At 38.5% G+C, this 72,089-nt stretch overlaps 2 protein-coding genes across 2 annotated transcripts; one reads left to right on the top strand and one right to left on the bottom strand.

Moving 5' to 3' along the window:
* The first annotated feature begins 36,005 nt into the window (after window positions 1-36,005).
* On the top strand, window positions 36,006-39,328 carry LOC133779542 (uncharacterized). The gene is made up of 4 exons (XM_062219494.1): window positions 36,006-36,469; window positions 36,516-37,500; window positions 37,962-38,634; window positions 38,793-39,328. Exons 1-4 carry the CDS (start codon window positions 36,006-36,008, stop codon window positions 39,326-39,328), a joined length of 2,658 nt encoding a protein of 885 aa, XP_062075478.1.
* Window positions 39,329-48,281: 8,953 nt separating this feature from the next.
* On the bottom strand, window positions 48,282-49,623 carry LOC133779540 (protein FAR1-RELATED SEQUENCE 5-like). The gene is made up of 3 exons (XM_062219493.1): window positions 49,457-49,623; window positions 48,975-49,373; window positions 48,282-48,891 (listed from the first exon to the last, which is right to left on the bottom strand). Exons 1-3 carry the CDS (start codon window positions 49,621-49,623, stop codon window positions 48,282-48,284), a joined length of 1,176 nt encoding a protein of 391 aa, XP_062075477.1.
* Between the last annotated feature and the right edge of the window lie 22,466 nt (window positions 49,624-72,089).

The following is a 72,089-nucleotide window of genomic DNA, read 5'->3' as shown; positions in this document are numbered from 1 at the left end:
TTCAGTGAACATCCTGTATAAGTCAACACTGGAACACATGAAATTGTCTGTAAAAGACTTGGAGCCCTGCAATCAAACGATATACGGCTTCTCTGGAGAAGGACTCGCCCCAACCGGAATGATCAAACTCCCAGTAACGACAGGTACAACGCCTGCAACAAGGACATTACTCGCCACTTTTGTAGTGGTCGATTGTCCTTCGGCGTACAACGCCGTTATTGGAAGGCCCATACTGGTTGATCTACGGGCCGTCATCTCTATGTGGCACCTAGCCATGAAGTTCCCAACAGACGCGGGGGTAGGACGCGTTTTAGGAAACCAAAGAGAAGCCAGGGAGTGCTACAACGCCTCGATCACAAAGGCGAAAAGTGGAACGTCGAGGAGCACTGCCCCAGATAGATTGCAGATGGCAGTTAATACGCAAGCCCAATCAGGTGATGAAGTCACCAAATAGGGTGTTACCCAAAGTGAGGATGGAGATTTGGATCCTCGCTTTGGGGATTTTGAAGAAAATGTTGGACCCGTCGAGGACCTGAAGGAGGTCCAACTCGACAGAAAAGACCCAACCAGAGTCATAAAGGTTGGGAAAAACTTAGAGCCTACCACGAAGCACGCACTAGTGGAATTCTTACGAGAGAACCAGGAAGTTTTCGCCTGGTCGCATAAAGACATGGTTGGGATAGATCCTGCAGTAATCAGCCATGTCCTGAATATAGACAAGACCTTTCCACCCGTGCAACAAAAAAGAAGGCTGCTCGATAAAGACAGATCACGAGCCTTAAAAGAAGAAGTGGAAAGGCTAAAGGAGAATGGATTCATAAGGGTGGCTTTTTATCCGTCGTGGGTCTCCAATCCAGTACTGGTCCCCAAGCCTAACGGCAAGTGGCGGACCTGTGTGGATTTTACAGACCTCAATAAAGCCTGCCCAAAGGACTGCTTCCCACTCCCAAGGATCGACCAGCTGGTCGATGCTACTGCAGGGCATGAGATCCTCTCATTCATGGATGCATATTCAGGCTATAACCAGATTAGCATGCATCCCCCGGATGAGGATCACACCAGCTTTCGGACCGACACGGGCTTGTATTGCTACAGAGTAATGCCCTTCGGACTGAAGAACGCAGGTGCGACTTACCAACGGCTAGTCAACCACATGTTCAAAGAGAAAATTGGTGCAAACATGGAGGTATATGTGGATGACATGCTGGTAAAGTCTAAGACATCAGAAGGGCATGTGAGGGATTTACAAGAGTGCTTTAATGTGTTAAACAAGTACCAAATGAAATTAAATCCCCTCAAGTGTTCCTTTGGAGTCGGATCAGGGAAGTTTTTGGGGTTTATCGTAAATTCAAGAGGAATTGAAGCCAACCCCAACAAGATAAAGGCCCTGATCGACATGAAGTCGCCAGAAAGGATCAAAGATGTACAAAGTTTAACCGGGAGAATCGCAGCCCTAAGTAGATTCATTTCAAAATCAACAGACAAGTGCGTCCCATTCTTCAATCTACTTAGGGGGAATAAAAAGTTCGAGTGGACAGAACACTGCGAGCAAGCATTCCAGGCGCTGAAAGCTCATATGGCACAGCCCCCCATCTTATCAAAGCCGATCGAAGGAGAAACTTTGTTTATTTATCTGGCGATTACTGAAGTTGCTGCCAGCGCAGTGCTAGTGCGAGAGGAAGAAGGTGTACAAAAAGCAGTCTACTATGTCAACAAGAGACTGATCGGGGCAGAATTGAGATATCCGCCAATCGAGAGGTTAGCATATTGCTTAATTCTTGCCTCTAGAAAGCTGCGCCCCTACTTCCAAGCTCATCCTATCACGGTTCTAACTGATCAGCCCCTTCGGCAAGTCCTCCAAAAACCCGAGGCGGCTGGGCGATTGTTAAAATGGGCAGTCGAGTTAGGGCAGTTCGACATAACCTATTCACCACGAGCAGCAGTAAAAGGACAAGTCTTAGCCGATCTTATTGCAGAGTTCACCGAACTCCCAGATAGCGAGCAGTGCGAACAGCCTGAAGCGCCCGAGCCTCAAGAAAAAACTCCTTCGTGGAAGCTATTCACGGATGGTTCATCCAAAAAATCCCACGCTGGAGCGGGAGTGATATTGATAATGCTGGAAGGGCATCGATTTCACTGCGCCATCAGGTTCGACTTCACTGCATCAAACAATGAAGCAGAATACGAAGCACTCCTCGCTGGATTGAGAATGGCAAAGGATATGAGCATAAAGACGCTTGATATCTACAGTGATTCACAGCTGGTGGTGAATCAGGTCCTTGGAGAATATCAAGCGCGAGGTTTGAAAATGGTAGCCTACTTAAATAAAACAAAGGACCTGCTAGCCCAGTTCATGAAGTACGCCCTCCAGCAGATCCTGCGAGATCAGAATTCAAACGCGGATGCCTTAGCCAAACTCGCGAGCGCAAAGGACGCTGACACTTTGAACATTGTGCCAGTTGAAAGACTGAGTAAGCCGAGCATACAAGCAACTGAGTCCAGTATGGAGATTCGAATGGAGGATACATGGATGGCGCCTTACTTGGAGTATCTGACAAGTGGTACGCTCCCAACAGATAGGAACAAAGCCAGAACCCTGCAAAGATGAGCTGCTAGGTACATACTGGTCGATGGTGTTATGTACCGAAGAGGATTCTCAATGCCACTACTCAGGTGCATTACGCCAGAAAAGGCTAAGGAACTCATGAAGGAGGTGCATGAAGGCTTCTGCGGGGATCACGCTGGGGGGCAGAGTTTGGCAAAAAAGATTCTAAGGCAAGGATACTTCTGGCCAACGATGAACGAGGATTCGATGGAGTATGTACGAAGATGTGATAAATGTAAAGGTTTTCCAAGATTCCACGAGCAGCTCCAAACGAACTGAAGCAGATGCAGAGCCCGTGGCCTTTTGCAGTATGGGGGATAGATTTGATTGGATCCCTGCCTACAGGGAAAGGCGAAGTAAAGTACACAGTTGTGGCAGTTGATTACTTCACCAAATGGGCCGAAGCTGAACCACTCGCAACCATCACGACCAAGAAAGTTCTTGACTTCGTCATCAAGAACATTGTATGCAGATATGGTTTGCCCAGAAAGATAGTTTCAGACAACGGGACCCAATTTGACAACGACTTATTCACCGATTTCTGCGAGAGGCATGGAGTTATTAAAAGCTTTTCTTCAGTTGCACACCCCCAAGCAAACGGGCAGGTCGAAGCCGTAAACAAAACTCTTAAAGACACCCTGAAGAAAAGACTTGAAGAAGCTAAAGGGGCGTGGCCAGAGCAGCTGCCTGAAGTCCTATGGTCGTATAGAACGTCCCACCGAACAGCGACAGGATATACTCCATTTTCATTAGCCTACGGATATGAAGCCATGTTGCCTGTCGAATTAGATCCCCCCTCACATCGGCGTTTGACTTACAACCAAGATCAGAACAGCCAGCTAATGATGGAGTCCCTAGACTCAATCGATGAGATACGAGAGAAATCTCAACTCCGAGTTGCTGCATACCAGCAAAAAGTCACCCGGTACTTTAGCTCCAAAGTTAAAGAAAGAAAATTCAACGTCGGAGATTTGGTGCTACGACAAGTTTTCTTAAATACCCGCGACCCTACTACTGGGGTGCTCGGACCTAATTGGGAGGGACCTTACCAGATTGAAGAAGTCCTTCATCCAGGCACATACAAACTTGCACGCTTAAACGGAGATCTCGTTCCACGTTACTGGAATGGAGAACACCTGCGCAAGTATTATCAATGAACAGTCCTTTTTAAAGAATTGGCTTGTGTTAAATTTTTTAATTTTTACAAGTTTTGCAAAGAGGGTTAGTCACGCTGTATGGCTAACTGCTCGTATATGTAAGGTTCTATTATAGAATCACTCGTAATGACATGTTTAGTCCATTTTTAATACGAGATTATAAGGGACTGTGCGCAGCCAGTCATTCTTGCCAACCATTGTGAATTTACATTTACAAGTATTTGTTCATTACGTGTGTTGTTTTGCTGTATTACAAGTATCATTTTTCGCATGAACAGGAATGTTCGAACAGGCCATGGTCAGGGCAAGTGACCAAGGACCTAAAGCTCCTCGATCACTTGGGGGGCATATAAGGCACATCGATAGCAAAGCATACTCGCAAGGTATGTAAACACATGAACAAAATGAGTGAAAGTATGCTACAATACTTAGAATATTTTTCAAAATTTATGTTTTGTTAAGTCATGCCAAAGTACTATGCTAAGTTCGGTCATACGGACAAATGTTATAATAAATAAAGATATTATAGCATCAAGATTTAAGCTTTTACACCGCAAGCATCGCTGCTTGGATGTAACTGTTCGAATAAAAGAAAAAAAAGGATTTCCTGCCCGTGCAGCAAAGTTTAAAAAGAAATTATTGTCTTTACATCACGACCCGTGGGTCGTATAACCAAAAAGAAAGAAAAAATAAATGAGAAGGTTCAAGAGGCATTTGGGGCCGGAGGGTCCTGGGCAGCATCCTGGTTGGTCGCGTCCTCGACAACTTCTTCCTCTTCCACACCAACGATGCTTGGAGAGGCAGGGATCCTCAATCTTGCCTCCTCCTCGGCTAGTTGGGTAGTGCAGCGAGCCAACTCAGCAGCCCTGACTTCCTCCGAAAGATAGCTAAAGTCGGCACCCTGATTATGTTTCCAGAAGTTGTAGAAACATTGGAGCGTCGTCCTCTTGTACTTTTCAAGATTTTTGGAGTTGTCAAGCTCCAGTTGCTTCACCTTACCTTCAAGAGTGACAATAGCCTCATCCTTGGACTTGAGTGTCTCTCCCAGATGCTTGATCTCGCGAAGATGGGTTTGGTTGGAGTCTCGATACTGCTGCCTCAAATTTACTGCGGCATCTTTTGCAGCTTCAGCCTCTGACAATTTGGTCACCGCAGCATCCCTTTCTCGAGCCATTGCCTCCAACTCCTTGGCGTGCCTAGCCTCTGCAGCCGAAAGCTCCTCAGCCGCCTTCACTTGATGCCTCTCAGTGGCCTTTGCCTTGGCCTGCTCGATGGAAGCCTGGATATGGTTACGAGCAGTGATAGCAGATAGCAAGGCCTGTAGACAAAGGAAAGAGTTAGAGCCTGCTACGAAGAATAAAAGACTAAGGCTTAAAAACGTGAAGAAGTACTCACACTGGAGATTTCATTTAGGGCCCTGTTCAGAACCTGGTCGGCCCCCATGTTTTCAGCCTCGACCATTGCATCTCTGACACGGTCACCTTTGCCAATGCGGTCAAGGCGATCCCTGGCTAATCGAAGGGTACGGCTCATGAGTTTGGCCCCGAGAGCTTCTTCACGGGTAATTTCCTCTCTAGTGGGCGTAGCCGGAGGATTTGGTGGGGCAGGAGGAGTCTGCTTCTCAGTAGGAGCTGGTAGATGAGTTTGCCCCGTTGGCCCAGGAGTTTGCCCAGTTGGCGCGTCCTGGGGAAGGTCTTCTATTAGACCCTTCTTGGCTGGAGGGCCTCGGCTGGATTCGCCAGTTCTCCTCTTGGATCTCCGCTGGAGTTGGGGAACCTCCTCTTCCTCCTCGACCTGGTACATGTCAAAGATATTGGGAGTGGCCATATCTGCATGCAAGTAAACATAGAAAACTGATAAGAATGAGAGGCAGATGGAAATACATTATATGCAACAGAAGAAAGGCAACAAAGTGAATACCCGAGCTACAACTACTGGTCGCTACACTATTGACTCTATTAGTCATATACTCATTATCTGGCATGAAGAAGTCTGGCCCTAATTTTGGAGTATACGTAAAATTGCCTTCCCTGTCGAACAAATGACAGGGAATTGGCAAACCATTTAAAAGTAAAATTGTGTTACCATTATCATCAGAGGACTCTCCCAAGTCCACAGCTGGCTCTTTGGCCTTTTGTTTCCCCTTGCCTTGGGGAGCAGAAGGCCATTCTGCGGAAGGATTGCCCGTGGGCTCCCTAATAGTAATCCCCGTTGGCCTCCTCCTCCGAGGAGACACGGGAGGTTGCTGCTCGGGAACCCCCTCGGCAGTGGCTTCGTCCACCACGGACCCTCTAGTTTCATGGCGAGGAGCCAGGAGGCCAGACCGCCTCAAGTTTTCTTCAGTCACCAGGATCTTGACACTTTTTGCTGCGTCGGACATCCTGGCTAGAGTATTAGACCTCAACACCATGGCTGGTGTTGGGGTCGGACGTAACCAAGGGCCTGAAAAGCAGATTACAGCTTGAGAAAAACGAAAGGAGACACCTTGAGTAAAAGTATCGACCAATCAGAAACGGTGCTTACCTCCTCGTGCGAAGGCCAGGTTGTTGCTGGATATGTCCGGGGTAAGGAAGTACTCCTTATTATACTGCCCCACGTTCGAGATATGCGTAGTGTCACTCAGGAATGTTCGATTGGTTTCCTGGTGACAAAAGTGGAAGAAACCCGTTCCATGTTGTTGCGGGTTAGACTTGAGGTCAAAGAGATAGTTGACCTCGTGGGGTGAAGGTTCTGGCCATTTCTTAAGTTTATACAGGATATAGAGTGCGGCCAGCATTCTATATCCGTTTGGAGTTATTTGGAAGGGGGCGACACCGAAATAATTGGCCACCCCCACAAAAAAGGGATGAAGAGGGAGATAAGCTCCCGCCTCAATATGATACCGAGACCAGGCGCTGTTGACACCTCCGGGGAGGTTAGCCCTCTGGTCTGCGGCAGGTTGTATAATGGAAACCCCTGTGAGGGGGAATCTTCTGAAGCAGTTAGCAATCATTCGAAGAGTTACTGAACTGGCTGGGGAAGTATACCACTCGACATCAGGCAAGTTCTGATGGCGAGGGTTGGCCCTAATTTGGATATTAGGGTCAGGAACAAGATTTTCTCGACCGCTGGTCGAGGGAGCCCTTGCCTGCGAATCAGGACGGGTAGGAGAATTTGGGTTGTTTTCAGACTCGGATCTTTTCTTGCCTGAAGATTTGGAACGGGCCATTGAAGGAGAAGGATGGGGTCTGGAAGAAGATCGCGAAAAAGGGATCTCGTGGACACGGTCAGCTGGGTGATCTTCTCCCTCGAGCAGTTGGGCAAGAAGGTCATCGTCAATGGGCCTTTCACCTCCCCACAAATCTGGCATTAAAGTCTGCATACAGAAGAATGGGGAGATGAGGATAGAAAACTTTTAAAAGCTTTTTAGAATAACGCTGGTCGAGTATAAAAATTAATTTTTTATACAACAGCATTCTAACGAAAGGCTAAATTTTTCTACACGAACAGTTTGAAAAACGGATCAAAGGGTGAAAGTAAAAAGTTTTTCTGAAAAAGCTTTTTCAACTCCCCTTAGGGTGGGAAAAATTTATTTTTCAAATAGCCTAAAGATCGAATTTTTACTTCGATTTTACGTCTTAAAAAGCATGATCCCGGATTTTAAACTAACTCGTAACCTTATTTCGCCTACAAAATATTCTGTCTACAAGCGTCTCAAACCAGAAGCAGATAAACTCAAACAGTGCACAGTCAGAAGCATGCATCACAAAAAATTAGAAGCGTGGGAACTCGAAAACTTACCAAGAAAAGTGATCGTGGAGATGGAAGAAAGATCTTCGGAGATCAAGAAGCTCTCGGACGGGGTCCTGAAAGTGCAGGCGGAACGGTCTTCAGGAACGTTAAGGGCTCTGGATTTTAGGTTTTCTTGTGGAAACGATGGCGTGCGTAAAAAGAAAATAAAGGCTTCGAAGCTCTTATATAAGTTTGTTTCTGATAGTAAAAAGTATAATCATTAGTTTTCCTTTTTCAAAGTATGGGGAAGCGGGATGGCCGTCGAAATCTTTTCTGGGGAACCGAAAGGACGTGATTGGACAGAGGTAGGCTGCTTTTTTCAAGAACACACGAAGGGTTCTGACACGTCAGGTGGGGTTACTGAAGAGTCATTCGTCCAAAAGTTTATTTACTGCTCGTGATAAATAAACTTGGGGGGCAAATGTTATCCATAAAATTAGCATGGGTGACCTGGAAAGTGATCCCTGGACACGTGGCTGACACCTGGAAACGTTCTGCTAGGGTATCGCCCAAAGGACACATTAGAAGCAGTGTAAGCCTGCCTTACCCGCAACCAGCCTGGTCGATAGTTCCGTGTACAAGGCGACATTTATGGGAAGATCTTTATGAATCCCGAATTTATCTCACACAATCTCCTGAGTATCCGATTATTCAGGAAAGAATATCTGTGACAATCTTTTGTAATCCCCCTTGAGCCTATAAATAGCAAGAGATAGCTCAAGGGAGAGGACTTTTTGGCTTTTGATACGTGAGAGATTACAGTGATTATCCTAGGAATACTGTATTGTTCTTGAGAAAGTGGTGAAACTCATTGAACCCTAGTTCTTTGATCACTCTTCTGATTTTTATATCAATATCATTCTAAGTGGACGTAGGTCATTACCAGATCCTGGGGCCGAACCACTATAAAATACCGTGTCTTATTTACTTTTGTCATTACGTTCTTTTCATCTCTTTCATTCATATCAAGCATATTTTGACTCTGTGTCAGTTGGCCAAATCTTGGTTCAACAAACCTTTTTACCTGTTTTGTCTATGATCAGCTTGGCAGTGGTGCCCATAGGTGTGTGTGCATGTTTTCCATTTTCTAAACCAAACTTTTTGAGCATGTTTTTGGCATATTTTGATTGAGACAAGAAAATGCCATTGTCGAGGTGCTTAATTTGCAAAACAAGAAAGTAACTTAGTTCACCAACCATGTTCATTTCAAATTCCTTAGTCATTAGTTGAACAAAGGAGTGAGTGTGTACATCACAACTGGATCCAAATACTATGTCATCTACATAGATTTGGGGATAAAAAATACCAGGATTTAGAGGCTTAATAAACAAAGTTTGATCAACATTACCTCTAGTATACCCATTTTCAAGGAAGTAGGTGGTGAGACGATCATATCATGCCCGAGGAGCTTGCTTAAGCCCACACAATGCCTTGTTTAGTTTGTAGACATGGTCTCCATGATGAGGGTCCTCAAATCCAGGAGGTTGCGATACATAAGCCTCTTCCACAAGGATGCTATTCAGGAAAGCACTGTTGACATCCACTTGGTATAACTTGAACTTCAAGTAACATGCCACAACCAACATAAGCCTTATAGATTCCAATCTAGCCACCAGAGAAAACGTTTCCTCAAAGTCCACTCCCTCAATTTGAGTATACTCCTGAGCAACTAATCTGGCCTTGTTGCGCACCACATTTCCCACTTCATCAGTCTTATTTCTAAATATCCACTTAGTATCAATGATGTTGGCACCCAAAGGACGAGGAACAAGAGTCCATGCTTCATTTCTCTCAAATTGTTGAAGCTCATCTTGCATGGCAGATATCCAGTGCTCATCTTTAAGGGCGTCCTTGACTAATTTAGGCTCCACTGAAGAAAGATAACAAGCATTAGCAATTTCATTGGCTAGTTTCTTCCGAGTCACCATCACCTCATTTGAATTACCAACAATGGAGGATAGAGGATGAAATTTGGGTATCCATGTGGGTGGACCCTTTTTCTGATGAATTCCTAAGTCAAAGGAGACAACATTTTTCGGAATGGAAGATACATCGGAAGCCTCAGAGGTTTCAGTGGTAGCATCAATTTCCTCAATTTTAGATCCACTTGGTTCATCTGCAGTTTGTGATGCAACAGACAGAATGGATGTGTCGACAAGAGTGTTGATTTATTCTTCTTTTGGGTAACTAGCAAAGTCTACTAAGTCATTAAACACAACGTTGATGGATTCCATAATGACCTGGGTTCTCATGTTGTATATTCTGTAGGCACGACTATTGGTATAGTATCCCAAGAACACTCCTTCATCACTCTTGGCGTCAAACTTACCAAGTTTTTCTCTATCATTAAGAATGTAGCACTTACAACCATACACATGAAGATAAGCCAAATTTTGCGTTATGCCTTTCCACAGCTCATAAGAGGTTTGTTTAGTGCCAGGACGAAGATGCACCCTAATTCTAATGTGTAACGACCCAGATTTTTAAGACTCGATAATGCAGAAATATAAATGTTTTCATTTAACCAAAAGTCTAAAAAACCCGTATAAAAAAAACTTTTTAAAAGTTGTATGGCCATACTTAACATTTAATACAAACATATTTTATAAAGAGTAGAGTGAGCCTAGTTTATGAAAATAATATAAGATTTCCAAAAATAAAACAGCTTCCTAAAAGGTCGGTCTACATGTACATTCGCAAGGTAGACTCCGGCGCTCACTGCTCTGGCTTGCCCTTGTTCTTACCTACAACAGGAAACAACTAGGTAAGCAAAAATGCTTAGTAAGTTCAACTTTAAAACAAAAGCATGCAGAGAATTAGGGTTCCAGATCCATCCAGACCCTACACAATCAATTTCAAGAACGCAAAAGCGTCCTGGCAAACTTATGGTCATGCCTGATAACCAATGACAAATTATTTCATATAAACAGATAAATTCCTTCACTCAGAAAATCCCAGAACAAACATATATATTATATCATAACTATTTCTTATCAACAAATAAATCCTTGCACTCAGAAAATCCCAGAGCAAGCAGATATAATATATCACAATATAATTCGAGACCAACGCTCGACAACTTCCAACAATTTGGGCATAACACGCCCTCCAGCATAAATGCTAATCTGTAAGGGAGAACCGAGTCTCAACACTAAGATCTAAGCCAATAGATATCCCCATCAAGGGTAACTATCACGTTACCTAGGGCATCACTACTTATCCAAGAGTAAATTCCTCACAAGGGTAACCATCAAGTTACCTAGGGAATCACTACTTATCCAAGAGTGTAATCGAAGTTACACGGTTTTACAGAGTCTTCTATGTTAATCAGTGGTGCTAGTGAGCAGTTGCCCCTAGGGTGTTCAGCCTCTCTCAAACTTGGCAACCCCTAGTATCTCTAGGCACTCTCATTGAATGGCCAATATTCACGGCTACTATCCAGGAATAACTTATCAGAGCACTTGCTTGGGTTCTAATCGTTCACTGATTAAGTAAGCATGAGGACCCCTAGGTCCCATTCATTTTGGTGCCCCTAGATTTAAACCAGCAATCCTCACCTCTTGGCCACTCGTCGCAGTAATGAACCAAACATAATAATATCAAGAAGTGTGATAGGGATCAGCCGTCTAGAATATGACAGATATCTACTAGTCATATTTTCTGAATCAGCACCAACTAGACTAACGTCTCTAAGAAAACTTTCTACGACAGTGTATAAATGTGCATGTGTCTCTATACTAACATACAATACAATAGTCGTTTCATGTTGCAGCCACACAATAGAAGTTGACTTACTTGGAGTCCTTTGCCCTCAGCAAGATTTCACCCTCCAATGTATAATCCAGTTATGCTTAGCCAATACTATAATTATCCATACAATATACTCGAATTAATTATGGCACTTCATAATTCATTATTATTATTTTGGGCAGTTTGGTCATTTTCAAAATCATTATTAAGGATTAAGGATCCTTATTTGGTTTTAAACCCATTAAGGAAATTCATACAAAAATATTTGAGACTAAACCATAAGTCTTGAGGAGACCTATCCTCTGGTCTCGATACCTAGGCTCGGGTATCACAATAGTATTTTCCCAAAATCCGCTAAAAATCTTATTCTTTAAAAGTATCTCCATTAACCCGTACTTTCAACAAGTCAATTAAATATATAGAAGATTTTAGCCGGTATTATATCCAAAAAATACTAATTAAATTCCTTAATTATTTTTCAAGAAATAAACTCTTAATTTTCCTTTTATTTTTCTTAAGGTTTTAATCTCTAAAAACAGTTTTAAGAAAATAGCATAATTTTATCTTAATTAGGAAAACCTTTAAAAATTTCTCATCTTGACTAGTTAATTTTTTCGAAGTCAATTAATCAAGTTTACTCACTAGAAAAATAATTCACTAAATTATTTTCTCAAAATATAGGGTTTTAAACCCTCTTTTAATTTATTAACGTATTAATAAATTAATTCTTTTATTTTTAGAAAGAATAAAAATTCTTTAATAAAAAAAGAATAAAAATTCTTTAATAAAAATAATTCTCACTAAACTCAAAGTGGTATTTTAGGTCAAAATATTTTTTCAAGCTTACGAAGTTTTTATCTTGCAATAAGAAAAATTTTACTTTTTACCTTAAGTTCCAAAATCGCACTTTTACACTAAGTGTAAAAACCCTATTTTTCACATTTTTAACTACATACTTTGTTAGGTCATAACTTGAAATTTACTTACCCAATTGTTACCAAAATTTTCCAATTCTATTTTTGGTATGCCATTTAGGTCTTTGAAAAATATTAGGTCAAAATGAGCATTTTTGATTGGTGAAATTATTTTCCAACAATGAGGTAAAAATGACTTTATTTTCAGGTCCTTAATTTTTTCCAAACTTTGGAACTTAATAACTTTCAAACCGTTCAGTATTTTGGTACCAAATTTTACAGTAGAATACTATGTTATGCCAAGAATATGTCCCCCAAATTTTAGAAAAAAACTGGGTTTATTTTCCCTATGGCTGTCCAAACTTGGTCCCGAAATTAAGAATACGAAAAAACAATTTTTTACCTAAACTTTGAAATAGCATAGCTCACTCATTTTTAAACATTTTTGAGTGTTTCAAAAGCTCAATTTTATGTACTCAATCTAAAAAAATATTACAGTACAATCAAAGTTTACAAAATAAATATACAGTGGATGCTTGAACCCTTGGAAGTCACAGCTCAAAACTTGTATTTTGTTTTAGGGTTCTCACCAAAACCCTTAGGGATTTTGGTTCCTATTTTAAAAAATCAACACACAAGCATCATAAAAATTATAGAGCAACTACCATAGACTTATTACATCACCAATAAGAAACTTTAAGCATTAAATATACAAAATAATGCTTAAAATAAAAACCATACAATAACAACCATAAAAAGTAAACTTTTTACCTCTTGTTGTTCTTGCTCTAGGTTTTGATGTTCCTACTAGCTTTGAGTCATTCAAAACTCTTTTAATACCTTAACCAACTCCCCCCAACAACATAGAAAATTAGCTATTGAAAAATCTATGGTTAAAACTTTACAAAAGTCTAGTTTTTTTTAAACTTTACCTTAGGGAAAAGCTTCCTACCCTTCTTAGTGTTCTTAAGGTTGAAAATGGAGAGAAAACTTGAGAGAATTTTCAAAAAAGAAAAGAAAAGATGAGAGTGATTGAGAGAGAGAGGGGGTCGGTTTGGGGGGTTAGAAGGGTATATACAACTCTAAAAATATCCTATAAACACTTGAGTGTTTTACTACCCACTTGCCCATTTACCCTAATACTTAAATAAATGGGATTAAACTTAATTAAAATTTTGTCAACCCAATTAATTCCTTCACATGGCCGGCCACCACTTATTTTATATATGTGATCATATTATTTTTTTTATATATATAAAGGTTAATAAATATTTCCTTAGAAGAAAAATCCAATTTGACTTCCTATAACCTTTTTCACTCTTATTAAGTTTTAAAAATAAAACTTAACACACAATAATTAAATTAAATGTATCTCACATTTAATTTAATTAATCACACAATAAATTTTAACCTAAGGTCCATTCATGGAATAAAATTTCCCAATTCAGTAAAATTAAGCATTTAACACCAAAATGCCTTAAAATTTCCATTTTCTCTTAGGTTATTGTTTTTGACCAAAATTTAATTTTTATGAATGTATTTTATGCCCAAAATATATTTGCCATAGTTTTTCATTTCATTTTCCGAGATTTTTACCCGATTAGGGTTTTTGTGTCGGTCTAAGACCGAAAGTCTTATCTTGAATTTTAAACACAAAATTCATAATTTGGCTAGTAATAACTCATGGAAATAAATTCCAAACAAATATAATATTATTTAAAATAATATTCTTAACTCGGGGAAAAAATCCCGACCCGAGTCGTTTCAAGGTACCCGAAACGCAGGATGTTACATAATGTAGCAAGTTGGATTCACCGCTTCAGCCCAAAGTCTCTTTGCATTCAACATAACATGAGCCATCTCTTGAAGAGTTCTATTTTTCCTTTCCACAACCCCATTTTGCTAAGGAGTTTTAGGCATTGAGAACTCATGAGTTGTCCCTTCTTGATTGCAAAAATCAGCGAAGATGTTGTTCTCAAATTCCTTGCCATGGTCACTTCGAAGACGAATCACTTTCTTGACCTTTTCACCCTTTTCAGCTTGCAAAGAAAGACACAACCCCTTGAAATTCGCAAAAGAGTCAGATTTTTCTCTAAGAAATCTAACCCAAGAGGAACGAGAATAATCATCCACGCAGACCATGACATATCTTTTTCACTAAGAATTTCTATTTGCATGGGACCCATCAAATCAACATGAAACAGTTCCAAAACATAAGAAGTGACTAGAAACTTCAAAGGAGGGTGGCTACTTTTGTCTTGTTTACCTAGTTGACAAGGACCACATACATTTTCTTTCAAAGGAGATATGTTTGGAACACCTCTAACCACTTGCAATTTCACAAGTTTACTGAGATCTCTATAGTTCAGATGGACTAACTTGTAGTGCCACAGTTCAATATCATTCGTCTTTGCAACATTGCACATTAAAATAGTGCTCAAGAGATAACAATTGTCACTAGATCTCATCCCTGTTAAGACATGGGTTCCAGATGTTGAAACAACGGTACATTCAGTCTTGGAGAAAAGAATTGTGCACCCTTCATCACAGATTTAACTAACACTTATCAAGTTACCCTTCAGCCCTTCAACATGGAGAACATTTTCCAAAGGAGGTAGACCTTGCAAACACAACTTTCCTCTTCCCATGATCCTTCCTCTGCTCTCGTCACCAAAAGTGACATTTCCTTCAACATGAGACAAAAATTAGTGAGAAGAAAATTGTTTCCAGTCATGTGGCGAGAACATCCACTATCAAAGTACTATTGATAACTGTTACAAGCCAGTAGAGAGGTATGAACCACTAGAGCCTTGATTTGAGCATTCTTTGACCTCCATAGTTTTCTTCCTACAAGAGAGACTTGAGACTTATCTTTGGAGGTTTTTATGAGTAGAGACAAGTATAAATTCAACTTGTAACATCTTGGACGAATATGACCCTTTTTCCACAGAAATGGCAGATGGGAATAAATTTTCTTGTGGCAGGAGGTTTCGTAGGAGCAGAAAGATGAGAAGGGAGAATAGGAGGCACTTCTTGAGATGAAATTGGAAGGTCTTTCTTTTTGATAACCAAAGGTTGATTGAAACCGACCCCATATTTTTCTCTAGCAAACTAACCAATTCCCATCACGTTGTCAAATAAATCCTGACCAGCAGTGTATGTCTCAATGGTTTTATTGGCATAATCCAGCTTCACTTGAATTTCTTCTAGAGAAACCCTCTTCTCTTCAATGTACAAAGTGAGCAATTCAACTTTTCCTAACAAGTTTTCCTTTCTTCTTCGAGTTCTCCCACTTTAACCTCCATAATTTTAGCCTTCTTTATCACACTACCCACTGATTATACAATTGTTCATAGGTAGTTTTTTGGTCCAAGTCATCCTCATCACTACACACTCCATCTGAGTCAGTGTCTGAACATGGTGTTTTTGATGTCTTAACAGTAAAAGCAACGTAGTTTTCTTCCAAATCCGAACTATCCTCTTCTGCAGCTTTTTGATCCTCTTCGCTGTCACTCTAGGTTGTTGCTAGAGCTCTCCCCTTTTTCTTCAAGGTGTTTGCACACTCCGCCTGTATATGCCCCAAGCCTTCACATTGATGACATTGAATGGCCTTTGGATTTCTCTTTTCACCAATATTAGTTGATTTTCGTGGAAAATTGGGTGGTTTTCTTGAGTTTTCTCCCCTGAAATCATTGTTGCCTTTTCTAATATTGTTTCTCAGAAACTTAGCATAATTTTTAGTGAGCAATGCAACTTTTTCCTCATCTAAATTCTCAAGAGTCTCTCCACAAAAATATTTTTGGCAACTTTGTGCGATAAGGCAACTCCACTAGAAACTTTCTTCTCATTCTTTTCTTTGGACCATTTTTTCATAGTGAGTTCATAGTGTTGCAATGAATCAATAAGCTCATCCAAATCAAGGGTATCAACATCATGGCATTCCTCAATGGAGGTAACTTTCGACTTGAACTTCCTGGGGAGAGCTTCGAGCACCTTCCTCACAAGCTTGGAATTCGAATAAGTTTCACCTAGTGCAAAAGATTCAATAGTAATGTCACATAATCTAACATGAAATTCAGTAATAGATTCATCATCTCTCATAGTTAAATTTATAAACTCAGTAGTAAGAGATCTCAATCTAAAATTTTTGACATTTTTTGTTCCTTCATTTTTTCGTTTGTAACTTATCCCAAGCATCCTTGGCTATTTCATAATTTTCCATAGACTTCATTTGACTCACATAAACTGCATTAAAGATAAGATGAACTCCTTTACAATTCCAATTATCCTTTTCAATCTCAGTCGTAGTCCAATTCGACACGGGCTTTTGTTTAGTGTCCTCACCATCCATAATGGTAGGAGGATTCCCGCCGTCAACCAAGGTACTCCAAACACGCTCATCCATAGCTTTGAGAAAAGCTCTCATTCAAGCTTTCCAACAAGTATAGTTGGTTCAATAAATACAAACACAGTAGCAAAAAAAATCCATCAATACAAACACAGTAGCAAAAACAACAAGAAAATGCAAATACAACAAACACACGCAGCCCTTAAGGAACCAACAACCACGTTAACTAGAGTAGAAGCAAATAAACTAACAAAAGACAATCAAGGATCAATAACAAGCTCTGGTACCAAATGAAAGTTAGTTAACTACTCCTACTCATTTATCAATTTAATTAATCAAACAAAAATAAGATTTGGTTCAAGTTTAAGTGTAAGAAAAATAAAGATTGACACAATAATTTTTACATGGTTCAGCCATGATTTCTCACAACTTACTCCATGGGACCTAGTCCAAAGGTGAAGCGAATCCACTAAATATTCAAAGTTATTACAAGCACACACATCAGTAAAACAAATTAAAACTCCCTTCTAATTTGCTTTACAAACAAGCAATCGACTTCCTATTTGTGAAAATCTTCAAGCAACCAGCCTCCCACTGGTTTTGTACGTTGCTGGACTCCTCCAGCTGCTAAACTCCCTCCAGCTACTACTCAAGCTCCCCTTGAGAGTTAGCTTGAACTCCCTTCAAGCTTTGCACCAGAAATTGCAAGAAGAATGGTGAAGAATCACCAAAATGCATGGGTAATGAACAATGAAGCACTAAATGCTTCATACCTTTTACAGAGAATGTTTCTTGGAGAAGACACTTTTTAGTTGCTCAAAAAGGTAAGGGAAACACAGACAGAACGAATATATATGTTAGGGCTCAAAATAGAAAAGCCAGCTAAGTAAGTCATGTACTGAAATAGAAATCACGTGCTACTAGGCTTTCAGTGTTATAACATGATAATTTTTTTTAAACATGAAAAAAATGCATGACAAAAATAACACTTACAGATCGCTTCATGGAAAACCCATTTAGGAATCTCATTGTTCATGTTACAATTTTTTTCCTCTATTTCTTTTCATTGATATTCTATTTTTAGGCGCTTCAGCTCAGCTTTTTTTTTTTTTTGGTTGAGTTTTTTTAAATAAGACCAAGAGGTCTTGATGGTTTTTACGAGATTTCAAGCTTTGGTTTGCTATTGATTTTTTTAAAGTTGGGTTGATTTGATTTGATTAATATAATAATATGAATTTCCCTCTCCTTGGTTAAAGTTGTTTCTTTCAATCATTTGCAAGGAGTGCTTGTAATGCCCCGAATTCTCCGATGTTGTTTAATGGCGGGATTAGTAGGTCGGGAGGTCCATACTTGCTTAATTATGCAATTAAATGATAATATGCATGTTTATGTGAATTATATTATAATATGATGTTATATGCATGCATGTGGGTCCACATTTGAATATTAGGGTGTTTTGACGATTTGGCCTGTTAAGGGTATAATTGCATATTTGGGTGCATATTGTGAATTGCGAATGAGATCCCATTATTATGGAGATATATTGGAGATATTCGGCATGAGACGGTCCTATATAGTGGATTAGCGGTTTTGTCATAACGGGGTCAAATATTGGGTAATAGGAATGTTATTTGATGATAAATTGGGAGTATTTGAGATCAGGATGGAATTATGGAAGTTTTGACTATAATGTCCCTGGGAGTGTTTTTGGGACCCCGAGCACTAGGTTTTATTTGGGGTTACTTAAGCTTGAAGTAGCTTGTCAGATAGAACGTACATTAGAAAACCTCTCGTTCTTCCCCATCAGCTCATTTTCACCATTCGAAGTGTTTTCGAAGATATCTCGAGTTCTAGGAGTCAGAATCAAGTGAGGATCGAGGCACATCGATCCCAGGAAAGATTAGAAGCTTCTTGACCGAAGGATTTGACGAGAAACAACCTAATCGAAGGTAATCTAAGTTTAAAGTTTTGAGTTTTTAGAGTTTCTAAGCTTTGAATTGGGCTTTGTGAATTGTTGACTTTTTGGTTTGATTGAACCTTGGGTTTTGATGGTTTTGGACAATTGGGAAGCTTGGGAACTTTGATTTGATGATTTGTTAATGTTTAGGCATGATTTTGGAGGCTTTGGGAGGTTGGAGACCGAGTTGGGCATGTTCTGGGTTGGGCGCCGCGACCCTAGGTTGAAGAAGCAGGTGGCTGAGTTTGCTCTTGCTGGGCGCCGCGACCCTTGATGTAGGGTGCCGCGGCCCTTGTTTCTGTGGTGGCTGGGGGCCGCGGCCCAAGGTGCCAGGGCCGCGCGACTCTTGAGCAGGGTTGAGCCCGTTTGTGTGTTTTGACCCCGGGAACATGGTTTTAGGCCTCGGGATCATTCCTACTACTTGAATTAGTTTGGATTGATGTCCCGGAGGCTAGATATTGGTTTGGAAACCTATGTTGATCATTTTTATTGATGGTATCCTATATTTGGTTATGACTAGGTGACCACTAAAGGACTAAAGGTTGATCGTTCTCAAGGGTCGTTCTTTCAATCATTCTAGCTCGAATCTGAGGTAAGAAAACTGCACCCTGTGTATATATGACATGCATGATTGTTATTGAGGCATGTTGGTTGATAAATGTGGACATAGATTGCATATTAAATGCTAGTGAATATTGTTTACTTATTTATGGTACTGACTAGTCAGGGATACTGACCTAAGAGTCAGAAATGGCATAAGCGTCCTGAATGCAGGGTCGAATGAAGATTAGAGCTAATTGATATCAGTGTTGAATGACCCTAAGGCATTAATGCTGGACCGACCCTAAGGTCGATGAAACTTATAAGCGCTTGGCTAGTCTAAGACTAGTTACTGAGAGCCAGGGCCAAAGGCCTAGGTGATTGCTTGCCACATGGCTAGGGAACGATGTTCCATAGTTATGACTCTAGAGTCATGAGGAAGGTTATGTTGGTGACTAATCACCATACACCTATCCTGTTTAAGCTAGTGAAATGCTCACTTATCTGTTAAGCCCTGGCGACCTTATCGTCACATGGCTAAAGGGAACTGTCCCCATCTTAGTGACTTTTGCGACTGTCACCTATATGTTTTGGACTGAAAGTCCTGAATGATTATTATGATCATTGTTGATATTATATCATGCTATATTGTGTTTTCTTGCTGGGCCTTGGCTCATGGGTGCTATGTGGTGCAGGTAAAGGGAAAGAAAAGCTCACCGAGCCTTGAGTGGAGAGCTTAGGTGGTGATGTGTACATATGCGGCCGCTTGACCACCACGGCCAAGGAGTTCTCAGAGGAACTAGGGGGTTTACCCTATTTTTGCCGCTTAGGTCGGCGGGGTTGTAAATTTGAAACAATAGTGACCTGTTTGTATTATAAACAACTTGTAAATGTTTTGATTAGCTCATGAGCAGTTTATATACTTAATAAAATATATCCTTTCCTTTTTATTGGTTTTCCACCTTAGCCTGTTAATAACACTTAGAGCACGTTTTTAACCTAAGGACTCGGGTAGCGGGTCAAATTTCTGGTTCACCGTAACTGTTATGGGGTAACCAGGGCATTACAGTGCTAGTCTATAATTTACGTTTGTTTCATAATAATTCATTGAGTGGTGGACTAATTTGTTAATATTTACATTCAGCAATGCCTTGGATAAGAAGTCTCGATAATTTATAAAAGAAAAAAAACTCGCTGTCCATTCCAATCGAGGCAAATGTGCTTAGAGATGGTAAATGGAGTGTGCAAGGAAGCTGTAATTTTAGTTCCAAGAGACATCATTAGCATAAAATATTCCCCACCATTCATAAGGGTGATTCGTTAAAGATGGACTAATCTACTCTCATTGGAAAATCATTTCCGACCAAGAGTCTTGGAGATGGTGATCCTTTAAAGATGGACTAATCTACTCTCATTGGAGAATCATTTCTGACCAAGATTCTTGGAGATGAAGTTTTATCGGGTTTAAATTGCAAACAAGGTTTATTTGAAGTAGTTGTGATTGGAGCTGGTGTCTATTAATGCGTGACTTGCATTTCTTGATTTTCAGTTAAAACTGTTATCTTGGGTTGCAGACCAAGTGGTTGTTTTTATTTTGTTAAGTCAAGTTAAATCAAGTTAGTTAGTTAGGTTATCTATAGGTATTTATTTGTGAGCCTTATATCTATAAAAGGCATAGATTAGATCAGTGAAGTGAGTCGAGAGATTTTAGTGTGCTAAAGTTCTATTTTTATTACTCTGTTCTCGTGGAGAAAGAAAACTAGAATGACAATGATCTTTGGGGTTTGGCCTGGTGAATGGCTTGTAAGATCTGTAGCTGGTGAATGATAGTGTTGTAAATCTCTCTTCTTTTCCTTAGTGGATTCGATTAGGGGAGACAAGTTCCCTGCCTTGGATGTAGGAGTTCCTCATTGGAATCTCTGAACTAAGTATATTGGTGTAGTTTGTTTCTGTTTACTTTCTTTCTGTCATTATATTTCTTGTTCCTTTGCTATGTGTGTATTGTGTTCATTATAGAATTCAAGCAAAGATCTCACAAGTGGCATCAGAGCCAGGATCTGTGGCTGCTTTGATATCAAGATCTCAATCAAGAAATCATAAAGATCAAGAACTCAACAATGGGGTCACGCATAGAGATAGATAAGTTTGATGGAAAAGGGGATTTCAACATGCGGAGAAAAAAAATGAGGGTTGTGCTGGTTCATCAAAAGTGTGCACAAGCTCTTTTGGGAGAGAAGTCCCTGCCCAACACACTCACGGCTGCCCAAAAGACTGAGGTAATGGAATATGCCTTTAGTTTATTAATTCTGAACCTTGCTAATAATGTCTTAAGACAAATTGATGATGAAGATACAGCTGCAAAAATCTGGTTAAAACTTGAATCTTTGTATATGACTAAGTCACTTTCAAATAAAATTTATCTTAAGGAACAATTGTTTGGTTTTAAGATGGATTCATCTAATTCCTTAGAAGATAATTTGGATAAATTTAAGAAGATAACAATGAGTCTTGTTAATATTGAAGAAAAAATATCAAAAGAAAATCAAGCTGTTATTATTTTAAATTCTTTGCTTGGAAATTTTCAAGATCTAAAGATTGCCATTAAGTATGGTAGAGATACTTTGTCTTTGGATGATGTTTTAGGTGCACTTATATCAAAAGATTTGGAGCTAAAGTTCGAAAAGAATGGTACTATAGAAGGCTTAAATGCAAGGGGCAGATCACTCAAGAGGAATACTTCTAGAGGAAAAAGCCATTCAAGATCTCAATCTAGGAATGGTGGACAAAAAAAGTGGATATGTGTGTAGAAAGGAGGGACACATAAAGAAGTTCTGTACAGAAAGGAAGAATTCAAATGACAATGGTACAAGTAGATCGAATGGAAACAAGGCTAACAACTCTAAATCTGATGAAGGTTATGACAATGCAAATTTGTCTGAAGGATATGATAGTGCAGAAGTTTTATCGATCTCTTCAAAAAAAATACAAAATGAATGGGTCATGGACCCTGGTTGCATGTTCCATAGGACATATAGAAGACTGCTACTCTTCAATTTCCAACCTGTGAGTGGTGGAAATGTAATCACGGGGAATGACAACTCGTGTGAAGTCACTGGAATTGGAAGTGTTCGACTGAAACTTTGGGATGGTTCTTAAAGAATATGAAAAGAAGTTAGGCTGGTTCCAAAACTGAGAAGAAATTTAATCTCTCTAGGAATGTTAGAAAAATCTGGTTGTACATACAAAGGAGAAAATGGGTTACTCAAGGTCATGAAGGGTGTTATGGTGGTTCTAAAGGGATGCTATCAACAAGGGCTATATATATTACAAGGTGAAGTTGTAAATGGTGAAGTTGCAGTTGTAAATTCAGCACCAACTCAAACCTGCTCGTGGCACAAGAGGGTCGGACACATAAGCTTAAAGGGCTTACATGAACTAAGCAAACAAGGGATCTTCGATTCAAAACAAATTGGTTCAATGGATTTTTGTGAAACTTTTCCTCTGGGGAAGTCTCACAAACTGAGTTTTGCAGGATCTGTACACCCTACAAAAGAAGTCTTAGAGTATGTACACTCAGACATGTGGGGATCACCTCAGGTACCAAATTCCTTATCTGGTTCTCATTATTTTCTTTCCATAATAGATGATTTTTCTAGGAGAGTTTGGGTTTATTTCTTAAAACATAAACATGAGGCTTTTAGTAAATTTAAGGAATGGAGAATCACAACTGAAAATCAATGTGGAAAGAAACTTAAGAAACTAAGAACATATAATGGTTTAGAATTTTGTAGTGGTGAGTTTAACAAATTTTGTGCTGAGAATGGAATTGTAAGACACAAAACCTGCCCTGACACTCCTCAACAAAATGGATTAGCTGAGAGAATGATTAGGACTATCCTAAATAAAGTTAGATGTATGCTATCCGAATCAGGTTTGCCTAAGTGTTTTTGCGCTGAAGCTACTTCCACTGCTTGCTACTTAATCAATAGGTCACCTATGTCGGCTATAGGATTTAAAACTCCTATGGAAGTATGGACTGGTAAAAGTCCAAACTTGTCTCATTTAAAAACTTTTGGTTGCATTTCTTATGTGCATAAGATTTAAGGAAAATTAGAGCCAAGAGCTCTAAAGGCTATTTTTATTGGGTATCCTAGTGGTATTAAAGGTTATAAAGTATGGTTAATAAATGAAAGAAAATGTGTCATTATTAAGCATGTTATTTTTTATGAAAATTCTTGTTACAAAACTAACTTGTAGGGACAAACCATTACTGAAAATTCACAGTATGAGGTGGAAAATAAATTTGATGCTGGTCTACAAGATCAGACATATACAAACTTTGATTTTTCAGGTAACAATGACACAATTAAGGTGGAGCATAGTGAAGAAAATCCAAGGGAAGAGCCTGCTGAAACAGAAAATGAGGTGGAGCAAGCTAATACCGATGAAGATCTGGCCAGAGATAGAACAAGGAGAGAAATAAGGAAACCTGATAGATATCCTGCTTAGTTTACAAAATCTGAGATCATTGCATATGCTTTGAATATTGGGCACTCAATAGAGCTTGGAGAGCCTACCTCTTATGCTGAAGTAAGCAAGAACAGATATAGAAGGGAATGGAAAACTGCTATGCAAGAAGAAATCAATTCCCATTGGAAAAACCAAACTTGGAAGCTTGTTAACAAACCAGAAAGTAAGAAGATAATTGGATGTAAGTGGATTTATAAGATCAAGCCTGCTATTCCTGGTGTTGAAAATCAGAGGTTTAAGGCTAGAGTTGTGGCAAAAGGATTCTCTCAAGTCGAGGGAGTTGACTATCATGAAGTTTTCTCTCCAGTAGTGAAACTATCATCTATAAGACTTGTGCTTGCTGCTGTAGCAATGCAGAATTTAGAATTAGAGCAACTCGATGTGAAGACTGCTTTCTTACATGGCAATCTTGAATAGAATATATACATGTCTCAGCTTGAAGATATTGTAAAGAAAGGGACAGAAGGGAAAGTTTGTTTGCTCCAAAGATCTCTGTATGGATTAAAACAGTCACCAAGAGCGTGGTACAAGAGGGTTGATGATTTTATTCTAACCAAGGGATATATTAGAAGTCCCTAATTATGCAAATGAATTAAATTTTCCAATTCTCAATACCATGTTTATAATATTTGAAAAAAAAACACAATAATTAGCCCTATATTGTTGTAGCCGAAATTAATGATAAAAATTATATTTTTATATAATAATTAATTATTTACTAAATGCTAGAATATAGATAGTCTTTGAACCTTTCAATTTGAAGAGGTGCATTAACAATTCCCACTTTTCAATACCATATTTAAGATGTGCAATTATTTTGTATTTTTAATGCTAAAAAATTTCAGTATTAATTGTAAACCACAATTGGCATAGGCGAAATTAGGGTTTGTATATTAATAAATCTTACAAGTCTATTTATAATTTTTGAAATTAGCATTTAGATAGTTAGTTATTGTCTTTGAATATGAAGATGTGCATTTAATATTTAACATATATTCAATATTTAATTGTTTAAACTAATTATTATTGTAGTCCCTAATTATGCAAATGAATTAAATTTTCCAATTCTCAATACCATGTTTATAATATTTGAAAAAAAAACACAATAATTAGCCCTATATTGTTGTAGCCGAAATTAATGATAAAACATATATTTTTATATGATAATTAATTATTTACTAAATGCTAGGATATAGATAGTCTTTGAATCTTTCAATTTGAAGAGGTGCATTAACAATTCCCACCTTTCAATACCATATTTAAGATGTGCAATTATTTTGTATTTTTAATGATAAAAAATTTCAATATTAATTGTAAACCACAATTGGCATAGTCGAAATTAGGGTTTGTATATTAATAAATTTTACATGTCTAACTATAATTTTTGAAATTAGGGTTTAGATAGTTAGTTATTGTCTTTGAATATGAAGAGGTGCATTTAGTATTTAACATATATTTAATATTTAATTGTTCAAACTAATTATTATTGTAGTCCCTAATTATGCAAATGAAATAAATTTTCCAATTCTCAATACCATGTTTATAATATTTGAAAAAAAAACACAATAATTAGCCCTATATTGTTGTAGCCGAAATTAATGATAATAATTATATTTTTATACAATAATTAATTATTTACTAAATGCTAGGATATAGATAATCTTTGAATCTTTCAATTTGAAGAGGTGCATTAACAATTCGCACTTCTCACTACCATATTTAAGATGTGCAATAATTTTGTATTTTTAATGCTAAAAAAATTCAATATTAATTGTAAACTACAATTGGCATAGCCGAAATTAGGGTTTGTATATTAATAAATTTTACACCTCTAATTATAAGTTTCGAAATTAGGTTTTAGATAGTTAGTTATTGTCATTGAATATGAAGAGATGCATTTAATACTTAACATATATTCAATATTTAATTGTTCAAATTAATTATTATTGTAGTCCCTAATTATGCAAATGAATTAAATTTTCCAATTCTCAATACCATGTTTATAATATTTGAAAAAAAACACAATAATTAGCCCTATATTATTGTAGCCGAAATTAATGATAAAAATAATATTTTTATACAATAATTAATTATTTACTAAATGCTAGGATATAGATAGTCTTTGAATCTTTCAATTTGAAGAGGTGCATTAACAATTCCCACTTCTCACTACCATATTTAAGATGTGCAATAATTTTGTATTTTTAATGCTAAAAAATTTCAATATTAATTGTAAAGCACAATTGGCATAGCCGAAATTAGGGTTTGTATATTAATAAATTTTACACGTCTAATTATAAGTTTTCAAATTAGGGTTTAGATAGTTAGTTATTGTTTTTGAATATGAAGAGGTGCATTTAATACATAACATATATTCAATATTTAATTGTTCAAACTAATTATTATTGTAGTCCCTAATTATGCAAATGAATTAAATTTTCCAATTCTTAATACCATGTTTATAATATTTGAAAAAAAAACACAATAATTAGCCCTATATTTTTGTAGCCGAAATTAATGATAAAAAATATATTTTTATATAATAATTAATTATTTACTAAATGCTAGAATATAGATAGTCTTTGAACCTTTCAATTTGAAGAGGTGCATTAACAATTCCCACTTTTCAATACCATATTTAAGATGTGCAATTATTTTGTATTTTTAATGCTAAAAAATTTCAATATTAATTATAAACCACAATTGGCATAGTCGAAATTAGGGTTTGTATATTAATAAATTTTACACATCTAATTATAATTTTTGAAATTAGTGTTTAGATAGTTAGTTATTGTCTTTGAATATGAAGATGTGCATTTAATATTTAACATATATTCAATATTTAATTGTTTAAACTAATTATTATTGTAGTCCCTAATTATGCAATTGAATTAAATTTTCCAATTCTCAATACCATGTTTATAATATTTGAAAAAAAAACACAATAATTAGCCCTATATTGTTATAGTCGAAATTAATGATAAAACATATATTTTTATATAATAATTAATTATTCACTAAATGCTAGGATATAGATAGTCTTTGAATCTTTCAATTTGAAGAGGTGCATTAACAATTCCCACTTTTCAATACCATATTTAAAATGTGCAATTATTTTGTATTTTTAATGATAAAAAATTTCAATATTAATTGTAAACCACATTTGGCATAGTCGAAATTAGGGTTTGTATATTAATAAATTTTACACGTCTAACTATAATTTTTGAAATTAGGGTTTAGATAGTTAGTTATTGTCTTTGAATATGAAGATGTTCATTTAATATTTAACATATATGTAATATTTAATTGTTCAAACTAATTATTATTGTAGTCCCTAATTATGCAAATGAAATAAAATTTTCAATTCTCAATACCATGTTTATAATATTTGAAAAAAAACACAATAATTAGCCCTATATTGTTGTAGCCGAAATTAATGATAAAAATTATATTTTTATACAATAATTAGTTATTTACTAAATGCTAGGATATAGATAGTCTTTGAATCTTTCAATTTGAAGAGGTGCATTAACAATTCCCACTTCTCACTACCATATTTAAGATGTGCAATAATTTTGTATTTTTAATGCTAAAAAATTTCAATATTAATTGTAAACCACAATTGGCATAGCCGAAATTAGGGTTTGTATATTAATAAATTTTACACATCTAATTATAAGTTTTGAAATTAGGGTTTAGATAGTTAGTTATTGTCTTTGAATATGAAGAGGTGCATTTAATACTTAACATATATTCAATATTTAATTTTTCAAATTAATTATTATTGTAGTTCCTAATTATGCAAATGGATTAAATTTTCCAATTCTCAATACCATGTTTATAATATTTAAAAAAAAGCACAATAATTAGCCCTATATTGTTGTAGCCGAAATTAATGATAAAAATTATATTTTTATATAATAATTAATTATTTACTAAATGTTAGGATATAGATAGTCTTTGAATCTTTCAATTTGAAGAAATGCATTAACAATTCCCACTTCTCAATACCATATTTAAGATTTGCAATTATTTTGTATTTTTAATGCGAAAAAATTTCATTATTAATTGTAAACGACAACTGGTATAGCCGAAATTAGGGTTTGTATATTAATAAATTTTACACATCTAATTATAATTTTTTAAATTAGGGTTTAGATTGTTAGTTATTGTCTTTGAATATAAAGAGTGCATTTAATATTTAATATATATTCAATATTTAATTGTTCAAACTAATTACTATTGTAGTCCCTAATTATGCAAATGAAATAAATTTTCCAATTCTCAATTCGATGTTTATAATATTTGAAAAAAAACACAATAATTAGCCCTATATTGTTGTAGCCGAAATTAATGATAAAATTTATATTTTTATATAATAATTAATTATTTACTACATTCTAGGATATAGATAGTCTTTGAATCTTTCATTTTGAAGAGGTTCATTATCAATTCGCACATCTCAATACCATATTTAAGATGTGCAATTATTTTGTATTTTTAATGCTAAAAAATTTCAATATTAATTGTAAACTACAATTGGGATAGCCGAAATTAGGGTTTGTATATTAATAAATTTTACACCTCTAATTATATTTTTTGAAATTAGGGTTTAGATAGTTAGGTATTGTCTTTGAATATGAAGAGGTGCATTTAATATTTAACATATATTCAATATTTAATTGTTCAAACTAATTATTAGTGTAGTCCCTAATTATGCAAATGAATTAAATTTTCCAATTCTCAATACCATGTTTATAATATTTGAAAAAAAAACACAATAATTAGCACTATATTGTTGTAGCCGAAATTAATGATAAAAAAAATATATTTTTATACAATAATTAATTATTTACTAAATGTTTGGATATAGATAGTCTTTGAATCTTTCAATTTGAAGAGGTGCATTAACAATTCCCACTTTTCAATACCATATTTTAGATGTGCAATTATTTTGTATGTTTAATGCTCGAAAATTTCAATATTAATTGTAAACCATAATTGGCATAGTCGAAATTAGGGTTTGTATATTAATAAATTTTACACGTCTAATTATAATTTTTGAAATTAGGGTTTAGATAGTTAGTTATTGTCTTTGAATATGAAGAGGTGTATTTAATATTTAACATATATTCAATATTTAATTGTTCAAACTAGTTATTAGTGCAGGCCCTAATTATGCAAATGAATTAAATTTTCCAATTCTCAATACCATGTTTACAATATTTGAAAAAAGAAAAACACAATAATTAGCCCTATATTGTTGTAGCCTAAATTAATGATAAAAATTATATTTTTATTTAATAATTAATTATTTACTAAATGCTAGGATATAGAGAGTCTTTGAATCTTTCAATTTGAAGAGGTGAATTATTAATTCCCACTTCTCAATACCATATTTAAGATGTGCAATTATTTTGTATTTTTAATGCTAATAAATTTCAATATTAATTGTAAACAACCATTGGCATAGTCAAAATTAGGGTTTGTATATTAATATATTTTACACATCTAATTATAATTTTTGAAATTAGGGTTTAGATAGTTAGTTATTGTCTTTGAATATGAAGAGGTGCATTTAATATTTAACATATAATCAATATTTAATTGTTCAAACTAATTATTAGTGCATGCCCTAATTATGCAAATGTATTAAATTTTCCAATTCTCAATACCATGTTTATAGTATTTGAAAAAAAAACACAATAATTAGCCCTATATTGTTGTAGCTGAAATTAATGATAAAAATTATATTTTTATATAATAATTAATTATTTACTAAATGCTAGGATATAGATAGTCTTTGAATCTTTCAATTTGAAGAGGTGCATTATCTATTCGCACTTCTCAATACCATATTTAAGATGTGCAATTATTTTTTATTTTTAATGTTAAAAAATTTCAATATTAATTGTAAAAAATAACTGGCATAGTCGAAATTAGGGTTTGTATATTAATAAATTTTACACATCTAATTATAATTTTTTAAATTAGGGTTTAGATAGTTAGTTATTGTCTTTGAATATGAAGAGGTGCATTTAATATTTAATATATATTCAATATTTAATTGTTCAAACTAATTATTAGTATAGGCCCTAATTATACAAATGAATTAAATTTTCCAATTTTCAATACCATATTTATAATATTTGAAAAAAACACACAATAATAAGTCCTATATTGTTGTAGTCGAAATTAATGATAAAAAATATAGTTTTATATAATAATTGATTTTTTACTAAATGCTAGGATATAGATAGTCTTTGAATCTTTCAATTTGAAGAGGTGCATTAACAATTCCCACTTCTCAATACCATATTTAAGATGTGCAATTATTTTGTATTTTTAATGCTAAAAAATTTCAATATTAATTGTAAACCATAATTGGCATAGTCGAAATTAGGGTTTGTATATTAATAAAAATTTCACATCTAATTATAATTTTTGAAATTAGGGTTTAGATAGTTAGTAATTGTTTTTTAATATGAAGAGGTGCATTTAATATTAAACATATATTCATTATTTAATTGTTCAAACTAATTATTAGTGTAGGCCCTAATTATGCAAATGAATTAAATTTTCCAATTCTCAATACTATGTTTATAATATTTGAAAAAAAAACACAATAATTAGCCCTATATTGTTGTAGTCGAAATTAATGATAAAAAATATATTTTTATATAATAATTAATTATTTACTAAATGCTAGGATATAGATAGTGTTTGATTCTTTCAATTTGAAGAGGTGCATTAACAATTCCCATTTCTCAATACCATATTTAAGATGTGCAATTATTTTATATTTTTAATGCTAAAAAATTTCATTATTAATTGTATACCACAATTGGCATAGCCGAAATTAAGGTTTGTATATTAATAAATTTTACACATCTAATTATAGTTTTTGAAATTAGGGTTTAAATAGTTAGTTATTGTCTTAGAATATGAAGATGTGCATTTAATATTTAACATATATTCAATATTTAATTGTTCAAACTAATTATTAATGTAGGCCCTAATTATACAAATGAATTAAATTTTCTGTTGACATCATTTTTCGTCAACTTAATATGTAGAGCACGTAAACAGTAAAAACTATGGCAAGAATAACACAGTAAAACAATGAGAGTTTTTTACGTGGTTCAGCAGTTAACTCTGCCTAGTCTACGAGTCTTTTTTATTAGGACTTAGGAAATTTCTAGAAATTCTTTAGGGATGAATTCTCCAGAGATTCTCTCAAGATCATAAAATTTTGGCCCTTTACAAAGGTACATGACATCTCTATTTATAGAGGAGATCTCAGAATACAATCCCACACGTTTCGGGAAGTTATTCTGTATATTAATAAATTTAATAACTTTAAAGTTTGTAACTCCTATATACAAGGAAACGTCCCCTGAAGACCAGGGGGCGTATAACCGACTAGTTAATATCCCTGTATTGTAGGGAGGTTACATCAATAAATATCTCTTGAATGCATGGACTACGTCTCCTCAGGTGACTCACTAAGCCGTTCGAGATCAGCAAGCAGCATCAAGCCAATCTAGGTCTCTGAGTAAATTACGAGTTGTATTACTTTCCCCAAGACCAGCTCAGAGTGGGTAAATACCACCGAGGCTGCCTTATTCTGAGCTCACACCCATGCCAAGCTCGGGCCACTTGATCCGAGGCTACCCGACAATGGATATACTCCGATGTTCTGTTCTTCGAGCTTATAAGGACTTCGAGGCTACCTATCTTCGAGGTTGCCACCTGCTTTGAGGATTTGGCGTCTAGATTACGAACATGTATTTTAGCTATCGCGAGCTCACACCTGAAGAATCTAGCTTTTGAGGTCACAACCTCAAGTTTCGAAATCTGGGTGTAACATTTTGCCCCCTCAAAAGTATTAGTTTGAATCCAATGAGAAGGAAACTTTTGAACTACTTTCTTCGGGAACCGCACCATCACACATACTCGAGTGTGGACACGCGTCAGTTGGGTATTGCTCACTCAATGTACTTGAGTACCTTGGAAACCTGCCCACGATCGTTCGCCTGTCACCTTTACAGTACCATCATGTCACTTATTCCTGGCCGTCAGATTTGATACGGAATCTGGCCAATGGCCCAGATTAATCCAACTTTACAATCTCTGAGGGTCTATAAATATATCACCCTTTGCCTTCTTCATTTTATCTTCATCTTCAATATCCCAGAGAAAAAACAAAACAATTCTTCACCTGGTTCTTGCATGTTCTCCAAGTCGAGAAGACAAAACCACGCTAGCATTTTTGACTCTGTGAGATCGCACTTGCAGCCGCTTATACAATCGTTCGTTTCCCTGTTTCTGCCGATTGCATTGTGTAAGTTTTCTGTTCATGGCTTCTCTGCATTTTTTTTTCATGTGTGTTTATGCTTCTGTTGCACCTTGGGCACTAGAGTTTTGTTGGTCCATTCATTAGTTTAATGCACTAGGACGTGTTGGCTGATAGATATTATATTTAGGTTCCAACATTATCGGTTCAAAACCCAGTTTATGCGCAAAAGACCCAAATATGGTTCTTTTTATGAGTTTTTAAATTTTGGAGGACCTATCTTGCACACCAAGATATCGGGTACAGAGTCTGGGTTTTAAAGATTGCACGATTCTCAAAAATACCACTTTTGAATAACCACCACCTTTTTTTCCTGATACTTCGGGATTTTCAAAAAATTAAATCCACTTTCCTCCCTTTTTCGTGAAATACACGTCATGACACTAATCGGGTCCCCATGATCGAACTCATTTCGTATCCAATCATTTCCGACCTTGAACCACCGAGATCGTTATTCTTGATTCCTTGCGTGCATGGCCCTCACCATTTTTTCTTTCTTGCTAGATGTCACAGAATCTGGAAAGACGGTGGGGGTCGTTGCTTGCCATCCCGTATTTGCCAAAAACTCCGAGCCCGGAGTCGTTGTTTACCCGGAACCAGCGCCTGATTCACGAACACAAGCTGATGCATGAGCAAGAGGACACTCGAGATCACTTCCAGCATCAAATAGACAAGGTCGAAGAAGGGAAAAGGAAAAGACTAAAAGGGTCACCCTTCATCCAAATCCTGACACCGAGCCTAGACCGATTCCCCTCGACCCTAAGCTTAAGGTGACATTCGCGTACAAGCCGGGAGATTTATTATTCTCACTGATGGGAGAACCCTCCACATTCCAGCCGAGGAGGGAATTCTTTGAGGCCGAACACTACTGGAGCTCGGTCACGTCGCTGGGACAGATATATGATATTCTGGCACTTCACGGCTTAGGGCTGTCGGGCTCGCTTATGTGCCGAGCCCCGACTTCCCACGAGCGGAGCTGCCGTGCTCCAGGGGATGGAAACCCTGACAGCAGACTGAGGTATGCGGCTTGGAGCCAGGAGCACATGAAGGCAGGAGCTGTCCTTCCCTTGAAGTCCTTCTTTAAAGGCTTCTTGGACTATGTTGGGCTGGCTCCCTTCCAACTCAATACCAACTCTTATAGGGTTCTGTCTGCCCTAAGGTCGCTTTACCACGAGTTGAAGTGGGAAGGGCCTTCGCCTATAGAGATCTTATATCTCTTTTGTTTGAAAAGTAATCCCTCCCGAGCTCGGGGAGGAGATGGCTTCTACTATCTCTCGAGCTATCCCAAGGAGAAGAAGATGTTCGAGGATCTTCCCAATCATCCTCCTGATTTCAAGAAGGCCTTCTTCTGGATAGATGGCCTAGCCCCGTCTCGATACTACTCATTCAGACGAATTCGTAAGTATCTCAACCTCCTTCTTTTCTGTGCTTGAACTTTGTTTTTAGGCCCGTACTTAGTTAAAATGCATTTGATTTTCTAGACAACTATCATCACCCTACTCCCATTGATGAGATGAAGGAGCATAGAGAGACTCTGCTCCAACTCCCTTACGACAGGAGATCCCTCTCTTATCTCTTACACGAAGACAAGCTCCAGGCATGTGGGCTCTTAGGGGAAGATCAGTCTACATCAGATTGGTCCAATAAGAAATACACTCGATGGGAGCTCGTTCCTTTACCAACCGGCAACCTCCCCCCAAGAAGAGATGCGAGGCCCCCATCTCTAGCCCGCCAGAGGAGTCCACAATCGGGGAATGAGGCCAATGATGAGGCCTCGAGCTCGGGCTTCGATGAGCAAGGTACAATCATCCTTAGCTCGAATATGTGGTCTCCCTCACTGCTAAAACATAAACCCGATAGGTTAGTATTGTGTAAGGACAATAGGAACCATTTCTATGTATGGTCTTGGGTAGATGATAAGGTTCATAGGTTTGATAGCTAGCTCGGGAAATACGACACCATGTATAGCTTGAACGAGGTGTGGGATGGAGTAGCCGTTCAGTATGGAACTAATGACTATAGGGACCTTTCGAGATTGGCTTCCACCTATAGGGAAGGTACTCCCCCAGCCTCCTCTGAAGATAGAGGGATTTCTTGGTCGCCGAGCACGAGCTCAGGGGGAGAGTTCCAGTTAGGTTTTTCTTTACTTGTTCTTTATTCTTTGTCTGTTAGCACCATGCTAAATCTTTATTGCAATTGTGCAGGTGCCATGGATTCCGACCTTGATGTCGTGCTCGCTAGTGGCGAGGGGGCTCAAAAAAGAGGCTCGCGGAGGTTGGACCGACCCTCCAAAGTCCTCAAGCGCACTGAGAAGACTCCTCCACCAGCTCTGACTACTGCGAGCACAGCCGAGGACCTGATTGCCCAGGTCGATGCATCCATCTCGACCACTTCTTTCGTGCTTCCCTCGGTCACAGTCCACCCAGTACTCGACCCACCCCCGAAGAAGCCCTCAACTTCCAAGTCACTTATGCTGTCGATCCGAACTCATGTTGATGAGTTCGTCATTGACAATGCTCCTGGGGCCCACAGAGCTGTACTCGGCTCGGATATCCTATCTCGGGTGGGTCAGAGCCTTGGGGGTTTCGATGCTGAGCACTGGGAGGTTTTGAATAAAGCTCGGGACTACAATACTCTTTATGATAAGAGTATTGAGCTTACTGTCGCGGTAACTTTTCACAACTTACTTTTAATTATTTATGTGCCTTAGTTTTCCCGCCTCCTAGCTTTTTGCAGCTCTCTCTCGTGGGCTGGTGCCATGGCGAAAACAAGAGCAAAGATGCAGGGGAAGCTGAAAGGTTCTGCTATGAAGAAGAAGAAAAGAGGTCCTAACTCTACTGCGGATGTGAAAAAAACTAAATCTATGGAGGAAGTTTTAGGAATTGAGCCTCTTGAGTTCACAGATGATGATGAAGGTGTGGAGGAACAAGGTGATGACCCTGGCTTACAGGATATTTTTCAGGCACCTTTGTCCCCGAAGTCATCTCTGAAGGTAATTCAACAGCAGGATGAGGTTCGCTCTGAGTTTGCTGCCTTTCTCGAAGCTACTCAGAAATGTTCGACTGCTCTATCAAAAGGTCTCTCTGCTACCCCTCCAGTACTCAGATCTGGGAGTGTGATTAGGAATCTGGAAACATCTTTTCCGAAATCGAAACAGGTTAACAAGATTAAAATCACTATGGAAGATATTGAAGAGGAGATTTCTTATTGGAATTCTTCAATCGTTTGTTATGTTCTGGGAGCCAATCCGCCTCTCTCTGTGATTGAAGGATTTGCTAGGCGCTTATGGAAAGACAAAGTAGATAAGGTGGGTATGCTTTCATATGGCATTTTCTTGATTAGATTTGATAGTATTGAATTTAGAGATGCTATACTCACGGAGGGATACATCTTCTTCAATAAGAGGCCTGTTGTTATGAAAGCTTGGGATCCGAATACTAATTTCAAGAAAGAGGATATACGAATAGTTCCAATTTGGGTTCAGTTGGATGACCTTGAATTGAAATATTGGGGTCAAAAGTCTCTCTTCAAGATTTTAGGCCAAGTGGGGAAACCATTGATGGTGGATGCGGTTACACAAGAGAGGGATAAGCTTAGTTATCCTCGTGTTCTTATTGAAGTCAGTCTCCAGTAGGATTTTCCAAATTGTATTGAATTTGAGGATGAATTTGGATTTAATGTCACTGTAGGAGTTACGTATGAATGGAAACCGATCATGGGTGGTCATTGCAAGGGTATGGGGCATGCTACTAATGATTGCAGAAGGAAAGAGGGTAGGAAGCAACAATGGATAGCTAAAGAAGAGATTAAGAAACCAGAGGAGAAAAAGACAGAGACTGCTAACACTATTATTGATGGGTTTCAAACTATTACAAAAGGGTGGAGGGTCAAAACCAAAGCATCTATGGCTGGGCCTTCCACTATGAACTCTTTCCAGGCTTTATCAGATCCTAACGCCTCAACAAATGCTACGACCGGGGAAAGCCAGAATGAAGCTACAACTCAAGAAGACCAACAGATAATGGCGGAGGAATTGGAAAATACAGGAGGGGGGGGGGGGAGAGCCTCCTCTCTTTAATGGATAGGATTATATGTTGGAACGTCCGAGGGATCAATAGCCAGCATAAGCAAAATGCAGTAAGGCAACTTATTGCCCATCAGAAAGCTGGTTTAATTGATCTTCTTAAGACGAGAGTTAAGGCTCCAAAGCTTGGAGCCTTGTATGTTCATATGTTCTTAGGTTGGTGCTTCACCACTAACAGTGCGTGGCACAAAGGAGGAAGAATTATAGTTGCTTGGAATCCTTTGAGATTCAATGTAAGTATACTCAGCTGCTTAAATCAGCTCATTCATTTGTTTGTTGCTACTGTGGATAATAAACATAGATTTTTCACTACATTTGTATATGGCTTTAATGATGAAGAGGGAAGGAAAAGTTTGTGGCAAAGTTTACAGGATTTGGCCAGAGTTGATCCCTGGGTAGTGCTTGGGGACTTTAATGATATCCTAACCAGAGATGAAAGAATTGGGGATAGAGTAAGGTACAACACTAATAATGATTTCATGAATTGTGTTTCTTGATGTCAGTTGGAAGATGTTAAATACAGTGGGAATTTCTATACTTGGAGTAATAAGCAGCAGGGATCAGATAGAATCTACTCCAAGATTGATAGAGTTATGGCTAATCAAGCGTGGATGGATAATTTTACTACTGCTGAAGCTAGTAACAGTGCATTCTGACATTCCTAGTGGTAAGAAACCGTTCAAGTATTTTCGGATGTGGTCCTCCCACCCTCAATACCACCAAGAAATAAGTAGGGTGTGGCATCAGATGGTTAAAGGGACTAAAATGTTCCAAGTTGTGACTAAACTTAAGGATCTTAAGGCTGTCTTTAAAGAACTGAACAGGCGGGGTTTTTCAAAAATTCATATGGCTGATATGCAAGCTAGAGTGAAGCTGAATGAATGTCAGAACAAGAAGCATAGAGACCCTTTGAATGTGGATCTGCAGTATCAAGAGTTGGAAGCTAGAAGACATTATGCAGGGGTGCATAAAGATTACTGCTCATTCTTGTCCCAAAAATCTAAGGTTACCTGGGTAAAAAAAGGTGACGAAAACTCTGCCCTTTTTCACTCCAGTATCAAAGAAAGAAGATGTCAAAACAGGATATATTCCATTATTAATGCAGAAGGGAATAGAGTGGAGGATCCTAATGGTGTGACTGAAGCATTTTTATCCTACTATCAATCTCTACTGGGCACTCAAATGGAGAATAGGCAGCCAGTTAAAGTCTCAATAATGGCTCATGGTCCTGTGCTTTCTAGACAGCAGGCAGATTTTCTGTTAGCTGAGTTTACTAAAGATGATATTAAAGAAGCTGTGTTTAGCATTCCTGGTATCAAAGCTCCAGGGCCTGATGGTTATTGCAGCTACTTCTTTCAGGACAATTGGGAGTTAGTTGGAAATGAGATATTTGAAGCTATAACATCGTTCCTACATACAGGGCACCTGCTGAAAGCGATTAACTCTACAGTTATTACACTTATTCCTAAGTGCAAATGTCCTAATACTGTAAGTGATTATCGCCCCATATCTTGCTGCAATGTCTTATACAAAGTAGCTACAAAGCTGATCTGTAGTAGGCTTAAAGTTATTCTTCCAGATCTTGTGGCTCAAAATCAGGGGGGGTTCATTAAAGGCAGATTCATCGCTCATAATATTATGATCTGTCAGGATCTAATATGACATTATGGAAGGAAATCGTTTAGACCCAATTGCATGATAAACTGGATTTACAAAAGGCTTATGATACTATGGAATGGGGATTCTTAAAGGAGATGTTACAAGCCTTTCAATTCCCTGTTAAATTCATTAATCTTATAATGAATTGTATAACTACACCTAGGTATTCTCTAATGTTTAATGGATCCATGCATGGATTCTTTGCAGCTAAAAGAGGCTTGAGGCAAGGGGACCCAATGTCTCCCTTGCTTTTTGTTCTTGGGATGGAATACTTGAGTAGAATTATGTAGAAAGTTGGGGACAAGGATGAGTTTCAGTTTCATGATAGGTGCAGGGATTTAAAGCTTAATCATCTAAGCTTTGCCGATGATGTGTTGCTGTTCTGTAAGGGTGACTTCAAGAGCATATATCTAATGTTGCAGGGGCTGAAGTTCTTCTCAAAGTCCTCTGGTTTGACCCCAAACATAAAAAAAACTGCCATTTATTGCAGTGGAATGAGTGAGGAGGAGATTCGAAGGGTACTTGATGTGTCAGGATTCAGTAGACATGATATGCCGTTTAAGTACCTTGGTATACCCATCTGTGCCAAGAGAATCTCAGCTGTTGAGTGCAAATTATTGGTTGAGAAGATGACAGCCCGAATCAAGATCTGGAGCTCCAGAAACTTATCTTTTGCAGGTAGATCAGTTTTGATAAATTCTGTGCTCCTGTCTATTCATGCCTATTGGAGTCAAATCATGATTCTACCTAAGAAGATTATATCTGAAATTGAAAGCATTTGTAGAAGTTTTCTTTGGAAAGGGCAGAGCAGTATGATTGGATCTGGAAGTGTGGCTTGGAAGAGGCTTTGTAAGCCTAAGAAGGTTGGAGGAATTGGATTCATGAGCATTTCAGAGTGGAACCGAGCAGCTTTGATTAAAAATGCTGGTCAATTGCAACAAAGAAAGACAATCTATGGGTTAAGTGGGTGCATAATGTGTATATAAAGCATGAGGAGTGGTGGGGTTACAAGGCCCCGCCTCAAAGCAGCTGGTACTGGAGGAAACTAGTGGGCATTAAAGATGGAATCAAACAATTTATGGATCCTGTACAATTTACAATCAATACTTATCAAATTTCAGCTGGGTACAAGTTGCTTAATCAACTACAGGAGTGCTTCCATTGGAGTAAAGCAGTCTGGTGCAGGCTTAATATTCCAAAGCACAGCTTTGTGCTCTGGATTGCAGTTCAAGATAGACTCAAAACCAGAGAAAGGCTTCGTAGGTTCAATATAACAGGTGAATCAACTTGTGTCCTCTGCCGTGGAGCAGATGAAACAGTGGACCATCTGTTTTTCGGTTGTTCTTTCTCTCAAGATTGTTTACAACAATTGAAGAATTGGCTGGGATGGAGAGCTCACATAGAAACATTACATGGCCTTCTTAGATGGATACAGAGGTCCAAGAGGAGCCAGTTTCAGAAGAGTGTTTTAGCTGCCTCTGTTGCTTCTCTGGTTTATCACTTATGGCAGGCTTGGAACAACAAACTTTGGCAATCAAGCATTGTGTCTCCTAAGTTGTTAGTCCAGGAAGCAAAATGGCAAATCAAAACTAGGATAACTTGTGTTATGCCTAAGCATGTAGCTCAAGTAGATAAGACATGGTTTGATTTATTGTAACTAGTTAGGAAAAAGGTGCTTTTAGGTTGTATTTTGTTTGTGGAGTAGTGAATAGCTGCTGATTCATCAAAAAAAAAAATTGTTTACGTGCCTTAGCATATGTTCTAATTCAATCTCTTTGTGTGTCAGGCTCAGCTTAATTATAAGCTGACCAACGAGGTGCACTCGAGCATGTCTTTGGCCCAAGAGTCGAAGAATCTTCAGCTTAAGATGGCTGATGAGCTCAAGGCTTAGAAGACAGAGGCTGAGGCTAAGACAGCCGAGCTTGAAAAAGTGAATGCTCGACTTGCCGAGCTGGAGAAGGTCAATGCCAAGCTTGAGGAGGAGAAGGCCGCCACTTTTGAGATAATCGAGAATGAAAAGGCTCGCCTCCTTACCGAGTTTAAAGAGAAGAAGGACAAGGCGGTTGATCTAGCTATGTATAGGATCTGGGCCAGCAACGCCGACCTCGACACCAGTTTCCTGGGCTTTTTCGAGGCAGGATTTGTGGCCAAATGACAGGCTCAGCTTGAAGCGGAGGAGGCTGCTTGGGAGGCTCAGAAGGGTAGTCATGCTATTCGTCCTGGAGAGTCTAGTGCTGCTGATGCTGAGAAGGCTAAGGAGACTGCTCCTTCATAAATCTTACCTCGGGGCTGCGTCCCTTTATTTTTGTAATTGTTTTCTTTTAATTTATGCCCATAGGGCTGGTAAAATTTTTCTTTCTTTTTGACTTCCTTTTAATATATATGCTTTACATTTCTCGGGTTGAAATATTTTGCACATTTAATATTAAAAAGTCATATATGCCTGTTTAATCACACAAACATAGTTTGGATTTAAGCTCGAGGTTCAATGCATTTATGCACAGTTTGCTCGAATTATCCGCTTCCAATCTTGTTATTTGTCAAAGTCGGATATTACTTTAACCATGCACCCAAAAGTACTTGTATGGTGTGTAATGCAAATGGTTTAGTTATATCTTACTTTTTAGTTACTTTTTCTCGTCCTCGGTTAGCTCTCCGAGGTTATGAGGTCGAAACTAGTATTTTGCAAGATACTCCAGCTTCGATCTCGGCTTATCCGAAGTGGGTTATGCTCCAACTTACTGCCGATTAGTTTTAGCTGGTTTGTTCCAAACCTATTAAGGTAGTGTTAGGTTTGTAGTCCATACACTTATATTTTAATCTAGTTTACATATTTGGTTACATCCAAACATTTTAATCTTTTTGCTATCTTGGTTATATCCAAACTGTCTTAGCACGCGTATTTGGTTACGTCCAAACACTTGTACGTTTTTCTGTGTTTGATAGTTTGGTTACATCCAAACTATCTTAGCTCGCGCATTTGGTTATATCCAAACACTTGTATGTATTTCGTATATGTTATTTTATTTTTCAAGCTGATGGTATATATACCACTAATGTCCCCTTAATATCCTATGAGTGTGACCATAGGTTATTAAATTAAGAGAGATTGCAAAAAATATAGCATATTAAACGAAATCACCCTTTATTTGACAAAATACAAAAATAGAAAAAATAGTACAGATAACACAAGCATGGTTACGAGCAACATCCTTCCTACACTATTGATAGTAAGGTCGTAGGTGTTCGCCATTCCATGCTCGCAGCACTAGACTTCCATCCAATCTCGCCAACTTGTAAACACCGGGTCGAATGACTGATTCTATCTGGTAGGGTCCTTCCCAATTTGGCTCGAGCATGCCAGTTGCTGGATCTCGCATTGCCAAGAATACATGCCTTAGCACTAAATGTAACGCCCTGGATAGCCAAGACCGTTACACTGTGTGTTTATAAAGTGCTAGACTTGCTAATCAAGTCGTTTAATTAAAAACGTGCTATTGAAACTATAAAGGAACTAGGGTTAAAATATTTTGGTCTCAAAAGTCACATTTTTCATAAAGAGACGTTTCCTGTTTACACAGGATCCCAAAAATATTAAGATTATAGACCGTTTACAAAAGACATAAGGTTTAAATACAATATCAAGCCATATTAAGGCAAAACAGACAGTTAGGCAATCCCTGTCCTGATCCACTCCTCGACCATGGCGATCGAACAGCTGGCTATGTACATTCAACCCCGCAGCTCTCCATCTCATGATTGGTCCAACTTGCCTTTGCCTTTACCTGCACCACGTAGCACCCGTGAGCCAAGGCCCAACAAGAAAACACAACAACAACGCATAAGCAATCAACAGAAAATTCAATATCTTATATTGCATCACATGTTCTTAATCACATTAACATTCAGAATAGTCAAGTATTCAGAATACTAAACATATCAATCTATAGCATACACCAAATCACATATGATAACTAGGGTTAGCGCCCTCAGGCCGCACCCTCCGTTATCCCACTGACTCCGGCCCGCTTAAACCGAGCTTAGTGAATATGAAGCTGTCCTCGGCTACTAGTGGCCAAGCCGCGCCCTGTGCGCAAATATTGTGTACGACACCCTTAGGCCGCTATCACATGTCCCATGGCATAATACCATCATTGAAATAATACAAATATCGGGAGCACTTAGTCCCATCACAATACATATAACCGGGTGCAATTTTCTTACCTTTCGATTCGCTAGCTTTGATCACCTGACTCCTTGAGCACGATCCCTCTAGAGCCCCAGCGCTCACCTAAACACAACCATAGGTCAAAGTCATCACCAAACCTCAAGTCCAAAACCTAGCCTCGGGACCAATCCCGAGCCCCCCGGAAAGTCCTAGTTCCACCAAACAAGGTGGTGGAACCAAACCCCGAACCCTTGGTCAAAAACCCTTGAAAACAACCCTAAAATCCCTTTCTGGAAACAGGGCAGTGCTACAGCACTCTTAGGAGGGCGCTACAGTGCTACAAGCAGAAGCAAAATCCCCCAGGAAGCATGGCCTAGCGCTACAGCGCCCAAAGGCTAGCGCTGTAGCGCTAGTCACAGACATGCAATACTTTAATTTTCCTTCCTGCGATTTCCTCGAACCAAACTCAACCAAAACTTCTCCAAACCTTCACCAAACTCAAAAACAACCTTATTAACACATTCCACTCATCCCAAACACCCCAAATACTCAAAACCCAAGCACATGCATCCCTAATCTCAAAATTCACCATAGCCACTTCTAGACTTCAAAACTCAACAGAAACCAGTCAAAACATCAAAGTTAAAAGCTCAGAGTTTATACCTTTGATGGAAATTCGACCTCAAGTTGCCTCTAGACCTCCTTGGCTTGCTCTTCCTCAACCTTTGGCTCCAACTTTCCTAGATTTCCCCATCAACATATCTTTGCTAAAAACCAAAACCGGAACTGAAGGAACTACATAATTTTACCTCAAGTGATGACCTATCCTTACTAAACCCTTGCCAAATCCTCAAGCTTAGCTCAGAAACCTTATGGCTCAGTTGACCTAGCTCTCCTCTGAATTTTTCTCCAAGAAGACACAAAGAAATGGTGAAGGAGATCACCAACCGACCCTTAGAAAACCAGCTCTGTTTTCCCCCCTTTCTCTTTTCTTTCTTTTCTTTCTTTACTCAGACTTCTGTAGTATTCTACCACTTCCACTAACATAAAGCCTCAGTAATACCTATCTCCTAAAAGCCAAATGACCTTTATGCCCTCCCTTTTAATTCCAAATCCTTTAATCCACTTAGGGGCATTATAGTCATTTTTACCCAATTCCCGCTAATTCCTTGAGTGTCTCTGATATTTTCCGCTTACCTCCCGATACCTAATTAATAACCAATAATATTCCTCGATGTCAAAATAGACTCCAATATACTCACTAAATTCCCATTTATACCCCCAGGCTCGCCCCGAGCCGGGTATAAATCCTCGCCATGACTTTTTCGCTAATCTGCTCACTAGGATCGTCTCGAGTCACAGATCATAGATATATCCACATAATAATGTGGTCTCAACAATTATCACATATATCAATATAGTTATGCCCATAATGGCCAAAATTACGATTATGCCCTTCTAACCTAATCAGGGCCTACATGCATACTAATACACATAGTCATGCATCTCGAATATTCAAATAATCATATAACATGCTTTAAATCATAATCATGCATTTTACTCATTAAAGTCACACATAATTCCCATTATGCCCTCCAGGCACACTAATCAAGGCCCTTAAGCCTGTTTAGCAAATTTGGGTCGTTACAACTATCCCTTCCTAATGAGAATTTTTTCCTCGAAATTTACCTGAACAACTCGGGATACTGATCCCACATCGCTGTCTCAAGCTCCCAGGTCGCCTCCTCGACCTTACTATTCCTCCACAACACTTTAACAAGAGGAATCGTCTTATTCCACAATACTTTATCTTTTCGATCCAAGATCTGAACTGGTTGCTCCTCATAAGCCAAATTTGTCTGTAACTCCAAGTCTTCATACCTCAACACATGAGTCACATCTGAGACGTACTTCAAAAGCATAGAAACATGGAATACGTCATGAACCCCGGATAATGATGGTGGCAAAGCTAATCTATAACCCACCTGACCAATCCTTTCCAGGATCTCAAAAGGTCCAATGAATCTAGGGCTTAGCTTGCCCTTCTTTCCAAACCTTCTCACCCCTCACAATGGTGAAACGCAAAGAAACACGTGGTCCCCAACCTAGAACTCCACGTCCCTACGCTTGGGATCAACGTAGCTTTTCTGTCTGCTCTGAGAAGCGAGCATTCAAGTCCGGATCTTCTCTATAGCTTCACTTGTCCTCTGAACCATATCTGGCCCCAAATATCTCCTCTCACCCATCTCATCCCAATGAATGGGTGATCTACACTTCCTCCCATACAATATCTCATAGGGAGTTACTCCAATCGTTGACTGATAACTATTGTTATACGAAAATTCAATCAACAGAAGATACTTACTCCATGAACCCTCAAAATCAATCACACACGTTCTGAGCATATCCTCTAATACCTGGATCGTCCTCTCAGACTGTCCGTCAGTCTGAGGATGAAAGGCTGTATTGAACTTTAATTGAGTCCCCAAAGCCTTCTGCAAACCACCCCAAAACTTGGAAGTGAAGATAGGATCCCGGTCTGACACTATAGACTTAGGAACTCCATGGAGACGTACGATCTCCCTCACATACAACTCAGCATACTGATCCACAGTATACGTCGATCTCACTAGTAGAAAATGGGCTCACTTGGTGTATCTATCCACTATCACCCACACCGAGTCATGGAGTCCTACTGTCCTGGGTAAACCTCCCACAAAATCCATAGTAATGTCCTCCCATTTCCATTTAGGAATACCCAAAAGCTGAAGCAACCCTGCTGGTCGCTGATGCTCAGCTTTCACCTGCTAACAGGTTAAGCATCTGGAAACATACTCTACCACATCCTTTTTCATCCCGGGCCACCAATACAAAGTCTGTAGATCCTGATACATTTTCGTGGTACCGCTGTTATCCACATTTTGAGCTCGGGCAACTTCCAAATTAAACCTCGTAAGGTAGCTTTTCAATGTTTCGCCTGGCTGTTGCCGAACGTTGGTCAGAGTTGATGCCTCGGGTCTTCCCCCGATCATGGCTCTGAATTGTTTCTTGAAATCCTTTGATAGCTGATCCCAAGAAGTGATCAAATGTCTTTTATATTTCTCGAACCAGCTTTTTGCTGGTCCTGTAAGCAATGCTGGAAATAACATGCATCTGAGCTCGTAACCCACATTACTTGCTCTCATTATGGTATTAAATGTACTCAGATGTCTGTACGGGTCGGACTTCCCCTCAAAAGGTGGGACATGAGGGATTCGAAACCCTTGAGGAAACGGAGTGTTGGAAATATGGGGAGCGAATAGTTCGAGCTCCTCGTCAGAATCCTCATCCCAACTCTGACCTCGCTCTTTTTGCAAGAGCCTAAAGGCCTTTTCCAGTTGATCAATTCTTTCTTGAATCGGGTTTGCAGGGGGTCTTGCCTGAAATTGGCTATCATTGATCATAATTCCAGGCTCGCGCCTTTGCAGGGGATCTTTGCGCCCATTTAGGTGATCTCTCAGGTCTGGGTTCGATGGATTACCACTACCCCGATTCTGATTCAGATGTTCCCGCAGGTCAGAGCGGTTCCTATGGTTTCCAGTATTTCTTCGAACTTGATCATACACACTGACTGATCTAGTATCTCCTGAATCATCACTGGTGAGGCTTGTTGCATGATTATTCCGAGATGGATCTCTTTCATGCTGCCTCATCTCTGCAGTGCGAGACCAAGACATTTGAATTCTTGTAGGCTGGGTGCCTCTCCGCTCCCTGAAGGCTTCTCTATTTCCTTGTTTCCTTCCTACACGCCTTTCCTCATCATCTCGAACTGGTTGAGCGTTCCTGCGAGGCGGTGAAGGGTATCTTATAGGAAATGGAGGGAATCGTATGGGTGACGGTGGCTACCACCCATTTCGAGGTCTAGACGGTCCTGAGTTCGCCCGTGTTGGGTCGGTAACATTCTATGTGTTACCAGGAATCTGAGTTCGAGCCTCTGCAGGGGCTTAGTTATTCCCAGTTTCTGCTGGTACCTTTGCAGTTGAATTAACCGGAGCCCTAGCCCGAGTACTTCTTCGGGGTCTCGAGGGAGCAGTTTGCTCTGCCGGTGGCGGAGGTTGCTCCGGTCTCCTTGTGGCAGCATTTTTTTGAGGTCGGCCACGAGGCTTGCGGGGAGGAACATGCATGTCCCTCGGAGGTGGGGCTTGGTTCTCATGTGGAGGTGGGGGCTGAGCCGCCTAGGTCTCCGCGGCTAACCTAGCCAATTCCTCGATCCGCTTATTGGCCTTAGCCAACTGTTTTCTTAGCTGTCGGTTTTCAAGTTCCACAATGGGGATGTACCGTTCAGGATTATAGTACATGTCCTCATCATCCCTTGGGGCCGGAGGTGCTGGAGGTCCTCGAGAATCCGAGGACTCACTTCTCTCTTCATTTTTCGGATTTACCATTGGCTGCTTCCCAGGGCGTCGTGGATAGTTTTCTTCAGGAATATTTTGATCATTCGCAACCATAGCTGTTCAGGGATCGTACTGCTTAAGGCTCTCAATGAAAGCACCAAACTGTTGACGCCATCTTTCGTCAACTTAAAATGTAGAGCACGTAAACAATATAAACTATGGCAAGAATAACACAGTAAAACAATGAGAGTTTTTTACGTGGTTCAGCAGTTAACTCTGCGTAGTCCACGAGTCTTTTTTATTAGGACTTAGGAAATTTCTGGAAATTCTTCAGGGATGAATTCTCCAGAGATTCTCTCAAGATCACAAAATTTCGGTCCTTTACAAAGGTACATGACATATCTATTATAGAGGAGATCTCATAATACAATCCCACACGTTTCGGGAAGTTATTCTGTATATTAATAAATTTAATAACTTTAAAGTTTGTAACTCCTATATACAAGGAAACGTCCCCTGAAGACCAGGGGGCGTATAACCGAATAGTTAATATCCCTTTATTGTAGGGAAGTTACAACAATAAATATCTCTTGAATGCATGGACTGCGTCTCCTCAGGTAACTCACTAAGCCGTTCGAGAGCAGCAATCAGCATCAAGCCAGTCTAGGTCTCTGAGTAAATTACGAGTTGTATTACTTTCCCCAAGACCAGCTCGGAGTGGGTAAATACCACCGAGGCCGCCTTATTCCGAGCTCACACCCATGCCAAGCTCGGGTCACTTGATCCCAGGCTACCCGACAATGGATATACTCCGATGTTCTGTTCTTCGAGCTTATAAGGACTTCGAGGCTACCTATCTTCGAGGTTGCCACCTGCTTTGAGGATTTGGTGTCTAGATTACAAACATGTATTTTAGCTATCGCGAGCTCACACTTGACGAATCCAGCTTTCGAGGTCACAACCTCAAGTCTCGAAATCTGGGTGTAACATTTTCCAATTCTCAATACCATATTTATAATATTTGAAAAAAAAAACAAAATAATTAGCCCTATATTGTTGTAGCCGAAATTAATGATAAAAAATATATTTTTATATAATAATTAATTATTTACTAACTGCTAGGATATAGATAGTCTTTGAATCTTTCAATTTGAAGAGGTGCATTAACAATTCCCACTTCTCAATACCATATTTAAGATGTGCAATTATTTTGTATTTTTAATGCTAAAAAATTTCAATATTAATTGTAAACCACAATTGGCATAGCCGAAATTAGGGTTTGTATATTAATAAATTTTACACATCTAATTATAATTTTTGAAATTAGGGTTTAGATAGTTAGTTATTGTCTTTGAATATGAAGAGATGCATTTAATATTTAACATATATTCAATATTTAATTGTTCAAACTAATTATTAGTGTAGGCCCTAATTATGCAAATGAATTAAATTTTCCAATTCTCAATACCATATTTATAATATTTGAAAAAAACACAATAGTTAGCCCTATATTGTTGTTGCCAAAATTAATGAGAAAAAATATATTTTTATATAATAATTAATTATTTACTAAATGCTAGGATATAGATAGTCTTTGAATCTTTCAATTTGAAGAGGTGCATTTACAATTCCCACTTCTCAATACCATATTTAAGATGTACAATTATTTTGTATTTTTAATGCTAAAAAATTTCAATATTAATTGTAAACCACAATTGGCATAGCCGAAATTAGGGTTTGTATATTAATAAATTTTACACATCTAATTATAATTTTCGAAATTAGGGTTTAGATAGTTATTTTCTTTGAATATGAAGAGGTGCATTTAATATTTAACATATATTCAATATTTAATTGTTCAAACTAATTATTAGTGTAGGCCCTAATTATGCAAATGAATTAAATTTTCCAATTCTCAATACCATATTTATAATATTTGAAAGAAAAAAACACAGTAATTAGCCCTATATTTTTGTAGCCGAAATTAATGATTACAATACAGAAAGTGTTTGTAAACAATTATACAAAAGACATCACTAATCATATTGATTTTTTTTCTTCTTCTTCTTCTAATGACCATTTTTCTTTGTAGTGGACTTTGGCTGCATAGGAAAATTCCTTGAATCATGTCCAACCTCACCACAATACTTGTAATGTAATAGCGATTTTTTGGGTTTTCTCTTCTTTGCACCTCTAGAGAATGATTTCGACAAACTGGCTGTAGTTGGTCTGCCTTTTGTATTTTTTATTTGAGAGTCCAAAATATTATTAGGAAATACTCCTTCATCATTTTGAGGATGTTTTAACTCTTCATCTGGTGGCATTTTTTCCAATTCTGCATTCAACTTTGATATAACTTTCATAGCCTTTTGAAATGCTTCTTGCGATCTTGTAGCAAGGTACGGCGTGATAGTAGTTTGTGTCGTTACACCACCATACCTAGAATTTTCAATAACTTCAGGATGAGGACACTTTCTTTCATTACCTTGAGTTAGCAGTTGAACTTCTTTAGCATCTTTTAGCCAACGTCTATTTACCAAACAAATTGGCAAACTTCTTCTCTCCAAATTCTTCATTGAAATAAAAATATGTCTACATGGAATTCCTTTTGTCTCAAGAAAATAGCAATCACATCGCACATCATCCCCATCGTTGGAGATTAACACTTTGCGCTTTAATCTAGATCAATATATTTTTTCACCAAACAAAGAGTGTAACCTAGTATCTTATCATCCTTTAGGACAATGTAATTATCGCCATGCCGTATCTCCTTTCTTATCCTTGTAAAAATTTCCCTTGTGAAAATTGAAGAAATTTCATCCTCCACACACGACATAGTTGTCTGGTTCAAAAATGGTTCAGTCAAATTAGTTTTGTAGTGTTCTTTCATCTCGTTGTAACGTAACATAGATAAAGCATGGTCAAAGTGTCGTATAAACATCCACAATGGTATTTTATTTTGCAAATCTCTTTTCAAGAATGCATTCATAGATTCGCATCTACCGGTAGCAGTAGCTCCACCAAAATAAATACCACAAAGAATAGTATCGATCCACTGCTTTCTTGTGCCATATTGTGCTTCCACCCATGCATTTCCTGTCAATCTATATTTATTCACAGTCACTTTCCAATTATCCTCCCATTCTTCCTCCTTGTAATACCTATATTTTTGTAAAAAAGAAAAATATAAATGTTTTCATATTATAATTGAGAGAATAAGATAAAACGCCATTTAATGTATTACCTGAAAATAAAAATTTTCAATTCTTGATGGAATGCTATATTGTGTACATGGTGCATTGCATTTTTTAGTATGTGCCACGAGCAAATACGATGTGGAACACCAGGCATAATATTATCCAATTCTTTGTTCATTGCTTTGCAACCGTCCGTCAAAACTGCTGACGGCATCTTACCACCCATGCACTCTAAATTGTTTCCAATACCCAATCATATGTGGTCGAAGTCTCATTATCAAGAAGTGCAGCTCCAAACACACACGTTTTGTCATGATTATTAGACCCAAGTAGTATTACTAATGGCTTCCCTTACCTGTTGAACAAAAAATTAATATGATATTTGAAATTTTACTAAGAAATTGATATAAGTTTAAAAAAAAAATTAAAAATACCTATTGGTTTTGTAAGTAGAATCAAAAGCCAAACAATCACCAAATAATTGGTAATCAACCTGGGAAGTCCCGTCAGACCAGAATAAATTTGTCAATCTATTTTCTTTATCTACATCATACTTGTAGAAAAACATGTTGTCCGGCCCCTTTTTTGCTTCGAGATAACCCATTGCTGTGGACGTGTCACAATCACCCCAAGTTGAATATTTTTTTAAAGATTCCCTTGTACAAGTCATCTTTGATACATCCCACATTTTCCCAACCATCATGAACTTCTACCATGTAATTCCAAATTTGGGATGTCTTAATTCCGGCTCTCTTCATTGACATAGCTTGTTCCCTCATCTCGTCCCTAAATATTCTATGAGATCTAAGAAATGGTTTTTCACGAAAGAAGGCCAACTTATGGTTGTGGTGGTTATTAAAACACTTAGTAATCCAGCGGTTAGTTTCCCTATTTAAATTTATTCTAAAGTCTGCAATGCAACCCATTCTTGTTAGAAAAAATAATGAACAGTTCCAACGTACACTAGTAAACCAATACTACCTCTAGGGTCTCAAATAGTTGTCATGCGGAGTAAGATAGAGTAGTGAATTAAGAAGGGTATCTGATCCTGAAAAAATACTACAAGATAACATTGCACTAAGACATAGTAGTGAATTTAGAAGGGTATGCGATCCCGAAAAATTATTACTAGACAACATTGCAATAAGCAGACCTAATTATGTCAAAATGAACCGTTCCAAAGTACACTAGTAAACAAATACTACCGCTAGGGTCTCATATAGTTATCATTCTGAGTAAGATAGAGTAGTGAATTTAGATGGCGATCCGATCCCGAAAAAATACTTCTAGATAACATTGCACTAAGACATAGTAGTGAATTTAGAAGGGCATCCGATCCCAAATAATTATTACTAGATAACATTGCACTAAGAAGTCCTAATTATGACATAATGAACCGTTCCAGCGTACACTAGTAAACCAATACTACTGCTAGGGTCTCATATAGTTGTCATTCTGAGTAAGATAGAGTAGTGAATTTAGAAGGGGATTCGATCATGAAAAAATACTATTAGATAAAATTGTACTAAAATATAGTAGTGAATTTAGAAGGGCATCCGATCCCGGAAAATTATTACTAGATAACATTGAACTAAGCAGACCTAATTATGACATAATGAACCGTTCAACGTACACTAGGAAACCAATACTACCTCTAGGGTCTCATATAGTTGTCATGCTGAGTAAGTTAGAATAGTGTGTTTAGAAAGGGATCCGATCTCGGAAAAATATTTCTAGATAACATTGCTCTAAGACATAGTAGTGAATTTAGAAGGGCATCCGATCCTGAATTTTTTTTCCTAGAAAACATTGCACTAAGCAGACCTAATTATGACATAATGAACCGTTCCAACATACACTAGTAAGCCAATACTACCGCTAGGGTCTCATATAAATGTCGTTCTGGGTAAGATAGAGTAGAGAATTTAGAAGGGGATCCAATCCCGAAGAAATACTACTAGATAACATTGTACTAAGATATAGTTGTGAATTTAGAAGGGCATCCGATCCTGAAAAATTATTACTAGATTACATTGCACTAAGCAGACCTATTTATTACATAATGAACCGTTCCAACGTACACTAGTAAACCAATACTACCACTATATTCTTAGATAGTTTTCATGCTGAGTATGATAGAGTAGTGAATTTAGAAGGGGATCCGATCGCGAAAAAATACTACTAGATAACATTGCACTAAGATATTGTAGTGAATTTAGAAGGGGATCCGATCCCGAAAAATTATTACTAGATAACATTGCACTAAGCAGACCTAATTATGACATAATGAATCGTTCCAACGTACACTAGTAAACCAATACTACTGCTAGGGTCTCATATAGTTGTCTTGCTGAGTAAGATAGAGTAGTGAATTTAGAAAGGGATCCGATCCTGAAAAAATACTACTATATAACATTGCACTAAAATATAGTAGTGAATTTAGAATGGCATCCGATCCCGAAAAATTATTACTAGATAACATTGCACTAAGAAGACCTAATTATGACATAATGAACCGATCAAACGTACACTAGTAAACCAATACTACCGCTAGGGTCTCATATAGTTGTCATTTTGAGTAAGATAGAGTAGTGAATTTAGAAGAGGATCCGATCCTGAAAATATTCTACTAGATAACATTGCCCTAAGATATAGTAGTGAATTTAGAAGGGGATTTGATCCTGAAAAATTATTACTTGATAACATTGCACTAAGCAGATCTAATTATGACATAATGAATTGTTCCAATGTACACTAGTAAACCAATACTACCGCTAGGGTCTCATATAGTTGTCATGCTTAGTAAGATAGAGTAGTGAATTTAGAAGGGGATTCGATCTCGAAAAAATACTACTAGATAACATTGTACTAAGATATAGTTGTGAATTTAGAAGGGCATCCGATCGTGAAAAATTATTACTAGATAACATTGCTCTAAGCAGACCTAATTATGACATATTGAACCGTTCCAACTATAGGAAAATCTCATTGCAGGATCTTTATTTATTTTCATGCAATTTACATATTATCAAACAAACTTGCAAATTTCTAGAACATGCTCCTATGAAATTGATACAAATACAGAGTAAAGTATAAACTTACATTACGTAGCGGAACTGGAACAACTCCATCCTTCAATCTCTCTAACCCTTGATTTCTTTATGTAGCAGAGTATTATCAAGAGATTGAACAAGATCATCAACTCAGTCCTCCTCACCAAGCCTTTGATCAACCTAGAACTAGTGTGGGCTGGTTCTCAACATATGAGATAGCGATCTTGCAGAGAAGAAGAAGAGAGAGTGGCCAAGAAATTTTGGACTGTCTAGGTTTTCACTTACCAATCAACTGAAACTCACTTCCTTTATGAAAACCCTAGATATCATATTCTTTATATAGGCAACTTAATGGGATTTATTTAAATTTAAATTAATTAAAAATAATAAACAAAAATAAAAGCCTTGGGCTGCCATAAATGGACTTGCGCTCAATCTCTTTGTTTTTAATTTAAATCCCAACTGGGCCTAAATTCAAAACCTTTTATTTATTTATTTTTAATTAATTAATTAAATCCTTATTCAAATTAACTAATTATAATTTGAAACTTGATTTAATATTATTTATTTATATTGATACCAATTTATCAATATTAATAAATTTACCCAAAGATTCTCTTTTATTCTCTAAATCTCATATCTATGTAAATTTTTTCAAAATTGACCTCGTCAACTTTAAAAATCCTAATTGATAATTAAATCAATTAATTAAGACATTCTAGATGGTTTACTCAAAGGTGATGCGGGGACCATAGATCCATGAAATCAAGCTCCAACAAGTTACCGTGAATTTATTTACGAATAATTTCACTACCTTATTAATTCTTTGTGACTCCACCATAGACTCGGAATTGAACTCTTGAATTCATAGAACGTATTTTCAAAACCATAAATACGTTATCCATAGTTATAACCATTACAATCAGTCAATCCTCCATCGATGACTTACTAATGAGCTAGGTGCAAATTACCGTTTTACCCCTCATCAGTATTTTATCCTTAACTTCCACTAAGTTCCTAATAAATGGTATTTCCATGAACTTAATCACAGAAATGAGATCTCAATCATTTAACCTTTTGAACAAAGCAATTAAGGAAATCATCTTTTCACTTCTCATACAGAAGTTATAGATTTCGTATCTATGAATAATACTCCCACTCAATTACACTAATAAATCTCCAAGATGTAAATATGGGCTAGACCGTAGGGTAAGCTGGTAACGAACAAGTCAAAAGATTTAAATAATATAATTAGCAGAATATTATCACTCAGAATTAAGATCGACTTAACATATGGTCAACGTTGTGACATTGATTAGATTTGATAACAACGATACTTATTTATCAATCAATAATCAATATCGGTCCTAGTCCGATGTAACTAAATACATCCGATCTTATCTACTTGGTCGATGCCTTGGACAAGACATCACACCATGAATGTGTAAGTAGATCATATCGTAAATTGCCTAATCAGTGAAAATCCAATGCACTGATCTAATCATAGGACTCGTTCTATTGAACATATAAGTACAACTATATTCCACTGTGACCAAGTCACTATAATTGTAACTATCCAAATGTTCGGGATTTTATAAATGTTTGTATTATTTCTATAATCATGTAATAAAACAAGCAGGCAACACAATTGTCAAACTAAATGATTTCTACTACTTTTATTGATAATATGAAATCATGCTACATGTCCGGCATGGTTTTATAAGGGCATAAAACCCAACACACATGTACACTAGTAAACAAATACTACCGCGAAGGTCTCATATAGTTGTCATTCTGAGTAAGATAGAGTAGAGAATTTAGAAGGGGATCCGATCCCGAAAATATACTACTAGTTAACATTGCACTAAGATATAGTAGTGAATTTAGAAGGGGATCCAATCCCGAAAAATTATTACAAGAAAACATTGCACTAAGCAGACCTAATTATGACATAATGAATCATTCCAACATACACTAGTAAACCAATACTACCACTAGGGTCTCATATAGTTGTCATTCTGAGTAAGATAGAGTAGTGAATTTAGAAGGAGATCCGATCCCGAAAAAAATACTACTAGATAACATTGCATTAAGATATATTAGTGAATTTAGAAGGGGATCCGATCCTGAAAAATTATTACTAGATAACATTGCACTAAGCAAACCTAATTATGACATAATGAATCGTTGCAACGTACACTAGTAAACCAATACTACCGCTAGGGTCTCATATAGTTGTCATGCTGAGTAAGATAGAGTAGTGAATTTAGAAGGGGATCCGATCCCGAAAAAATAGTACTAGATAACATTGCACTAAGACATAGTAGTGAATTTAGAAGGGCATCCGATACCAAAAAATTATTACTAGATAACATTTCACTAAGCAGACCTAATTATGACATAATGAACCGTTCAAACGTACACTAGTAAACCAATACTATCGCTAGGGTCTCATATAGTTGTCATTCTGAGTAAGATAGAGTAGTGAATTTAGAAGGAGATCCGATCCCGAAAAAATACTACTAGATAACATTGCACTAAGATATAGTAGTGAATTTAGAAGGGCATCCGATCCCGAAAAATTATTACTAGATAACATTGCACTAAGCAAACCTAATTATGACATAATGAACCGTTCCAACTTACACTAGTAAACCAATACTATCGCTAGGGTCTCATATAGTTGTCATTTTGAGTAAGATAGAGTAGTGAATTTAGAAGGGGATCCGATCCCGAAAAAATACTACTAGATAACATTGCACTAAGATATAGTAGTGAATTAAGAAGGGGATTCGATCCTGAAAATTATTACTAGATAACATTGCACTAAGCAGATCTAATTACTACATGATGAGTTGTTACATCGTTAACTAGTCACCGAGATAACCTATACTATATGTAATAATATACAATGCATTATGTTTTTTTCAACTTGTGCTTACATTTTTCTAATTTTTTTCTTTTTCATTTTTTAAACAATACTTATAAATAATAATTTTTTGAAATATTTAAATAAATACAATTAAAATATATATATATATATATAAACTTGTTAAAATAAGAGGCTTTTTGATAAAGAAAAGACATTATTTTTTAAAAATAATGATGAAAATAATATAAAATAAGCTTTTTGAAATTAACAAAAAAAAAAAAAGAAATTAAAGAATGTCAATAATTTTTTTTGAGAAAATGTGTTAGAAATGAATATAAAATTAAGTTTTGTTTAATTAATGGAGTGTCTTTATATATTATTGGAGTGCAAATATAATGTCTCTAATATACAAATATATATTTTTTATTTTGAAACAATAAACAAATTTTAATTTTAAGAATTTCAATTAAGGTTTTTTTTTTAATTTTAATTTCGTTTTGTATTATTAAAATAATTCTCATTATTAATAAAATCAAATCAATACTATAATTTAATGATTTATTAAATTCTCAAAAAAATTTTAGTTTAAGATAAGAATTAATTAAATTTGTAAATATCTACCAATAATAAAATTATACAGTTTCACCTTATCAAATTTTTATTTAATTTCATTTTTTTAAAATTCATTAAATCAAAAATTTGTGGTAGTTGTATTAAATGTCTTAAATTATTATTGATATTTTCTATTTATTTTTTTTAATGCATTTAATTGGTCAAATTTGTAATTAAAATTATAGCGGCTGAAATTAATGGGTGATTTTTATTAAAAATTTAATATTAAATTATAAAAATTGGTAGTAGCCGAAATTAATTGATAAATGATTCAAAAAGACAATATTAAATTAAATGTTGCTACATGATTGCTAATTACATTTGGGAAGTAACAACATATTAATTATTTATTCATTAAATTAAGAAAGTGTGGTTCTTGTATTAAATGACATAGTTTAATATTGTTATTATTTTTTCGGTTTTTTAATTTTTTTTTGTTTTTTGTTAAATGCATTTAATTTGTGAAATTGCTTATTAAAAAATAGGTGGCCGAAATTAATGGGTGTCTTTTATAAAATAGAAATAATATTTAATTAATGTGAATGCATAATTAGTGTTTACATTGGGAAGTTACCACATATTAATTATTTATTCTTTCAATAATATTTATTATTTATTTTAAAGAAATCCAAAATATTTTATTAAGAATGTGAAAGGTTGCATTGTTTCTTCATAACACACACTATAAATATATTACCATATAACCTAAACCGATTGTCCTATTTTTTTAAAAAAAAAATCAAGTTTTACAAACATTCAACTACCATGTCTATCATCAACATATCAGATTCAACCTATTCAAAGAATGAAGATAAATCTTCACCCTTTGATTCTAAAGATGATGAAGTAAATTCTCCATTGAAGAAGATCAAGGTTGAGAAGTTTGACAATGATGCAAAGTCTCAATTGAAGAATATCAAGACTGAGAAGTTTAGCGGAGGTGAGAAAGATGTGAATCCACTTGATGTTCAACTAGAGTACAATCCAAATGTAATATATTTCAATATTATGTTCCAAAAATTTAATGAAAATATCAGTCGTCTACTTGAATTGAAGAACAACATGGATGAATATGTTCGAGAGATGACAAGATGCACTTTTGCGATGCAAACTCTGCATGAATCAGTGGCCAACTATTTTGATGCAGAGAGGAAAAAGAACGAGGTGTGGGAGAAATATTTGAAGGAGAAGGAGAAGAATATGACAAAGAAGAATGGCAATTTCTATAATGCTTCAAGTTTTTTTTTTTTTTTAAAATTTATTGTTTCTATGTGTTTCCTTAGGTCTTACTATAATATTTTTATTCTATTATGTTTTAATTTTTTTTATGGACACTTTCTTATTAGGATTTGTTATGAAAAGAAACTTTTATTTCTTTTTGGGTCTTCAGATAAAATTGTTGACGCCATTTTTCGTCAACAGTGAAAGAAGAGCACAAAAACAATAATCAGTAATGGCCAATAAAAATATGAGAATACAAACGAGATTTTTTACGTGGTTCAGCAGTTAAATCTGCCTAGTCCACGAGTCTTTGTTATTAAACTTGAGATGATCTCTGAAAATTCTCCAAGGATGAATTCTCCAGAGTTTTCCCTCAAGATCACAAAAATTCGGTCTCTTTACAATGGTGCATGACCTCTCTATTTATAGAGAGGATTTCAGAATACTATCCCACATATTTCGGGAAGTTATTTTGTATATGCAAATAAATTAAATGGCATTAAAAAGCCTACAATCCGATATACAAGGAAATGTCCCCTGAAGATCAGGGGGTGTATAACTGAACAAATAATATCCCTTGATTATAGGGTATTTATAGTAATAAATGTGGACCGCGTCTCTTATAGATGATTCACTAGGATATTCAAAGTTATTATCCTATATCACCAAGGCCCCCATTCACCCAGGTTTCTTATTGACTTTCGAGCTAGAGCATCTTCCCGAGGCTATATGACTTTGAGCTCATACGCGCGTTAGGCTCGGAGCCCTGATACGAGGCCATCCCGAGAATAGATGTACTTCGGGGTCTATCTTTCGAGCTTGTGTGGATTTCGAGGCTATCATCTTCGAGGTAGTCTCTTCTTCGTAGGCTCGATGCTTAGATTTTGGTCATTTTCCAGACTTTAGGAGTTCATTCATTATGAGTCCAGCTTTCGAGGTCACAATTCTCATGGCTCGAAATCTGGGTGTAACATCTTGCCCCCTCAAAAGTATTTGTTCGAATCCTAAGAGAAGGAAACTTTGGAACTATTTTCCTCGGGAACCGTACCGTCACACACTTAAAAATGGACACGTGTCAGTTGGGTATTGCCCATTCAGGGCACTCGAGTACCTTGGAAATCTGCCCACGATCGTTCGTCTGCCACCTTTCTGGTACCATCATATCATTAATCCCTATCCGTTGGATTTTGCAAGGGTTTTGTTAAATGATTCAGATTCATCCCCTTTTACCATCTATATATAAGACCCCACTCATCATCTTCCTTTTATTTTTCGCTCATCAGAAGAAAGAAAAGAAGCAAAACAAGGAACTTTTCTTGAGAACTTCTTGCTTGTGCATGTTTTCTCAGCCGAAGAAACAGAGGACCGCCAGTTTGTTCGAGACCGTGAGCTCATACCTGCAGCCTCTCCTTCAATCGATGATTTTTCTGCAATCGTCATTGTGTAAGTATTTGATTGTCTTTTTATTTTCCTTTATGCCAGTTTCTGTCCATATTGTTCATGTTATTTCTGGGAATGCGTTGATACATTTTCTTAGTATGATACGCTAGGAAACTTTTGACCGATAGATTTTCACGTTTAAGTCTCCATACTAGGTTTAAGTTATCGGTTCCAAATCTAGTTTTGGTGTAGAACAAGGTATCTTTTTTCTGGGTTTCAAAATTTTAAAAGACATATCTTGGACACCAAGATATCGGGTATAAAACCTTGGTTTTAAAGAACGCACGATACCCAAGATTACCTTTTCTGAATAACCACCACCCTTTTCCCCTAATTTTCGGGATTTTCAAAAAAAATTGTCCACTTTCCTCCTATTTCTCGTGGAGTACACGTTCTGACTCTCAATCGGAGTCTTAGTTTCGAGCTCGCTGCATTCTTAAGCATTCTTTGAGCTTATCCTGTCAAGCTCGTAATTCTTGAACCCTTGCATGCATGTCCCTCACCATTTTTTCTTTCTCGTTAGATGTCACAGAATCTGGAAAGACGGTGGGGGTCGTTGCTGGCAATCCCTTACTCACCAAAAACCCCGAGCCCAGAATCGCTGTTTGCTCGGAATCAACGTCTAATTCGCGAGTACGATCTCACGCGTGAACAGGAGGAGATTCGAGCTCATTATTGCTGCCAAATTGACGAGGTTATAGAGAGGAAGAGGAGAATCCTTCGGGAGGCTCTTTATCCAGAACCTGATTCTGGTCCCAAGCTGATTCCCCTCGATCCTAAATTAAAAGTGACCGTTGCTTATAGCCCGGGAGAGCTCCAATTCTCGCTCATGGGGGAGCCTTCTACCTCGCAACCAAGGAGGGAGTTCTTCGAAGCCGAGCACTACTGGAGCTCGATTACATCACTAGGCCAGATAACTGATATCCTGGCTTTTCATGGTCTTAGGCTGTCAAGCACCCTAAGGTGTCGAGCTCCTACTCCCAGTGAGCGAAACTGCCGCGCCTCGGGAGATGGAAATCCCAAGTTGAGATATGCGGCCTGGAGCCAAGAGCATATGAAGGCAGGAGCATTACTGCCTTTGAAGTCGTTTTTCAAGGACTTCACGGACTTTGTTGGGCTGGCTACATTCCAGCTCAACACCAATTCTTACAGGGTTCTGTCTACCCTGAGGTCGCTGTACCACGAGCTGAAGTGGGAAGGACCTTCTCCAAAAGAGATTTTATACCTCTTCTATCTGAAAAGCAACCCCTCCCGAGCTTGGGGAGGAGACGGCTTTTACTTTCTTTCGAGCTACCCCAAAGAGAAAAAGGTGTTTGAGGATCTTCCTAATCATCCGCCTGACTTTAAAAAAGCCTTCTTCTGGACATATGGCTTGTCCCCGTCTCGATGTTACTCATTCAGACGGATTCGTAAGTACTCCAACCTTCTTTACCTCTATGTTCGAGCTTTTATTTGTAGGTTCGTACTTAGTTGCAATGTGTCTTATTTCCAGCCAATTTTCACCGTCCCACTCCCGACGATGCCATGAAGGAGCATAGAGAGACTCTGCTCCAACTCCCTTACGGCCGGGGGTCTCTCTCATACCTCTTACATGAGAGTAAGCTTCGAGCTTGCAGGCTTTTCGGAGATAGCCAGTCCACCTCAGGCTGGTCCAATAAAAAGTATGATCGTTGGGAGCAGGTGCCTTTGCCCACAGGCATCCTCCCTCCAAGGAGAGAGGTGAGGCCTCCACCTCCAGCTCGCCGAAGGAGTCCGCCATCGGGGAATGAGGCTAATGATGAAGCCTCGAGCTTAGACTCAGATGAAGAAGGTAAAGTCATCCTTAGCTCGAGAATGTGGTCCCCCACCTTATTAAAATACAAACCCGATAGGTTAGTTTTATGCCCGGATGATAGGGACCACTTCTACATATGGACTTGGGTAGACGATTGAGTTCATAGGTTTGATAGTTGGCTCGGGAAGTATGACACCATGTACAGTCTAAACGAGGTGTGGGACGGGATAGCCGTCCAATATGGGACCAATGATTATAGGGACCTTTCGAGGTTGACATCCACCTATAGGGAAGGTACTTCCCCCGCCTCTTCTGAAGATGGGGGAATTTCATGGTCCCCGAGCTCGAGCTCGGGGGAGAGTTCCAGTTAGGTTTCTTCTATCATTACTCTGTATATCTATTCTATCTTTTTGTTATGATTCACATTGTGGCATGACTGTGCAGGCAAAATGGACTCCGACCTTGACAACATCATCGAGAGTGGTGGCGCCAAAAGGAGCAAGCGTCCCCAGGAGGTCCGAGAAAACCCCTCCTCCCCCGGCTCCGCCTATTACGAGCTCTGTCGCGACGCCGACTTCGCAGGTCAGGACTTCCACCGTGGTGCCGACATCGCAGGTTGGTGCCTCCATTATAGCCGAGCCTCAACTTCCTGTAGTGGTCTAGCCAACTCTTGGTCCACCTCCCAGAAAGCCTTCAGCTTCTCGAGCTCAGAAGCTGTCAGTTTCTACTCACGTCGAGGAGTATGCAATTGAAAACGCGGCTGGATCCCATGGGTCTATGCTGTGTTCAGATGTCATGTCCCGAGTTGGCCAAACCTTCAGCAGTCTCGAAGCTCCTCAATGGCAATACTTGAACAATGCCCGAGATTACACTGCCCTCTATGAGAAGAGTATCGAGCTCGCTGCCGCGGTAAGTTTTCTTCTACTTCTTAGTTATATTTACACAGTCCTGGTGTTAATGACGATTTTTTCTTTTGTCAGTCTCTTGCCTTTACTGCCCAGCTTAACTATAGGCTGAACAACGAGATTCATTCGAGCAAGTCTTATGCTCAGGAGGCGAAGGATCTTCAACTCAAAGCGAGTGACGATCTGAAGGCAGCAAATGAAAAGCTCGAGGTAGGAGCCGAGGGGCTTAAGGCTAAAGCGTCTGAGCTTGAGAAGCTGAATACTAGGCTCGCGGAGCTCGAGAAAGAGAATGCCAGGCTCGCGGAGCTTGAGAAGGAGAACGCTCGGCTCCAAGAGGCTAACAAAAAGCTCGAAGAAGGCCAGGCCGCTACCTTTGATATAATTGAGGGTGAAAAGGCTCTCCTCCTTGCTGAGTATAAAGAGAAGAAGGACCAGGCGGTTGATTCGGCCATGTACAGAATGTGGGCCAACAACGAAGACCTCGATACTAGTTTCTTAAGTCCTCATGAGGCGAAGCTTCTGGATAAGTGGAATACTCGGCTCGAGGCGGAAGAGGCTGCTTGGGAGGCCACCTCCGAAGGTGCTGAGGAGGATAGTCATGCTATTCTTCCTGAGGGGTCCGGTGCTGCTGATGCTGAGAAGGCCAAGGAGACTCCTCCTTCTTGAATCTGATCTCGGGGAAATCTTATCTTGGGGCTGCGTCCCCTTATTTTTGTAGTTACTTTAACTTATGCCCGTAGGGCTGATACAATTTCTTTTTATATTAATACGTATGCTTTACATTTCTTGGCTCGAAATATTTTGCACATTTTGTATTAATGAATCATTTATGTTTATTTATTCATACAAACATAGTTTGGATTTTAGGCTCGAAACCCAACGCATTCGTGCATCGCTTGCTCGAATTATCCGCTTCCGATCTCGTTATTTATCAAGGTCGGATATTACTTAAACCATGAACCCGAAAGCAATTGTATGGTATGTAATGCGAATGGTTTAGTTATATCTTATTGCTTAGTTACTTTTTCTTGTCCTCGGTTATTTCTCCGAGGTTATGAGCTCAAAACTATTTTCCTTTAAGATATTCCAGCCTCGATCTCAACTTATCTCGAAGTAGGTTTAAGTTCCCACTTGTCGTCGATTAGTTTTAGCTGGTTTGCTCCAAACCTATTAAGTTCGTGTTTGGTTTGTAATTTACACTTACATTTTTAACCTAGTTCGCACATTTGGTTATACCCAAATGTTTTATCTTTTGATAATTTGGTTACGTCCAAACTATCTAAGCTCGCGCATCTGGTTATATCCAAACACTTGTATGTTTTTGATAATTCGGTTACGTCCAAACTATCTAAGCTCGCGCATCTGGTTATATCCAAACACTTGTATGTTTTTGATAACTCGGTTACGTCCAAACTATCTAAGCTCGCGCATCTGGTTATATCCAAACACTTGTATGTATTTCGTGTATGTTATTTTATTTTTTAAGCTGATGGTATGTATACCAATGATGCCCCCTTAATATCCTATGAGTGTGACCATAGGTTATTAAATTAAGAGAGATTGCAAAAATAAAAAGAGACATAACATATTGAACGAAATAGATCTTTATTTGATGGAACTTAAAAGCAGACAAATTAATACAGATAGAAAAATCATGGTTACAGGCAACACTTTTCCTATATTATTGGTAGTATGGTCTAAGGTGTTCGCCATTCCATGCTCGCGGTACCAGGCTCCCATCCAATCTCGCTAGCTTGTAAACATCGGACCAGATGATTGACTCGATCTGGTATGGTCCTTCCCAATTTGGCCCGAGCAAACCAGCTGCTGGATCTCGTGTTGCCAAAAATACGCGTCTCAACACTAGATCTCCCACACCGAACTTTCGATCTCGCACCCTCTTGTTGAAATACCTGGTAGCTCGTTGCTGGTAGGCAGCGTTCCTCAACTGAGCCTCGTTTCTCTTTTCTTCGATCAAGTCTAAGGTTTCTTCGAGCTGAGAGTGGTTTGAGTTTTGGTCGTAAATCTGAGTTCAGATTGTTGGAATTTTGACCTCGATAGGCAACATTGCCTCGCAACCGTATGCTAGAGAGAACGGGGTATGCCCTGTTGACGTTTGAGCTGTGGTCCTATAACCCCATAGGACTTGGGACAATTCTTCGGGCCATCGTCCCTTTGCCTCCTCCAACTTTTTCTTTAGTGAACTCTTGAGAGTTTTGTTTACAGCCTCGACCTGACCATTCGCCTGAGGATGAGCTACTGATGAGAAACTCTTTATTATTCCGTTCTTTTCACAAAAGTTGGTAAACAAGTCGCAATCGAACTGGGTTCCGTTGTCGGATACAATCTTCCTCAGCATCCCATATCAACATACGATATTTTTTACTACGAAGTCAAGGACCTTTTTGGAAGTTATTGTTGCCAATGGTTCAGCCTCCGTCCACTTCGTGAAGTAATCCACCGCGACTACAGCATATTTTACTCCGCCCTTGCCAGTTGGGAGAGAGCCTATGAGGTCGATTCCCCATACCGCGAATGGCCATGGGGAAGTCAACATGGTCAGCTCGGATGGTGGAGCTCGGGGAATCGTGGCAAATCTCTGGAATTTGTCGCATTTCTTCACGTACTCGAAAGAATCCGTTTTAATGGTAGGCCAGAAGTATCCTTGGCGTATGATCTTCTTGGATAGGCTATGCCCCCCGGTGTGATCTCCGCAGAACCTTTCATGAATTTCTTCAATGATCTTCTTAGCTTCAGGTGGAGTTACGCACTGAAGTAATGGCATGGAATACCCTCTTCTGTATAGCTTTCCGTCCAAAATGGTGTAACGGGGAAGTTGATACATTAACTTTCGAGCCTGGTTCCGATCTTTTGGAAGGACTCCGGTCTCGAGGTATTCAACTATCGGGGTCATCCAGGTAGGCTCGGATTCAATCATACACACGTCTTCCTCCTCCGACTCATTGATACTGGGTGCCGAGAGGTGTTCTATGGGCACAACGTTCAGTTCTTCATTTTCGGCGGAGGTGGCAAGCCGAACTAAGGCATCTGCGTTCGAGTTCCGCTCTCGGGGAACCTGTTTGATTGCATAAAATTCGAAACGCTCCAATGCGGATTTTGCCTTCTCCAAATATGCTGCCATTTTCGTGCCATGAGCTTGGTATTCTCCCAGGATTTGATTAACCATGAGCTGGGAGTCGCTGTAGCAATGTATTGCTTTAGCTTTGAGCTCCTTGGCTATACGAAGCCCTGCCAGTAAAGCCTCGTACTCGGCCTCATTGTTCGACGCTTTGAAGTTAAATCTTAAGGCAGAATGGAATCTGCTCCTTGCAGGGGTAATCAAAATGACTCCTGCCCCCGATCCATTTTCATTGGATGAACCGTCGTCGTAAAGTTTCCACAGCTCGTGGGCCGGGGTTATAACTTCATCGTTGGTCATGCCAGTATACTTTACTATAAAGTCTGCCAATGCCTGTGCCCTAATGGTCGTCCTTGGGTGGTAGGTGATCTCGAACTGCCCGAGCTCAACCGCCCATTTAAGAAGTCGACCTGAAGCCTCTGGTTTAGACAAGACTTGCCTAAGTGGTTGATCAGTCAACACATGGATGGGATGCGCCTGAAAGTAGGGGTGGAGTTTACGAGATGAATGAATTAAACTAAGCGCCAGCTTCTCCATCAGGGGGTATCTTGACTCTGCCCCCAGTAACCTTTTACTGATGTAGTAAACGGGTCTTTGTACTTTCCCTTCTTCTCGTATGAGTACCGCACTTATCGCGTGTTCGGTGGTGGAGAGGTATAGGTACAATACTTCTCCCGTTTCAGGTTTTGATAAGATGGGGGGTTCGGCGAGGTGCTTTTTAAGCTCCTGGAATGCCAGCTCGCACTCCTCTGTCCATTCGAATTTCTTACCTCCCCTCAAAAGGTTGAAAAACGGGAGACAACGGTTCGTAGATTTTGAAATGAACCTACTTAGGGCCGCCATTCTGCTGGTCAAACTTTGGACATCCTTGTGCCTTCGAGGTGAGGGAATGTCAATCAGGGCATGGATCTTGTCGGGGTTGGCTTTTATTCCACGAGCGTTCACGATAAAGCCCAAGAATTTTCCTAAAGATACTCCGAAAGTGCACTTCTGAGGATTCAGTTTCATGTTATACTTGCGGAGCACGCCAAAGCACTCTTCGAGGTCATCAACATGGTTATTGTTAAGTTGAGTCTTGACAAGCATGTCGTCAACTACCCCGAGCAGCACATTGTAGGCTGAAGGTAGATCTACTACCACGAACTCCATCATCTTGGTTGCCGAGACTGAGTAGTCTCCCAAGGTTACGGGGGGCTCGATGGATCCCATGCAGGCGGTCCCTTCTCCTGAAAAGCCGTGTAAAGTAGTTGCACACGCTTTCAGGTCGCGAAGGGAGAGTCCCATCTTCTCGAGGGTTGCTTTATAGAGAATGTTAACTGAGCTCCCATTGTCTATGAGAACTCGGTGGACCCTTTTATTTTCCAGCTGGAGAGTGATGACCAGCGGATCATGGTGAGGAAACTGGACATGGGATGCGTCTTCCTCAGTGAAGGTTATTGGTTGGGATTCAATCCTCTGACTTTTTGGAGCTCTAGGTTCGGGTTCATAGGGAGACCCGTCCCCAATCTTCAGCTCGTTAACATATCTCTTTTGGGCATTTCTGCCCATTCCTGTGGGATGAGGCCCTCCCGAGATGGTTATTACATCCTCTCCATCTATCGGCGGGGGCCTATCTTCTTCCCGAGCTCGAGAATTATTATTTTTCATGGGTTGCGGCGAGACTATTTTCTAGCTCGTGGTCGCCTGATTAGTACTCTGGTTCTTGACATATTGTCTGAAGTAACCTCTCGAGATCAATCCTTCGATCTCGTCTTTCAGCTGTCGACATTCATCGGTAGTATGCCCGGTGTCTCTGTGAAATCGGCAATACTTGCTGGAGTCCCTCTTGGACTTTTGATTTCTCATTGGGTCCGAATGCCTAAAGGGGACCTGGTTTTCATTGGCCAGGTATATGTTCTCCCGAGACTCGTTGAGCTCGGTGTACACTCTGTACACGGAGAAATACCTTTCCCCTTTCTTTTTCTTTCCTCCTTCGGCCTCATGGTTACTCCCTTCGTTCTTTTTTCTTTTGGAAGGGTTTTCCACAGCAGGCGTTGAGGCTGGTGGATCCACCGAGGTTGGGGCAGAGTTTATGTTCATCATTGTAGTTGCAGGCTAGGAAGTCATATTAAGTGTCGACCTCGCTTCCTCTACATTGACAAACCTCTGTGCCCGCTTGTTAAACTCGGTTATGGACCTCACAGGTTTTCTTTGCATGTCGTCCCAGAGAGCATTCCCTGGCATGACTCCAGCTTGGACAGCCATTAGGTGACCACTGCCATCTACGTTCCGAGCTCGGGCTACTTCCAAGTTGAACCTCGTAAGGTAACTTTTCAAAGTTTCTCCTGGCTGCTGCCGAACATTAGTCAGGGTTGACGCCTCAGGCCTAATCCCCGTCATGGCTCTAAACTGCTTCTTGAAGTCTCTAGACAGCTGCTCCCATGAAGTTATTGAGTGTCTTTTTTATTTTTCGAACCAGCTTTTGGCTGGTCCTGTTAAAGATGCTAGAAATAACATGCATCTGAGCTCGTAACCCACATTGCTTGCTCTCATTATGGTGTTGAACGAACTTAGATGGCTGCATGGGTCGGACTTCCCCTCAAATGTTGGAACGTGAGGGATCTGAAATCCTTGGGGAAATGGAGTGTTGGAAATATGGGGAGCAAACAGTTCAAGCTCCTCGTCAGAATCTTCATATCGATCCCGACCTTGCTCTCTTTTCAAGAGCCTAAAGGCTTTTTCCAACTGTTCAATTCTTTATTGGACCGGGTCCGCGAGGGGTACTGTCTAGAATCAGTTGTCGCCGATCACAATCCCAGGCTCGCACCTCCGTAGGGGGTCTTGATGCCTATTCAAGCGATCCCTCAGGTCCGGGTTTATCGGGTTATTGTTACCCCGACTTTGATTCAGGTGTTCTCGTAGGTCGGAACGATTCCTACGGCTTCCAGTATTCTTACGACCTCGATCATGCTTGCTGACCAATTTGGTATCTCTAGAGTCGTCACTAGTAACGCTTGTCGCATAGTTATTTTGAGATGGATCTTTTCCGTGTCGCCTCGTTTTCGCTGTGCGGGACCGAGATGTTTGACTTCTCTCAGATAGGGCATTTCTCTGCTCCTGGACAGTTTCCCTGTTTCCTTGTCTCCTCCCCGTACGCCTTTCAACTTGATCTCGAACTGGTTGAGCATTCCTGTGAGAGGGTGAAGGGTACCTTATAGGTGACGGAGGGAACCGTATGGGTGACGGAGGCTGCCACCCATTTCGCGGCCTAGACGGTCCGGAGTTTTCCCGAGATGGGTTGGTTGCATTCGGTGCGCTCCTAGGGACTTGAGTCCGAGCCTCTACAGGGGCTCGGTTGTTCTCGGTTCCCACAGGTACTTCCACAGGTGGATTAGCCGGGGCCCTAGCCGGAGTACTTCTCTGGGGCCTGGGGGGAGCGGATGGCTCTGCTGGTGCCGGAGGTTGTGCCGGCCTTCTTGGGGCAGCATTCTTTCGCGGACGCCCTCAGGGCCTGCGGGGAGGAACATGCACGTCCCTAGGAGAAGGAGCTTGGTTTTCACGCGGAGGCGGTGGCTGAGCCACCTGCGCCTCCGCGGCTATCCTAGCTAACTCCTCATTCCGCTTGTTGGCCTCGGCCAACTGCTGTTTCAGCTGCCGGTTCTCAAGTTCCACAATGGGAACATATCGTTCAGGATTGTAATACATATCCTCATCTCGTGGCGGGGCAGGTGGTCCGCGAGAATCGGATGATCCGCTTCTTTCCTCAACATCTGGGTTTTCCATCGGCTGTTTCCCAGGACGTCTTGGGTAATTCTCTTCAGAAGCATTCTTATTATTAGTGGCCATGACTTGTTCAGGGACTGAATGCTTAAGGCTCTCAATGAAAGCACCAAACTGTTGACGCCGTTTTTTGTCAATAGTGAAAGAAGAGCACGAAAACAATAATCAGTAATGGCCAATAAAAATACGAGAATACAAACGAGATTTTTTACGTGGTTCAGCAGTTGAATCTGCCTAGTTCACGAGTCTTTGTTATTAAACTTGAGATGATCTCTAAAAATTCTCCAAGGATGAATTCTCCAGAGTTTTCCCTCAAGATCACAAAAATTCGGTCTCTTTACAATGGTGCATGACCTCTCTATTTATAGAGAGGATTTCAGAATACTATCCCACATATTTTGGGAAGTTATTTTGTATTTGCAAATAAATTAAATGGCATTAAAAAGCCTGCAATCCGATATACAAGGAAACGTCCCCTGAAGATCAGGGGGCGTATAACTGAACAAATAATATCCCTTGATTATAGGGGATTTATAGTAATAAATGTGGACCGCGTCTCTTATAGATGATTCACTAGGATATTCAAAGTTATTATCCTATATCACCAAGGCCCCCATTCACCCAGGTTTCTTATTGACTTTCGAGCTAGAGCACCTTCCCAAGGCTATATGACTTCGAGCTCATACGCGCGTTAGGCTCGAAGCCCTGATACGAGGCCATCCCGAGAACAGATGTACTTTGGGGTCTATCTTTCGAGCTTGTGTGGATTTCGAGGCTATCATCTTCGAGGTTGTCTCTGCTTCGCAGGCTCGATGCTTAGATTTCAGTCATTTTCCAGACTTTACGAGTTCATTCATTACGAGTCCAACTTTCGAGGTCACAATTCTCATGGCTCGAAATCTGGGTGTAACAAAAATCTTATTATTATTTATTTATTAATAATGTTAATAATTTTTTTGGAGTGAAATTGTCCAATTTTTTTTTTTAAAATTAATGCCGAAATTGTATATTAATTTTCGATTTTCAATGTAAAATTTTAATTAATAATTAGCAATTTACCATTAAGCAATCTCTAAATTAATGGATTTTATAAATTACCTAACCAATTATATTAAATGAATATATTTCCTTATTTGACAATATATGACTGATGAATAATTATATAATTTAAAAACAACATAATTTGATTTTCCCAAGAGAATACAAAAAGATGCTTCTTTTAAAAAATCAAAATAGTTTTTTAATGCTAGCCGAATTTTTTTTTTAATTAACACATGCCGAAAATAATGCTTTAAAAAAAGTTTCAATTAAAAAATATATTTTCAAGGTAAAGAATATCAATAGTTATTGGTTATGATGTAATCTTATCAATAAATGCTCATTTATTGATAATAGAAAATTTGAAAAGTTGTATTGTTTTGTAGTTTATGGAAAAAATAAAATTAATTAAGTTAACATTTTTTGGGAAAAAATGAAGAGTTGTATTGATTCATTTTACCTATAATCAAAGTAGTTTGGCATAAATCAAAGTTGTTTTTTCTTTTTAAATTTGTATTTTATACTGTAATATGGAAATATTTATTTCTTATTTTTGTTTTGATGTTCTATTATTATTAGAAAAACCAATAGTCATCCATTATTTTAGGATACATAAAAAATCATTAATTAGTTGTGATTTCTAATATAAGATTTAAATAATAAAATCTCAAATTTGAAATAATAATTTCGAAATTAAAATTTAATACGTTAAAGAAATTAAAAAAATATATTTCAATTAGTTAATTGGAAATTACATATAATTGCACCAAATAATATTTAAAATGCTACATTGGAAATCAAACAAACTTATTTCGATCAAGAATATAAAAATACAAAAGTAAACCAAATTACTACTCCACATCTCCCTATTTATTGATTACATTGCTACTAACAATGATATCTTGATTATGGTCTTCAGATATTTGAGATGCTTCACATAGTTGTTGTACAAAACAATAAATAAATAAATAAAATTAGATAAACATATACCAACTAGATAATTTTTCATACTGTAAAATTATGAAATTAATTAAGATATACCAACCAGATGACGACGAAGTTGATGGATAATATTATTTGAACTATTTAACCTATCTCTAGATTCAAGGATCTTTGATATTTTGCAAACCAAAAACCATTGTGAGTAAAGCATTTACTTTTGCCACCCCAACCTGTAAAAAATAAACTAATATAAAATTTCAAAAATAATTAAAATAATAATAATAATAAAAAATAATACATACACATTTTACATGGTCTGGAATTTGAAGGTTCCCTTTGTTTACATCTGATGGTATATTAATGGTCGTTGCATCACCATCTTCATCAGGTATGACAAAACTCCATGATGGGATAGGAACATGTACGCCCTGATTTTCCCACGGGCTGATTAACGAGCTGAGATACGGCCTAATCATGAATACCACGTGGACCTCCCCAAGACTGGAGCTGCCGTCATAAGATCCTACCTCCTTAGCTCGAGGTAACCCAAGGGTTTGCCAAGATTGCTCAAGGACTCTGAAGGTTGCAGGTCGAGGGAAGCATCCAGCTCGTGGTGCGAGCTGAAGTTGGAGGCTACGACCCTTTATAAAGTCAACCACGCAAGGTAAACGTGCATATATCAGACATCACGTGTCTGATATACCCCTGACTTCTCGGACACACAGCAGGAACGTGCGTATTCAGACACTGACGACTGGGTTGGGCCGTGTGGCCCATTATCCTCTCACCTATTGATTTGACCATACTTATGTGTCAGGTTTAGGAATTAATCATGAATGTCACAGAGTTGACATGATAGGTAAGAAGGTCACGGGATGACCTTCTTACCAACTCCCAGGTGCCTTCTCCTATAAATATGGAGACCTTGGGAGTTAATAGGGGTTGGTTGGATTCTCGATTGTAAGAAATACCCTGTAATCAAATACCCAGTATACAGCAATAATACTGACTAGTGGAGTAGAAGGATTTTAACGTTTGAACCACTTAAAAAACGTATTTTGAGTCACCATTTCATTCTCTAAGATCATTTATCTATTTTGGTTCAACCTAAGCACTAATCCCTTTCTCTTCTTTTCTTAATTACCTGTTGGAGAATAACCACGTCAACAGTTTGGTGCTTTCATTGAGAGCAAGTTCGATTAGTGCTGTCGCAAACATCCAACTATGGTGACTACTCGATCCAGGCACGGTAACGAGACGGAACAGCATGATGGGCAGGAGGCTCATCATATTGCCATCCCTGGTGAACAAATTCCTGAAGTCCAACAGCAGTCAGGCAAACAGCCGGCGGGCCAGGACGACACTGGAAGTTCGGCGCCCCGGCCACCTAATCCGAACCCATGTTATTACACTATGGTGGAGATGGAGAATGCTCAGCTGAGGAGCCAGCTAGCAATAGCTAATCAGCAGATCAAGGATGTGCTGGCCCGATTACCCCTTCTCACAACCGACGTTAACGTCGGAGAGAGGCAAGGCGAGGCTCCTAAGTCTCGCCGGGGTAACCGGTCCAGGCATAGTCGCTCGGACAGGCTTCCGATAGCCAACTCCATCCCTTCATCGCACTATCGAGAGGCAAACTTCAGAGAAATGCATAGAGCCGAACAACAGCAGTACAACCGTTTGGTCAGGACTTCAACTCCTAGCTCCCAACCAGCCTCGAGCGTGCCCAGGGGAGCTCGAGGAAATTCCAGAAGGAGGTTCGGGGAGGGTTCACAGCGTCAGCCCGTCCCCAACAGCCATCCTGTGCCTCGTCCAGACCGCCAGGCGCGGGACCCACAGGTTGGCGGGGCTGAAAGGCCTCCACCTAATTTGATCCGTCCTGACGGAAGTAGGATCGCCTCTCCTGTCAGGCATCCTCTGTCTCC

The sequence above is a fragment of the Humulus lupulus genome, chromosome 5, assembly GCF_963169125.1.
Source record: "Humulus lupulus chromosome 5, drHumLupu1.1, whole genome shotgun sequence".
NCBI lineage: Eukaryota > Viridiplantae > Streptophyta > Magnoliopsida > Rosales > Cannabaceae > Humulus > Humulus lupulus.
Note: the sequence above shows the minus strand (reverse complement) of the source record. Positions and strands in the feature narration are given on the sequence as shown.

Excerpts from the sequence above, each read along its gene's own strand:
- LOC133779542 (XM_062219494.1), top strand. The coding sequence starts at position 36,006 with ATGGATAGGATTATATGTTGGAACGTCCGAGGGATCAATAGCCAGCAT. Across the intron at positions 36,470-36,515 it reads AGAATTGGGGATAGAGTAAG|TTGGAAGATGTTAAATACAG; the intron begins GTACAACACTAA and ends TCTTGATGTCAG. Across the intron at positions 37,501-37,961 it reads AGTGCAAATGTCCTAATACT|AAAGTTGGGGACAAGGATGA; the intron begins GTAAGTGATTAT and ends AGAATTATGTAG.
- LOC133779540 (XM_062219493.1), bottom strand. The coding sequence starts at position 49,623 with ATGCCGTCAGCAGTTTTGACGGACGGTTGCAAAGCAATGAACAAAGAA. Across the intron at positions 49,374-49,456 it reads TTGAAAATTTTTATTTTCAG|GTATTACAAGGAGGAAGAAT; the intron begins GTAATACATTAA and ends ACAAAAATATAG. Across the intron at positions 48,892-48,974 it reads AGGATAAGAAAGGAGATACG|ATTAAAGCGCAAAGTGTTAA; the intron begins GCATGGCGATAA and ends ATATTGATCTAG.